Source organism: Gossypium arboreum, chromosome 5 (assembly GCF_025698485.1).
Source record: "Gossypium arboreum isolate Shixiya-1 chromosome 5, ASM2569848v2, whole genome shotgun sequence".
Classification (NCBI taxonomy): Eukaryota; Viridiplantae; Streptophyta; class Magnoliopsida; order Malvales; family Malvaceae; genus Gossypium; species Gossypium arboreum.
In genome coordinates this window covers 32,363,438-32,435,526 of record NC_069074.1, presented here as the reverse complement: position 1 = coordinate 32,435,526, position 72,089 = coordinate 32,363,438, and the positions used below count along the sequence as shown (strand labels likewise).

Here is a 72,089-nt window from a genome sequence, read left to right as displayed (position 1 = left end):
CTAAAGCGCAGTGTTTAAACGCGGACTAATTTGAAACAACACGCAAATTACATGGACAAATTTAAAAACAGAAAAATATAAATAAGACTTAATCAAATGACGGTGGAAATGGGAAGGACCGAGCAAGCAAATTCCACTTTTGAAGCAAAAACGCGCGGATCCGACTACTGGTCGGGTTGACACGTGGGCTCTCTCATTCCTTAAATAGCGCCGCTTTGATCATACATATAAACTAAGATTTTCCCTAAAAAATTCATTTGGCAGATCATTTTTTTTTCAAAAACCTTAAAAGTTTTTCCAAAATCCTTTTAACCTCTCTCCCCCACTCAGTCGACTGGGCTTCGTTGATGCTTAATGTGCCTCCATCTTCGTCGAGGCGTTAACTGAATCCCCAGGGGTCCGTCAGCCTTTGGACCAGAGAAGCAAATGATCATCGACACCGAACGAAGGTGTAAGTAAACTTTTCTTTTCTTTTTTTTTATATCTTTGTAAGATAAACTCAAAAATAAAGTAAAAAATAAAGAAAATAAAAACCACGAATCGATGAATGAACGAATCACCTTTAATCTTTTTGAATATTTTTTCAAATGTATGTATGCGTTCCTCCTTACAATGAAAAATGTTTATGACTTTATAGCCGAATGATTACAGTTTCTTTTTTTGTTCTTTTTGCAGCTATTTCGTGCTGTTGCGTGTCCTTTCCTTGCAGGTACAAGACCAGATGCAAGCGTGGCATGCTGGTACGTGGACGTGGAGGCTGTACGGAGGTGGCTAAGGCTGCGGCACTCCTTGCTGCTAGGGTTTGCTGTTTGGCTAAACCTAGGTTTAGGTTTTGGGCCATTGGGCATTTTAGGCATTGGGTTATTTGATTTTTTTGGGTTTGTAAATGGGTTTGAATTTTGGGCTGTGTAAAATAGACTGTTTATTTTTTTTGGATTTTGGTTTTTGTTGATTAAGGCTCGGGCCGAGCAAAATAGGCTTGTTACAACTACCCCTCTTTACTCATTGTCGTGCAACGGGAATAGAGTAAAGACTATAAAAGGGCCAATTTTGCCTAGACCTACTAAGTCTCGACTTCTTTTGATGCTTCTTTCCTTCAAGTAGCTTCATTCCAATCCATTGCATCCTCAGAGTTATAGGATTTGTTGATTTGCTCTACTCCACTGTGACTATTTGTAGCTTTAACTTGTTCTATTGCAACTTCAGGGAGATGAGGTTTGTGGCTTTAATTTGTTCTTTTGCTATTATAGCTTGATCTACTTCATTGCATCTTCAAGGAGATAAGATTTGCTATATTCAGTCTGCTCCACTGCGACTTCAGGGAAATAAGACTTATAACTTCAACTTACCCCACTGCAACTTCAGAGGGATAAGGTTTGTGGCTTCAATCTACTCCACTACAACTTCAGGGAGATAAGATTCACCATGGTAGGTTTGATCTGACCTACTGCAACTTTAGAGGTATAGGATTTATAGCTTTAATCCGCTCTACTACAACTTCAGAGAGATAAGATTCGCTATCTTCAGTTTGTTCCACTGCAACTTCAGGGAGATAAGACTCATAACTTCAACTTGCCCCACTGCAACTTCAAGGAGATAAGGTTTGTGTATTTTTATCCTTCTTTACTGCAACTTTATAAAGATAAGGATTATGGCTTTGATCTGCTCCATTGCGACTTCAGGGAGATAAGATCTGTTATCTTCAGTTTGCTCCACTGCAACTTCAAGGAGATAAGACTTGCTACTTCAACCTGCTCTACTGCAACTTCAGGGAGATAAGGTTTGCTATGATCTAATCTACTGCAACTTCAGAGAGATAAGATCTATTTATTTATAGCTCAATCTGTTCCACTGTATCTTCAGGGAAATAAGATTCGCTATCTTCAATCTGCTCCACTGCAACTTTAGGGAGATAAGACTTACTATTTCAACCTGCTCCACTGCAACTTCAGGGAGATAAAGCCTTCAATCTATTCCTTAAACAAAATTTGTTAAGTGATTTTTGATAAAATTATCAATTATGGATTAAATTGAGAAATGTGATAAATTATTTGGTAAAAGTTTGAATATGTGAAATATATGGGCTGCTATAAGTATGTTTAATATTCAACTCGGCTTGGGAAGGGATAAAATTGAATGAATTCCATTTTAAGAGCCTAGGGACTAAATTGTAAAGAAGTTAAAATATTAGGGCTAAAAATGTAAATTTGCAAAAAATGTAATTTGGGTTGAATTGAATAGAATGATTACTAAATGGATTGAATTTGATTATTTAGATCAAGTTAAGCCTCGTACGGATCTAGATCGAGGGAAAGATAAAGTATTAGACTAGTCGATCCTATTTCGTCGTTTTTGTGATCGAGGTAAGTTCGTATGTTAATAAGCATTAAATTAATTGTGTTTTAAATAATTTATTATTGCATTCTTGATGAATATGATTTCACGAAAATACTCGATGAAGATTTGGCAATATATGAGATCTTAATTGAATCCTAGGAATATATAGGATACAAATGACATGTCATTAGGGGTTATCGTGTTTTGGGTGCTGGTCTTGTACGTTCTACCGGTGGCTGAGTTTTTCGTCACGTGTTGTGGTTACTCGTCAGCTTGTGTGAGCAATACTATGTAGTTACATCTTGACCGTCAGCTTGTGTGAGCAGACCTAGTGATTGCTTGAGAGTAAGCATTGATATGAGATATGAGATAGAGATGGTTTCGACCATGTATTGGCACTCAGTGTGTGAGATTCCCGAGTATATGATATTATTCCAAATGGTTCAATGGGTATGTTGATGATATGAAAGAGTAAGTAATTAATATGTACCAGTATAGGTATGTTCATGAATTGTATAAACATTGAATCTATGAGATTTGTGAATTCACGTCTAACCTTTTTATTGAATATGTGTTAGGCTTTTGGATTCAAATTGAGTTTCATTATGCTATGTTTAATTACTTAAATTGTGAATGAATGGTAAGATGTACTTTTTAGCCATACAAGCTTACTAAGCTTAAGAGCTTACTCTATTTACTTTTCCGTGTTTTATAGTGATTTCGAAGCTTGCTCGGATTCGAAGTTGTCGGAGATCTCATCACACTATCCAGCCGTTGTTTTGGTACTTTTGAACTTTGTGTATTTTGGTTATATTGCATGTATAGGTCTTTTGGCTAATTTAGCCTTTATGTCTTGATGAATTTTGGCCATTTGAATTGGCTTGTAAGTAGTCATATATTTTAAAATGAATATATGTATATATGGTCTTGTGAAATGTGGTGTTTAGTTGTTATATGATTGTCTTTCTTGTGAGATTGTGTTTTGGTACCAAATAGTTGAAATTGAGAATGTATTAGCATGCTAAGTATAAGGCAAGATAATGCATATATGAAAGTGATCATTTAGGTGAATTCTTGCAGGTGATATTGGTATGTTTTGAAATAGCAAATTGTGATGTTTATGAGCATTATGGTTGTTGGAGTTGGTATTGCATGATTTGGACTTGGTTGAGATTGGTTTGAATGCCTATTGATGATATGGTCTGTAACACCCCTAACCTGTGTCCGTCGTCAGAACAGAGTTATGGAGCATCATTGGAATTTTCAGAATATTTAAAAATAATTCATGTTAATTACTATTCATTTTCTAAGATTATTCATAATGTCCCTTAAATGGACCCTCGAGGCCCAATATGAGTATTAGAATCGAGACGGGACTAAACTGAGAACTTAGAGAATTTTTCGCAAAATTTCTAAAATTTTCCTAGATACAGGGTACACACGCCCGTGCTGCAAGCTGTGTTTGATCTTGTGTAACTCTCTGACTTGTACCATACGGCCAGCCACACGCCCGTGTGAGTAGGCCTTGTGATCAATTTAATTTTTTCTAAATTAGGTGCAGGGTTCACACAGCCAAGACACATGACCGTGTTTCAGGCCGTGTAGCACACATGACTAAGATACATGCCCATGTCTCTGCACGTATGCTCAATTTTGAACATTCTATTTCTTGAATTTAAGATGCAGAGGACACACGGCCTAACCACACGCCCATGTACCAGTCCGTGTGTCACACACGGTCTAGACACACGCCCGTGTGTCTACCCATGTGGACAAAATAAAGTCATTTCTAGCTTTATTTCTCACCCAAAATTTTATCAATATTCTGCACCAAAACTTACATCCAAATACCAACCAATTCAAGTATTGATTTTAAGCAAATTCTAACATCTAATATGATATATCATTGCATATATAATTATGTTTATAATCTTACCTTAGTTTAACCTAAACATTAAACATCACTTGATCATCCATACTTATATGTATTTATCATGACATAATGCTTTATAAATACCAAAAAAAAACCATTACTAGCCATTCCAATAGCTAGATTACAAATAACATATTCAAGCTATTTATGGTCAAGTTAACCTATACATGTCATTATACCAAAATAAGTTTACTATTTATACCAAAATAAACTTGTGGATAGTGTGATGATGCTCCAACCGTTCACCAACCTTCGCAAGCTTCCGAGTACTATAAAATAGAGAAAAGTAGACCTAGTAAGCATATTATGCTTAGTAAGTTCGTATAACTGGAATTAAACTTACCAATCTCATTTATTAAAATTAAGCATATAATAACATGTTTCCATCAACTTGGAAAATTTGCCTAAACATATGCATTCAATCACACATGTTAGTCGAAAAATTATCATATACATCAAAAAAACATAGAGAGCTCATCATGCTATATTCTTTCAAGACATTATTCATTTCATCTTATAATTCTCACATCATGTCAAGTATTTTGTTTGCTGAATCATTGAAATTCCGATGGATACTCAAATAGTACACTCAAGGTGTACAATTCAATAACCCGTCAATTCATATTCAAGAGTACCCATTAAGACACTTAATCAGGAAGCACACTCTCAAGCCACATATCATATAACAGGATTACTTGTCCAAGCTAAATCCTGTTTCCAACATATGCTCATAAGAGCTTAATCAGGATTACCCGTCCGGGGTAAATCCTATCTATAACATATGCTTAAGAGGGCTTATATCAGGACTACCAGTCCAGGCTAAATCCTTTCTGTAATAAGGTCAATAGGATTACTCGTTTGAGCTAAATCTCATCAGCAATAAACGCAGGACCTCATTCAATAGGGAAAATCACATTTGTCCATCGAAATCCAATATTCAAATGGAACTTAACCCTTTTCAAACAATATCAAGCATGTATTCAATTCTTATATTATAACATCCAATTAATTCACATAAATATAAATCACATTCTATAAAAATAAAACATTCAACTCAACATATTTACATACTCAATTAAGTTACACGAACTTACCTCGACACTTGTTCGCATATATAGCTCTACTAATCCGAAACTTTTTCCTTTCTTCAATCTAACTTTGAATTTGAGTTATCCGTATTCATATAAATGAATTTAATCATCAATTTATCACATTTCATATTCAATTGGACTCAATTTACATCCTAGCCAAAATTACCATTTGCCCCTAAACTTTCCATAAATTTCAATTTCGTCCCTAGGCTCGGAAAATAAAATTCATGCAATTTACTCCTTATTCCAAGCCTAACCAATATTTCAATATAAAATTTATAGCACATGTACTCTATAAAATTCAAAATTTTTCTTCAATTTTCAAAACTTTACAGTTTAGTCCCTAAATCACATTTTCATCGAAGTTCACTTTCTAAAAGTTGTTTATCTATCAGCAACCTTTCATTTTCTATCATAAATTTCAAGTTTTTAGCATATTCATCTATGGCATAACTTCTATACCTTGATAACTTTTCAAATTAATCCCCCAAATAGATAGATTAGACTATCTCGATCTCAAAAAAATAAAAATTACTAAAAACGGGACTTGAATACTTACCCACTTAAGCCAAGAAAGCTTGTTTTCTCTTTCTTATGATTTCCATGGAATATTTGGGGAAGAAGATGATATAAAATGATTTTTATTTCATATTAATTATTTATCATCTTTTAATTATTTTTATTTCCAATTTAGTCCTTAGCCTTTTTTTAATTTTTCCATGGATGATTCACCAAAAATATCTACTAAATTTTCTTTAATGGTCTAATTACCATATAAAGACCACAAGGTTTGAATTTAATAGCTATTTGATCCCTCTAGCTACTAGAATCCAACTTTTGCTTTTTATGCAATATAGTCCTATCCATAATTAAACACAAAATCGATAAAATTTTCTAATCAGAATTTTCTTATGACATTCTATCAAAATACTAACCATGCAAAAATATAAAAACAAAATTTTCTTTCCAGTTCAGATTTGTGGTCTCGAAATCACTGTTTCGATTTCATTAAAATAGGCTGTTACATTGTCATATGCTATTTGATGTGTTTAGGTTGATGTAAATTTGGGTTATAAAAATGGCTTGGAAAATAGCCTATTTTTGTCCACACGGGCAGAGATACAGGCGTGTGTCTCAGCCGTGTGTGACATACGGCCAGGTGACACGGCCATGTGTCCTCTGATATTTCTTTAGAAACCAAGTTAGTAGCTTCACACGGCCTAGCACACGGGCGTGTGACTTGGTCGTGTGGCACAAGTCAGTATACCCTCCAGTATTCACATGGCCTAGCACACGGCCTGGCACACTGGTGTGTAAGGCCATTTCGAAGGGTACACGGCTTGACAACGGGCGTGTGGTCTGGCCGTGTGACCCAAGTCAGAGAGTTATACGAGGTCAGACACGGGCTGGGACATGGCCATGTGATCCCATTTTGAATGTCCACACGGCTTGTGACACGAGTGTGTCTCACTGGCCACATGGGCGTGTGTCCCCTGTACTTTGAAAATTTTTAATATTTTTTCAAAATTTCCTTGAGTTCTCAATTTAGTCCTGAACCACTTTTAATGCTTGTTTTGGGGCCTCAAGGGCTTGTCTTAGGGACTATATGTATGTATTTGAATTTTTTTAATTGGTATGAAAATTGTATTCGAATTGTATGATTGTTAAAGAAATAAGTCCGGTAATGCTCCGTAACCCTATTCGGGTGACAGATACGGGTTAAAGGTGTTACAACTAGAACCCAACATTCTCAAACTCTAGGATTCTTAGAGTGTGAACTCTAACTCAAAGAACTGAACACAAGACAAAAACTAAAACTTCCCAAGAGTGGAAGTTAAAGTCCTTTATGTGTATCCCAAAATTGAAAATTCAACTTCTAGATTTGAATTATAATAATTAGATTATTACAATTATAATTCTCACAAATTTGTAATTAAAACTCAAGAAAAATAGAATTTATCTAAGGAAGAATTACTCAAATAAACTTTCACTAATTTTCGATAGAGTTTTCCATAGGAAATTGATGCATACAATTTTTTACTACTATTGGAGAGATATTTGTAAGAATTTAATTCTTATTCGAAGTACATTAATTAACTAAATCAGAGAAGTTCTGGTCCAATTTATACCTTTTATACCATAAAGTCGACAACTCCAACACAGATTCAAATCTGACTACAAATATATCTTGTTCGCAATTGGGGTAATACTCATTGTTAAGAAGAGATTGTTTCTTTAGTAGATGGCTCAAGCATCAGTCCTTTGAAGTCCTTTTGAGGAAAGAATGGAACTCACAAACACTTTTGTCAAAGGCTATTCGAACATGGAACTTAGAGGTTTTTGGTAATATCATAATGAGAAAATGGAGAGTTATTGGGAGAATTAAAGGAGTCCAAGAAGCTCTAGAAAACATCATTCAGAGAAACTTGTAAAGCTTGAAATGAATCTTAAAGCAGAATTAGAACAAATTAGATCAATAATTCTTATGGAAGCGAAAATTTAGAAGCGATTGGTTACTTCAAGGTGGTAGGAACACCAATTATTTATATAGTCAAACTATGGCATGGAGAAAACATAATCATTTTCATGCCCTATGAATTGATAGTAACGAAAGGTGTTTTGATGATGAAACTCTTAAAACTGGAGTTATTACTTTCTTTTAGACGATGTATAACTAGGAGGGAAGTAATGAGGGGCTTCCAATTAGAGAATAATTTCTAAGAATTGATAAAGCTTATAGGGATCTATTGAATCGAGAGGTTGTAGATAAATAGATTACATAAGCTTTATTTGACATGGATTCTTTCAAAGCGCCGGGTTCAGATGGTCTTCACGCCTAATCTTCCAACAATAGTAGTCTTTAATTGAAAAATCTATATGCAACATAGTTAAAGGTATATTCAATGTGAGCATTAGTGGCCTAGAATTAAATAAAAATCTGTTATTGCTAATCTTGGAAGTTCAAAATTTAGAGAATCTAACACAATTCGATAAATAAGACTATGCATTGTTCTTTACAATATTATTACGAAAATTGTTTTGAATATGTAAAAGTCAATCATGTCGAAACTTATCTCTTCGAACTAAGTTTGCTTTATGGTGGGTAGAAGTATTACTTGTAACATATTAATTACTTAGGAAATTATTCACTTAATTCAAAATTTGAAGAGTCATGTGGGCTGGATGACAATTAAGGTGAGTTAGAAAAAGCGTATGGTCGAATGAATTAGGTTTTCTTGAGGACACCCAATGAGACACTAGTTTCCCAACTAACCTTACACATATTATTATGAATTGTATCGTTCCTTCTTTGATGCAAGTTCTTTAGCATAACTCACTAATAGACAAATTCTAGCCTTTTGAGGCATTAGGTAAGAGGGATCCACTATCTCCTTATCTATCTATTTTGGAAATGAAAAGATTGGGCCACAGCATAAATGACACGGTTCATCGTGATGAGTGGAAAACATTTCCTTTTCCCCAAATCTGGACCCATTATCTCACACTTAACTTTTGTAGATGATTTAATACTCTTTTATGGAGCGAATATGTAGCAACCAAAAGTGGTTGATGGAACACTAAAGCAATTTATATGTTACTCAGGCCATAAAGCTATTCATAGGAAAACAAAAATATTTTTCTTTCCAAATACTAATGACGACCTAGCTAAAGAGATCAACTAACGACTTAGTTTTGAAAAGGTTGACGGTTTTGGCACTTATTCGGGAGTGCCCTTCTCCTATAAGAAGATTATTTAAAATATTTATTAGTTTATCATCAATAAGGTTCATTAAATATTATGTAGTTGAAACAGTAAAATCCTTTTAATGGAAGGGAGATGTAACACCCTATACCCAATTCAGTCGCCCGACCCGTGCTATAAGGCATTACAATAATAATCTATTAACATCTACCATAAATTTCAATCAAATTCAACCAAAATAATTAATATTCAATCATTTACATGATTTTCAATCAATTTTGGACCTAATTCAAGTTTACAGAATATTTAAAACCAACCGAGATCAATTCTGGATTAAATTGGAACTTCTGTAAAATTTTAAGTAAAATGTATAAACAAGGGTCATACGGCTGTGTGGCTCGGGGACATGGCTGTGTGGCCAAACCATGTATAGTTCAAAAATAAGGTCACACAATTATGTCACTAGACCATGTGCAATTCGAAATAAGGTCACACAACCGTGTGCCAAACCGTTTGTGATTCGAAATAGGATCATATGGTCGTGTCTCCAGACCACGTAACAACATATAACTATGTGAGACATAACTGTACCAAAATTGAATAGGCCACATGGCCTTATGGAGTGATAGCCTATGTCCTAAGCTGTGTGCACCTAAAATGACTTCTAAAACAAGCCAAAACATTACATATTTCTTAGGTGCCAAGCCAAACCAATATAAATCATTTTTATTCCTTTAAAACACTTTCAAACAAGCTTAAAACATACCAAAATCATTCAACCTATGTGCCTAACAAATATGCCCTCATTGGCACCACAAATCAAATAACAAACTAAGTTCATATTAAAAAAAATCACAAGTTCAACTACTTTATAATATTATCAAACATACATTCCATCCATCAAGCTAATACCCTATCAAAGCAATTTCAACCACCTCATTTTATGAACAAGCCCATACAACCTTCTCAAACACTTTTATAAATACATAACTCCTACTGCATGACAAGTTCAACACCACGTTATTAACTATAAGCATGCAAAACATTACACAAACACAAAACATATCATTTGTAGAAAATACTTATAACATACACAAGTTACTCCTATTACATGCCACATATCCCAAAATAATCATTTTCAAAATCTACAGAAAGATAGTTGGATAGTGTGATATTCGAGTTGATCCGATCGCCCAATTCCACCAAACAATATCTACAAGGAAACAGGAAAACAACATGAGTAAGTTTTATTATAGCTCAGTAAGTTCATAAGTTAAAACGATAAAACTTACCGTATAAACATAGCATAACACTTAATAACTTTGTTAATAAACATTAATCTTGTAAACCACAATAATTCAACAGGTGAGTTATATATATAATTTAAACAATATAATCAATTCATTAGCAAGTCACGTTACAATATCAGAAATCATGTAAATATTTATATAATTCATTAGCAAGACATTTAACCATTTAAAATCTACCCAATGAACAATATAAATAGATACGGATACACGATTATCCACCCAAGACATGGCAAAATGCTCAATCGATCCAATCCAACCAAGAACACGTCTGGGCATCAAGCGCATAGCCTATAGGCTAACATCCTTCCAGAAACATGCCTGGGCACTATGTGCCAAGTCCATAGGCTTTACATTCGCCCCCAGAACACAGTAAAACCACTATAGATATAACTTGGTAATCCGCAATAAATGTTGGACTCCGGTATATCCAATGTATATAAAAAATCAATAATCATCATCTCATCACAATTTCAACCCTGTACAACACGCAAAATAACCTATATTTTCAACATCACATAAATCATAAGTTGAAATAGTATTATAATTTATATTAAATTAAACCTTTTGAACTTACTAGGGCCAAATTGCAAAGATAGTAAAATTTAGGGCCTAATCATCAACTTTTCCTTTTCCACGTTTATCTATTGGTTCTTGATCTATAAAGTAGTTTATTTGAACTTATTAGCTTCAACTTCATGGAATATTCAATTTAATGCATATATCTTTCTATTTACAATTTTTCACAATTTTCCTAAACTTTTACACTTTATTGAATTTGATCCCTAAGACCAAAAAAAGATTATTTTCACAATTAAACCCTATACCCATTGAAATGAATTCACAACCACCCCAAATCAACTCTCTCATGCTGAAATTTTTCAAGAAAAAACATGTTATATTTATCTTATTTTCAATTAAACCCCTAAACTTAGAAATTATACAAAATCACTTTACAAAATAGCTCAAATCCATCATCAAGCTTCCAACCAAAACATTTACAATCAGAGAGATTCAAAAACATAAATGGAAAGTTTTCTAAACTTTGACAGTTTCACAAAATAGTCCCTAAACTAGCTAAATTTCATTTTAACGATATCAAAAATGTAAAATTCATGAAAAAAGGATAAGAAATACACTTACATGCAAAGAAAATAGCAAGATATAAGCTTCATTTCTCCCTAAAAATGGTGTTCAACTATGGAATGGAAAAAGGAAGAAGATGATGTCACTTTCTTTTGTTTTATTTTATTAACTTATGTTTAATTTAATAATAATATTATAAAACACCAAATTTTCATTAAATTCTTCAAGTAACCATCCATAAAACTTAATTATGGAATATTTTCAACATAAATCCTCCAACTCTAACTATTTAAGCCATTAAGGTAAGGAAAATCAATAGCAAGCAACTATTACAACTTTTACAATTTAGTCCTTTTTCTTTAATTAACTAGCCAAACATCAAAATTTCTGGACTAAATTTTAATATGACACTAGTGGCCTTGTAAATATTAAACAATTAATATTTACAGACTCACACATCAAAATTGTGGTCTCGAAACCACTATTTTCGACACTACTGGAAAACAAGCTATTGTAGAAAGGTAACCTTAGCTCGCTCTGTAATTGTGGAGATCCCAAAATATTTATACAAGCAATGATACTAAAAGGAGTGTACGACATGATTGAAAAATGATTGAGAAATGGGTTCGTAAGTCTATTTGGGGAAGTTCTAATGAGGGAAAAAAGTTAGCCTTAATTAACTGGAATTCTTATTGTGAACACCTTATTAATGAGGGACTTGGATTGAGGAGGTTAGAAGATCAAAATAACTCTTTCTTTATGAAACTGATTTTTGGAACTTCAACAAGGATGCATTATGGGTTCATGTGCTAAAGAGTAAGTGTAGGATTAAAGAGGATTATCTGGATAGCATCTAGAAAACCAAGTGCTTTTATGTGTAAAAGTCCTTGACAAAAGTTTGGGGTCTACTAAAAGACGGCACTTGTTGGTCTACCAAAGATACTAAATCTCTGAATTGGGATTGTTGTGAAATTATTTCTTTTGGAAACACTTGCACTCAATATGTTAGTGTTAAGGATATCGTTAATATAGATGGAAATTGGTCTTGATCAAAATTTATGGACAAGATCAATAATACCATGACTCTACAGATTGCTTCAATGTTGACTTTTAATTCTAGTTTTGGGTCTAACTCTTATGCTTGGTGTTGTTAAGTTAATGGTGCATTCTCTATGGCAGAGACTTACTCTTATCTTGCTAATAATAGTTAGGAACCCAAAGATAAGAAATGAGAAGTTCTATAGAAGTATAAATGACATCAAAAAAAGAAATGGGGAGTTGTATAGAATTATAAATGACATCAAAGAGTTAAATAATTTCTTTGGCTTGTACTGAAAGTTAGACTTCTCACAAATTTGGAAATGAGGCGAAGACTTTGAAAGGAGGCGAAGAGATATGGCAGATAATGGAGTTTGCGACATTTGTGGGCACAATGAAGAGTCTAACGTTAAGGCTATGCTAGGTTGGGTGGAAAAGTTGAAGGAATAGAAAGGTGTAAAGAAAATAAATTTTGTATATGCTAGGTATGGAAGAAAAGTGAGAGGAAAAAAAAAAGGGATGTTCATTCATCTTGATGCATAAAAATCAGTTCTTCCAAATTAGAATGATGAGAGGAGAGAAAACGAAAGAGATGTGTGTGTTTGTTCAAAATAATCAATTTTTTTTTTTCATTTCTCAACTCTACTAGATACTTTTTCTTTCAATTTTTTCATATTTTCCACTAAGCACACCTATGAAAAGAAAATTTAAAATTTTTATCTTTCTATTTTTTTACCCTTTGAATTTTCTTTCTACTCTACTAAGAAAACCTAAATGTTTTGAGATATTGCCAAATTGGTAGAGGCAAATCATTCCAAATGCTGTGATTGTAACGGCCCAATTTTCGGGAATTCTGTGAATGTTGGCATAGGTTTAATTATGTTAGTGGGCCTCTAGAAGGCCCAAGCTTAAGATAGAACCCGACAATTTTAGTTAATTTTTGTTCCATAAGAAAAAGGGGGTGAAATTATGAAATAGGACCTATGTGAAAATGTTTTAAAATGCTATAGGCTAAATTGAAGTGGCCAAATAAATAGGAGTGCAAAATAGGAGGATTTGCATGACAAACCTCCCATTTTACATGAAGTGGCCAGCCATCATGTTGTTTTAGAAAAAATGTGCACTTGATATCCATAATTTATGGTACAAATTGATACAAATTGATAATGGGTTAGGTAAATGTTCCATGATAATGGGTTAGGTAAATGTTCCATGATGGGAATTTCATGTCTTTTATATTAAAGAATTAAATGGATGAAATATGAAATTTTAATAAAAAAAGGGGGTGAAAAGAACAAAGTTTTGTCCATCTTTGTTCATCATAGCCTAAAGTTAGAGAAGAGAAAGGAGAGGAGAAAGCTCTTGAATGTTCAGTCACTTGGGGAAGAAAATTAAAGGTAAGTTCATAGTAGTTTGCTTCTATCTTGATGTTCATGAGTTCTTCTTGATTCTACCTTAACTCTTGAAGCATATTTTGGTTTTTAATTATGTTGTGAGCATTTAGTCATGAATTAAAATGAAGGAAATGGTTGTTGTTTCCTATTCTTTTGATGAAAAATGGAAGATAGGTGAAGTTGGGCCAAACAAATGAGCATGCATGAGCCTTAGATGCTAAGGGGAAAAAATCGGCGAACATGTTGTTCTTAAAAATGATGAAATGGAGATTATACTTAAGTAAAATCATAGATATGTGATGATTGATTGGTGATATACATGTTTAAATAACAAGTATGCAAGTTAAGTGTGAAAGAGTGATTTGGTAATAAATCTGCTTGGGACAGCAGCAAAAATCACCATAAATTGTGGGAGACGAGTTAGAAGCTTCATAAATTATTTAATTAAAGCTTAATGAGTCTAGTTTCAAATGGAATAAACGAGAACATATTTTGAATTCTGTACAATGAGAAATTTGATTCGTAATGAAGAGTGGTCAAATTAGTCAAACAGTGAAACATGGGAAACTTTAAGAAAAATCTTGTATTGATTGGCCATACCAAAAATTCTGAAAATTTTATGGTTAGAAGATATATGAGTCTATTTTCAGGGAAAATTAATGGTACTTGATTTGAAGTTTCGTAGCTCAGTTATAAATAATTTAGTGACTGTTGCTCGGGAAGACGACTTGCGGTGAAATTATGATTATGTGGTAAACATTGACAAAAATTTGTTAATGAGTTGCTTATTCTTTTCTTATAAGTGACTATGATCTGTAGGTGTGGTTGGCGAATATTGTAAGGGGTTAATCGTAGTTCGTATTTGAATAGTTAGATTAATGTGTTAGTAATCCAATTATAGGCGGTTAGTGTGGATCTCGTCAAGATATCCTCATAAACAGTGTGTAACTAACACCCTCTTTCTTAGTCCGGATCAACAAAAGTCGGCGAAATGCCAAAATCGGTATTTTGTAGATTTACGAGTGTGCGAATGCTCGTGAGGTAAATCGATTAATGTTTTGATAAGCTGCAAAATTTGGACGCAAAGTGCATGATTTACGTGCCTCGATATTTTTGGGCTTAATAGGCCAAAATTGGAATGATGGGCCAACGGGCCCAATTCAGTAAGAACCCTCGATGCGTGATTACGTTAGTACGTGAAAAGTAGGAATACGCATGAAAAACCCTAAAATAGATAAATTATTGAAATACCTTTAAAAGTGGAAAATTTACGCTTTTACCCTAGTAGATAAATTACCAAATACCCCAGGGTTAAATTGACCTAAATGCATGTTTGATGTTGTTATTTATTGCATGCCATGTTGTTATTATCGATGCATGGGATTGAGATATTGACAGAGGAAGTCTTGAAAGTGGTTTGTCTACGTCTTGGAGGCTTTGCATCAATTCTTTGATAACTGAGCAAAGAAAGTCGCAATGTGGAGTGTTGGCACAGGTGGGTTGAGCTATTCCCCACATGGAGTGTATGGTGGTACGGGTGGAGTGTAGTGGTTGGTGGGTTGAGTAGTCTCCCCAAATGGGCTTGCATATGTTATTGATGTTCCATGTATTTTGAAATGGGCCTATGGGCCATACTGTTATCTGAATAAGGGGATAAGGCCCAGTTTATTGTAATTTGAAAAAGGTTCTGGTCCAATACCACTGTTACCTGAATGGGCTTAGGCCCAATAGGCTTGAGCTGACTTGGGCTTTGAATGGGCTTTCCTTACACACTAAGTTTCCTCAAACTCACCTCTTTTATTTTCATCTACGTAGGAATCCCCAACCATAGTGGGCTTGGAGCTGTGAGGGAATTCGGAGTGGCCACCCGTTCTGAAAGTTTGATTTTCTTCTGGTAAACTGGACATCCTTTTAATTACGTTTGAGGTTTTGGGCTTTTAAATGTAATAAGGTCGCTTATTTATTTTTGATGGTTTTTATATGTTTTATTAAGATAGGTAATATTTATATTTAACTGTTGAAATTGGATAGCTTTAGGGCGCGTTTGCAAAAACAGTAATTGATTTCAAAATAACACGAAAACAAGCAAAGCTTCCGCAATGAAGATATTTTTCTAAAATTAATTACTTTTCCTAAAAAGGACTTAATCAAATCGGTTTCCTAGAAATATACATGGCGTTAAGGTATGGCAATGGCGGTTTGCATGTCTAGGATTGGAGCCGAAGGGAGTTTGGTACTTAAGCAGTCCGATGGACTCACCTCCTCTTTTCGATTTCCTACCGGTGCATGACTTCCATTCACTTTAACCTATAATGAAATCATCTTTTAAAACACTCAGTAAGTTTTCTTTCTGGATCGGAAATGTTTTGAATGCTTCGATATGGCATGTTGGATCCGGCCATAACGTCTGGCTGGGTTTGGGGTGTTATATTTAGTGGTATTAGAGCCTAGGTTACAACAACTCGACTGTGGAATGGGTTTACAAAAACAAAGATTTTCGAAAATGAAAATTTTATAAAGATTGCGAAAAACTCGATTTTTAAAATTTAGATCTTTTAAAGGTGGCACCCGAATCTCCGGCTCAAGTCTATAAGTATTACTCTGAACTCTTCTGAATATTTTTTTGAATTATCTGTCTGTACTAAAATCCTACTAGGATACTCTAGATAGGATGATACTGAAACCATAGGAAAATTTGATAAGAGATGAAATCGTAGCTAGACTTGATTCTGCGAAAAGAAACTCGAACTCTTGCGATTCATAAAACATCGTAATAAACACCGGAATATTAATTGATGCATAAAATTGTAATCAAGATAATACGATATGAGTACAAGAGGCCGTGGGCGAGAGCCGAGGAAGTGCTCGGCGAGATCTTCGTCTTGAGACATATCTCGGCGGTGGATGCACCGCACCACCAAAGAATGAGGTAAAGTCTCATGATCATGGTGCCAAGGATGATGCCTGTCACGGTAATGCTTCATGTTCTAGAAAAGGTTACCGGGGCAAGTGCGAGCAATGGAGTTCAGGGATCTATTTCTGAATGACTTCGGGCTAACGGAACGGAGATCTTTAGGGGCGTGTCTAGTATAGCCCCGAATGTGGCGAAATATTGGTTGGAGGCCACAGAACAGATTATAGACGGCTTGGACTGCTCTGAGGAGATTGTGAGTGGGATATCTGTACTAAGTCCTTTGGATCACTCGGTTAGGGTAGACAAACTGTATAGGGATGTACCCTTAGAAACTCAAGGTAGGATTTTCCCTGGAGATCTGATGGAGTTATCGTTCGGAGAGTTTGATCTCATTTTGGGGATGGACTGGCTTGTTAAGCATAAGGCGACCCTGGATTGTGCTACTAAACGAATGATGTTAAGGACCACAAAGGATGAGGAGGTTATGGTGATAGGTGAGCGAAGGGATTATTTGTCCAATGTGGTGTCAGCTTTAAGAGCCGAAAAGTGGATTCGGAAAGGTTGTGAGGCCTATTTGGCATTTGTAAGTCAGACAGAAGAGGAGGGATTGTCAATAGATAAGGTTAGGACTGTAAAAGACTTCCAAGAGGTTTTTCCGGAGGAGCTTCCAGGATTGCCTCCGAACTGAGAAGTTGAGTTTGGAATAGATTTGTTGCCTGAAACGGCGCCCGTGTCCATCACACCGTAAAGGATGGCACCGAAGGAGTTAGTGGAGTTAAAGGCTCAAATTCAAGAGTTGTTGGATAGGGGCTTCATTAGGCCAAGCGTGTCTCCATGGGGAGCACCGGTGCTATTCGTGAAAAAGAAGGATGGTACGATGCGGATGTGCATTGATTATCGCCAGTTGAACAAACTGACGATTAAGAATAAGTATCCACTACCAAGGATTGATGATCTGTTCGACCAACTTAGAGGAGCTTCTGTATTTTCCAAGATCGACCTTCGATCTGGATATCATCAGTTAAGGGTCAAGGAGGCAGATATCCATAAGACAGCATTCAGGACTCGGTATGGTCATTACGAGTTTCTGGTTATGCCATTTGGACTGACGAACGCTTCTGCAGCATTTATAGATCTGATGAATCATGTGTTCCAACCATTTTTAGATCAGTTCGTAGTCGTCTTTATTGACGATATCCTGGTATATTCTGAAACTAAAGCGAAACATGATGAGCATCTCCGTATAGTGCTACGAGTGTTATGGAAGAAGGAACTCTTTGCAAAGTTCAGCAAGTGTGAATTTTGGTTGAGGGAGGTAACCTTCTTAGGACATGTGGTCTTTGCCGAAAGGATTAAGGTGGACCCTCGAAAGATTGAAGCAATTTTGGAGTGGAAGCCACCTAGGACGGTGTTGAAAATTCGAAGCTTCCTAGGGTTGGCAGGATACTACAGAAGGTTTGTGGAAGGTTTTTCTGTGATGGCAGCACCTTTGACAAAACTCATAAGGAAAAGAGTACCGTTTGTATGGACTAAGAAGCAGCAGGAAGGTTTTGAGAAGTTGAAGAAAGTTCTGACTGAAGCACCTGTGTTAATTCAGCCAGAGTCTAGAAAGGATTTTACTGTGTACAGTGATGCGTCACATGTAGGCTTGAGCTGCGTGTTAATACAAGAGGGTAAAGTGGTTGCATATGCATCACGACAGCTTAAACCTCACGAAGGGAACTATCTTACTCATGATTTGGAGTTGGCGGCAGTGTTATTTACACTTAAGATTTGGAGACATTACTTGTACGGGGAGAGGTGTATTATATACACAGACCATAAGAGTCTTAAGTATTTGTTGACTCAGAAAGAGCTGAACCTTAGGCAAAGGAGATGGATTGAGTTACTTAAGGATTATGACTGTTCGATCGAGTATCACCTAGGCAAGGCTAATGTGGTAGTGGATGCTCTAAGTCGTAGAGCTGTATCTGATCTGAGAGCAATGTTTGCTCGTCTGAGTCTATATGATGATGAAAGTCTATTGGCTGAGTTGCAAGTGAGGCCAACCTGGGTGGATCAGATTAAGGAAAAGCAGTTGAACAATGAGTCTTTGGTCGCTCGTTTCCAACAAGTTAAGGAAGGGGAAACTTCTAAATTTGGGTTAAATGGCGAAGGAGTTCTGTGTTTCCGAGGAAGAATTTGTGTTCTGAAGGACTCTGATTTAAGGCAGACAATATTGAAGGAAGCTCATGGAGGACTTTGTGCCATGCATCTTGGAGAGAACAAGTTGTATCACGACTTGCGAGAATTGTACTGGTGGCCTGGACTTAAACGAGAAGTAACGGAGTTTGTAGAGAAATGTCTGACATGCCAGCAAGTGAAAGCTGAGCATCAATTACCTTCTGGACTGTTACAGCTAGTGAAAATACCACTTTGGAAGTGAAAGAGGCTAACCATGGACTTTGTGAGTGGGCTGCCCTTGACACCATCAAAGAAAGACTCGGTGTGGGTGATTGTGGATAGGTTGACCAAATTGGCCCATTTCATTCCTGTTCGTACTGACTTTTCACTTCAAAAGTTAGCCAAGCTGTATGTGGCGGAGATTGTACGACTTCATGGAGTCCCAGTTTCGATTGTCTCTGACCGGGATCCCAGATTCACATCTCGGTTTTGGCAAAAGTTGCATGAGGCGTTGGGGACGCGATTGAACTTTAGTACGGCTTTCCATCCCCAAACTGATGGTCAGTCAGAGAGGGTTATTCAGATTCTGGAGGACATGTTGAGGGGATGCGTGATTGACTTTCGAGGTAGTTGGGAGGATTACTTGCCGTTGGCAGAATTTGCGTACAATAACAGCTTACCGGTAGTATTCGAATGGCACCGTATGAAGCATTTGTATGGACGAAGGTGTCGTACACCTAGTTGTTGGACCGAACTAGGAGAGCGACAAGTTCTTAGACCGAGTTGGTAGGCGATCATCGAGGATAAGGTCAGAATAATTAGGGACCGGTTAAAAGAAGCATTTGATAGGCAAAAGTCGTATGCAGATTTGAAGCATAAGGAGATTGAGTACTCAGTAGGTGATATGGTCTTCTTAAAGGTTTCTCCTTGGAAGAAGATATTAAGGTTCGGCAAGAAAGGCAAATTGAGTCCGCGGTTCATTGGGCCTTATCGGGTTTTGAAGCGAGTAGGCCCAATGGCTTATCAATTGGAATTGCCTCTAGAGTTAGACAGGATTCATGATGTTTTTCACGTCTCCATGTTAAGGCGTTATTATTCTGGCCCTGTTCATGTCCTGCCAATTGCAGAAATTGAAGTTCAAACTGATTTGACTTTTGAGGAGGAGCCTGTGCAAATATTAGCTCGAGATGTTAAGGTTCTCAAAAGGAAATCTGTCCCATTAGTGAAAGTACTTTGGCGTAATCATGGAAGGGAAGAAGCTACTTGAGAATCAGAAGAGACTATGCGTCAACAATACCCTCAACTATTTGGATCGAGTAAATTTCGAGGCGAAATTTCTTTAAGGGGTAGAGTTATAACGCCCAATTTTCGGAATTCGTGAATGTTGGCATAAGTTTAATTATGTTAGTGGGCCTCTAGAAGGCCCAAACTTAAGATAGAACCTGGCAATTTTAGTTAATTTTTGTTCCATAAGAAAAAGGGGGTGAAATTATGAAATAGGACCTATGTGATAATGTTTGAAAATGCTATAGGCTAAATTAAAGTGGCCAAATAAATAGGAGTGCAAAATAGGAGGATTTGCATGACAAACCTCCCATTTTACATGAAGTGGCCAGCCATCATGTTGCTGTAGACAAAATGTGCACTTGATATCCATAATTTATGGTACAAATTGATACAAATTGATAATGGGTTAGGTAAATGTTCCATGATAATGGGTTAGGTAAATGTTCCATGATGGGAATTTCATGTCTTTTGTATTAAAGAATTAAATGGATGAAATATGAAATTTTATTAAAAAAAAAGGGGTGAAAAGAACAAAGTTTTGTCCATCTTTGTTCATCATAGCCTAAAGTTAGAGAAGAGAAAGGAGAGGAGAAAGCTCTTGAATGTTCGGTCACTTGGGGAAGAAAATTGAAGGTAAGTTCATGGTAGTTTACTTCTATCTTGATGTTCATGAGTTCTTCTTGATTCTACCTTAACTCTTGAAGCATATTTTGGTTTTTAGTTGTGTTGTTAGCATTTAGTCATGAATTAAAATGAAGGAAATGGTTGTTGTTTCATGTTCTTTTGTGAAAAATGGAAGATAGGTGAAGTTGAGCCAAACAAATGAGCATGCATGAGCCTTAGATGCTAAGGGGAAAAAATCGGCTAACATGTTGTTCTTTAAAATGATGAAATGAAGATTATACTTAAGTAAAATCATAGATATGTGATGATTGATTGGTGATATACATGTTTAAATAACAAGCATGCAAGTTAGGTGTGAAAGAGTGATTTGGTAATAAATCTGCTTGGGACAGCAGCAGTAACGTGACTTTGGAAAATCACCATAAATTGTGAGAGATGAGTTAAAAGATGCATAAATTATTTAATTAAAGCTTAATGAGTCTAGTTTCAAATAGAATAAACGAGAACATATTTTGAATTCTGTACAATGAGAAATTTGATTCGTAATGAAGAGTGGTCAGATTAGTCAAACAGTGAAACATGGGAAACTTTAAGAAAAATCTGGTATTGATTGGCCATACCAAAAATTCTGAAAATTTTATGGTTAGAAGATATATGAGTCTATTTTCAGGGAAAATTAACGTCACTTGATTTGAAGTTTCGTAGCTCCAGTTATAAATAATTTAGTGACCGTTGCTCAGGAAGACAGCTTGCAGTGAAATTATGATTATGTGGTAAACATTGACAAAAATTTGTTAATGAGTTGCTTATTGTTTTCTTATAAGCTTACTATGATCTGTAGGTGTGGTTGGCCGAATATTGTAAGGGGTTAATCGTAGTTCGTATTTGAATAGTTAGATTAATGTGTTAGTAATCCAATTGTAGGCGTTCGTGTGTGGATCTCGTCGAGATATCCTCGCAAATGTGTGTAACTAACACCCTCTTTCTTAGTCGGATCGACAAAAGTCGAAAAGCGAAATGCCGAAAACCGGTATTTTGTAGATTTGCGAGTGTCGCGAATGCTCGTGAGGTAAATCGATTAATGTTTTTGTAAGCTGCAAAATTTGAACGCAAAGTGCATGATTTACGTGCCTCGATATTTTTGGGCTTAATGGGCCAAAATTGGAATGATGGGCCAATCAGCCCAATTCGGTAGAACCCTCGATGCGTGATTACATTAGTACGTGAAAAGTAGGAATATGCATGAAAACCTAAAATAGATAAATTACTGAAATACCTTTAAAAGTGGAAAATTTACAATTTTACCCTAGTAGATAAATTACAAAATACCCCTAGGGTTAAATTGACCTAAATGCATGTTTGACTATTGTTATTTCTTGCATGCCATGTTGTTATTATCGATGCATGGGATTGGGATATTGACGAGGAAGTCTGAAAGTGGCTTGTCCACGTACTAGAGGCTTTGCATCAATTCTTTGATAAGCTGACGACAAGGTTGCAATCTGTGGAGTGTTAAATGGGGGTGGGTTGAGCTATTCCCACATGGAGTATATGGCTGGTACGGGTGGAGTGTAGTGGTTGGTGGGTTGAGTAGTCTCCCAAATGGGCTTGCATGTGTTATTGATGTTGTATGTATTTTGAAATAGGCCTATGGGCCATCTTGTTATCTGAATAAGGGCTAAGGCCCGGTTATTGTAATTTGAAAAGGGTTACGGTCCAAGACCATCATACACGAATGGGCTTAGGCCCAATAGGCTTGAGTTGACTTGGGCTTTGAATGGGTTTTCCTTACACCTGAGTTTCTCCAAACTCACCCTTTTATTTTCATCCACGCAGAAATCCCCAACCATAGTGGGCTTGAAGTCGTGAGGGAATTCGAGAGTGGCCACCGCTTACGAAAGTTTGATTTTCTTACGGTGAACTGGACATCCTTTTAATTACGTTTGAGGTTTTGGGCTTTTAAATGTAATAAGGCCGCTTATTTATTTTTGATGGTTTTATATGTTTTATTAAGATAGGTAATATTTATATTTAACTGTTGAAATTGGATAGCTTTAGGCGCGTTTTCAAAAACAAGAATTGATTTCAAAATAACACGAAAACAAGCAAAGCTTCCGCAATGAAGATATTTTTCCAAAATTAATCACTTTTCCTAAAAAGGACTTAATCAAATCGGTTTCCTAGAAATATACATGACGTTAAGGTATGGCAATGGCGGTTTGCATGTCTAGGATTGGAGCCAAGGAGTTTGGTACTTAGCGATCCGATGGACTCACCTCCTCTTTTCGATTTCCTACCGGTGCACGACTTCCATTCACTTTAACCTATAATGAAATCATCTTTTAAAACACTCGAGAAGTTTTCTTTACGGATCGGAAATGTTTTGAATGCTTCGATATGGCATGTCGGATCCGGCCATAATGTCTGGGCCGGGTTTGGGGTGTTACAGTGATTGACAGGTTCTTTTCTATTTCCTATGAAAATTGGCTTCTTACAATATTAGAGATGATTTTAATATACATTATAAAGATATCAAAAGGGGTATTGTGTTCGAACCAATTGTTTTAAAGTTTTAGAAACAACTTCATTTTATTTTAAAAATGAAAATTTATGTGCTAATGATGTTATAAGTCAAAGATGTGCTTGGGTTAGAAATTTGAAGTATGCAGGGATTAGCAAGAAGAAGTCACGGAAAAGAAGTGGTGCACAATTTTGATGGCGAACTCCACTTGAAGGATGGGTGAAAGTAAATGTGGATTGTGTTGTAATTGTGGACTCCAGGAAGGTAACTTCTGGTGGTATGATTTGATATTGCAAAGGAAATTAGATACAAAGATATTGCCGCAATATCATATGGTGGTTGATGCTCGAAACCGAATTATGAACCATTTTAGATGGTTTAAATATTTAGTTAGAAGAAGAAAGTTGATTGTGGAGTTTGACAATGAAACATGGATGAAGCTTCCTCGGGGAAGACCACAATGCGAGTGGCCTCACACAAGCTGAGGGATCGAACGGATGCTTCAACAGCAATGGGAGGTGAATATAAGACACATTCAGAGGAGTCCCATATGGCTAAAATGGCAAATTTGAGAATTATTTTAGACCCGCTCTTGCTGGTATTTGCACAATGATGTACTGGGGTGCATTGAATGTGATGTTGACTTCTTTTTTGCTATTTTGTCACCTAGTTACTCTTTTGTATAAAAAGGAAATTAAGAACGTCTATTTTAATTGATGTTGATTCTATATTTTAGAAAGTCTAAGAAAGAGAAATTGTCGAAAGTAAACACCTACATTAGTTCAATATCTCTCTTTGGTGCATTGATGTTGAAACTTCTTTTTCTTTGTTTTTAATTTCGTAAACATGGTTACAAATTTATCAATGTTTATATATATGAGACATGAGGTTAGACCCCATCTGATTTGGTATGCCTCACTCACCAAATGGTTAGCCTTGCAAAGGGCTATTTTAGTTCCGACGTGCATTTTAAGTTTAATAAAAATAATAATATTTTTATTTCATTTTAATAACCAAAAACATATTGTTATAAAATAAATTTTAATATTTATTAATATCTACCAAGGCATCCATTGGATCACTCCAAATCTTTTATCATATTAAATAAAAATTATGTAAAAAAAAAGTAATCCTCTATTTTTATTGATATATATTATATGTTAAAATGTCCACAAGTCCCTATACTTTTAAAAAATAAGAATTTGGCCATTGTATTTTTATTTCATAATTTTTTTTACTTTTAAATTTTAAAATTTAGGTCTAATTGTTAAAATTGTTAAATTTTTATTTAATTTAATTTAATTATAAAATTATTTTTAATTATATAATTATCGAGAGAGTATTTTTATCTCAAAAATATTATAATAACAAATTTAATTTTAAAATTTTAAAAGATAGTGGAAAAGTATATGAAGTTTTAGCATATTTTAACCTATATTATATTAGAGTAGGAGGAAATGAAACGCAAAGGCGTCACGTTATTCGTGAATCATCAAATAAGCATTATCCCTTGCGTAAGTGAAACAGCAAAAGTAGGCTGGCAAACGTATCACTTTCATTCACTGACTGACTCCATTCTTTGAATATTAATTTTCTCTATTCAACTACGTCATGTTATTTAAACTATTAATTTATTTTATATTCATAATTCCACTTAAATCAAGTCAATATAAATAAAGTTATTTTTTCAACAAAAATTTTCTTCATTGATTTTTAGTCTTGGTGGGCATTCGGTCTAGAGCCTATTTTGAGCAACCTAAACTTTCCTCCTCTCTAAAAAAAAAAAATGTACATATATCCTCGGATCGGATTTTCCAAGTTAATTATAAGGTTTAAGGTTTTAAATTTTAATTTTGAAAATACAAAAAATATATTCAATGAGTTTAAGATCTAAATCGTTTATTTGTAATATGATTTGAATTTAAAATTAATTAAGTTATATCAAGTAAGAAATGAATAATTAGTGTATTAACATGAGAAAAGAAAACTTAATTATTACATAACTATTAAAGTAGTTTGCCATAATATAAAGAATAATTATATTGGATCTTCGTGTGATGCACAAGTTATTTGTGTATATTAAATATTATAATATTTTTATTATTTTTATTTTTGTTAAAATTAATTATTTATTTAAAAAATTTAACGATAATTTGGAAAAGATATAAATTTTACTTCAATCAATGTTATTTATTAAAATGAGTCTTTATTTAAAAATATATTTTAAGTTTAAAAATTACTATATATTTGTTTCAGGCTAATTTATTAAAAAACGCCCATTTTTGAAATTATTTACGAAAATGGGCCAACTTTTTGATTATTTATCGGAAAGGTCTAAATTCTCCAAAAACGCGTCCACATCAGCGCAATTTTAGGGGATATGCCAACAAAACGCGTCCCTGGGAGACTGTTTTTGCCATGTCAGCACAAATCACACCCTCATAGACGCACTTTGCTGATGTGGCAAAAAACGCTCCCCTCAAGAACGCATTTTAGCCCGTGTTTAAATTTTCAAAAAAGGTCATTTTTTAAAATTTTATAAAAATAAACTTTTTTTTTTAAATTTACAAGAATAAACCTTAAAAAAGGCTCAAAGTGACAACATCATTTTTTTTAAGGTGTCACAAATTAATATGGAAATTAAACTTATAAAGCAAATCTTTATACAGACCTAAAGTCTCATTTTCCTTGTTTTCTTAAGCAATGTGGGATATGAAATATGTGTATATATAGACTCATGAATAGGTTTGCAGCTTGTTCCTAAAAAATGTGGGATTCCTTCCTCTTTTAACTAACAACATGAGACTAAATGCTACACTATATTTTATAATTTTTTACAAAACAATTTCTATTTTTTTTATTTTGTTAAAATTTTATCATATTATAAAATTATCTTTTGAGATATTTAATCTTATTGCATTTTAGAATTGTTAACATATACAAAAGAACTATTAAAAAAGAGAACAAATTGCACATATGAAACTTATACATGCAATAATCTTCTATTCAAATTTAATTGTTTGAAGTTAATATCAATGCAATTCTAATTTTAAAATAATTTTCTATTATTTAAATTTAGAAGTTATACTTTTAATTTTTAATTTTATTTTTAATTTTATATTATGAATGTTTGATTAATAAATAAATGGTGAGTATTTGGCACTCAAATAATATTTTTCTGTAATTTTAAAAATTGATATATCTTTTTAAATATTTACTTATTTTTAATATTTTACTATAATAATTAATTTTTTAACTCTAATTTTAATTTAATTTTCATCACCTAATGAATGCTGATAAATTTATTTTAGATGTATTTTGACTAGATAGATAATCTATTTAAACATACTATATAATTATGTTAAATAAGTTTCTTTATAGAAATATATAATATACATAAAATATAATAATTATTTTTCATATTTTTATATCTAGATTAAATTACATTAGTAGTCACTTAACTATGATTTTTAGCTATCGAATTATAAAACTTACAAAATGATCACACAACTATTAGTAATTTTTAAATATTTATTTTTAATATTTTACCATACTCATTTTATATTTTATACTTTTTTACTTATAGAGTTTAAATTTTTATTTATAATGTAACAAATGTTAACTTTTGTAAAAAATTTAAACTCTAAGTAAAAAATATAAAATATAGTATAACTTTTAATCTCATGTTGTTAGTTAAAAGAGTAAGGAATCCCACATTGTTTAGGAACAAGCTGCAAACCTATTCATGAGTCTATATATACACATATCTCATAGCCCACAATACTTTAGAAAATAAGGGAAATGAGATTTTGAGTCTATATAAAGATTTGCTTTGTAGGTTTTGTTTTCATATTAATTAGTAACACCTTAAAAAAAGTGATGTTATCACATTGAGCTTTTTTTAAGGTTTATTCTTGTAAATTTTCAAAAAAATTGATTTATTTTTATAATATTTAAAAAAAAGAATTTTTTAAAAAATTTAAACATGGGCTAAAATGTATCTCTGAGAAAGCATTTTTGCCACATCAGCAAAGCGCGTCCACGAAAGCATTTATAAGTTGTACCACTTAGGAATTGTTTCCTTTTCTTGTAATCTCATATTACTATAGTATATTTATAGTTCATATAAATTATAAATAGAATAACTTTAGTAAAAATTAAGAATTATTTAAAATAAGTAAAAAATACTAAAACTTATTAGTTTAATGTTAGCTGGTATAAAACTTGTTAAAAAACAATACTTCTACTAAACGTAATTTAATTATAGTAAATTATATTCTCCTCATATTAAATTTTCTAATAAATTTAAAAATAGTCGTGAAAGTGAGGTTAAATTTTAAAACCATAAATATTTGATATTATATGGTGATACTAAAACTAATAATAAAATATGTGTTTGGATATTGGATGGGAAAGTAGTGGTGAAGTGAATTAGAAATAGAAGAGAAAAATTATATATATATTAAATAGTTAAAAATTATTAAACTTATATTTATATTAAATAGAATATATATTAAACTTATATTTATTTTAAATAGAAAAAATATTTTTTAATATTCTGTTTATATGAAAATAAATAAATAAAATAATAATAATAATGAATAGAAGTTAAAGAAAATTTATATTTTAATGACACTAAGATTAGAGGGTTTTTATTTAAATTTTATCCTTTTCGATTGGAGAATAACAAATTAGATATTTTTTCTTGATTTTAGTATTTTTAGTTAAATTTAAATTTTTCAAAAAGAAAAATTGATTTATCATTCTCTTATTAAAAATGTTAAAATTTAAATAATTGGTAAAATGTATCTAATTTCAAGTCTTACTATACATAATTACTATGTGTGGGTTGTCGAAAAAAATATATGTTTCAAAAGACGTGACTCAGATAAACTAATTATACTTTATTTATAAACCACAATAATTTGTTAGAGTTGTAATAGCTAGTGGAAAGGAAGGATTTGCATGCGTGAGAATTTAGCTTGAAAGCTTAGTATAGTGCATTCATCAAAAAAAAAAAAAAGAGTTTAGTATAGTGTAAAGCGATCAATGTTCCCTTGGGCGCGACAAAATGGCAAAACTCGGCCCTTTTTATTTAGAGGAGTAAATTAATTTTGCTGTAATCCTAAGAGATTTAATTTTTTAATTTTATAATCGTTACACTAATGGCTATAAAAACCATGCAGTAATAACATTCTAAAGACACACCAAAAACTCCTACGAGCTACGTCCTTAGCTGAGTATTCATTTTAGTTTTTTTTGTTCCTATTCTTGTTCTTTATGGTAACATGAGAGCTTGTTGGATGCTAGAGGATATGCTATGAGTGGATTATTCTCAAGGGTTTTCCTCAAATTATACTACTCGAATTTTTAATTTATGTTTTTCTGATCCAGTACTATAACAATCTTAAGAATAATTATGGATCCCTTTGCGAGTGTCACTACCTATATTGCCATTCTCATTGTCAATGTTGCTATACCATTGTTGTCGATTCCATTGTCAATGTTGTTGCAATTCCAATGTTGTTTATTCTTTCATACAACAAACCGTTTCCTCACATCTCAGGAGATGGTATGAGTGCATCTTTCGAATCTTAGATATGCATGGAGCTGCCTATGTGCTCACTAAATGCAGACCAATTAATTCCTTTGATAAACAATTTGATTAAAGGGTTCATGCTAATAAAGTGTGTAGGCATATTATTATTTCCACGTTTTCAAATTAACTTTTTGATAATTACTGTTCATACAAGGAAGTAAGGAAAATTGGGACTCTATATTCAAATTAATGAAGATTACAAGCTGCTAGAGGACCCCAAATCCGAGAATATAACTTTGCAAGAAGAGTTTGATATTGGGTTACCTATTGAAAATTTGCCTCAATCAAGGACTAATTATAAGCAACAACTCAAACAAAAGCACAAGCAGCTCTCTCCTATTGTCCTATAATCACTCACATTATCATTGAAGACACCAATCAAAAAGAATTCAAAGCTATCAAAAGAAAAGAGATCGCTAAATCATAATTTGGTGGAAGACAAGACAAAAAGAGGTATAAAAAAACATGATTACAAGTCTAAATCTCAAAATCTTAGCTTTAAGGGGACAAAAAAGTAATTTTTCTTTTTAAGTGTAGCAAACCAAGCCAGTTTAAGAAATGAAAAAGGAGAATTGAGAATCCTGCTAAATCAAATGCCAATTTAGTTGAAGTACATGATATAGTTGTTGTGGTCATTTCTTAAGTTAATATTGTGATCAATATGAAAGAGTTGATAGACTCTAGTACCATTAGGCATATTTGTGACAATCGAAATGCTTGTGTGTGCTACTCCCGAGTGAAGGAAGGAGAAATTGGAGAATCACAAACCACACATGTACTTGGAAAAGGCAAAATATATATTAACTCAATTTTAATTTATTAAAAAATGTATAATTATGAAATCTTTTAAGAATAATTTCGAAAAAGAATACATGATTATGCTTAAAAACTAACCAAAACACGATATGAGGTACAATAGAACATTAAAAAAAAAAAAGTGAATATGACACAAATACACCCAGGAGACACAGTTTTAACTCGTAAAAAATTATACAATTATGAAGGGGGAAGCAAAGGTAAAAGTTTTTGACTTTCTTTAAGTACCTTTATAAAATAAGATATATTTCGATGTTTAGCCCTTCAATTTTCTCTTCCTAATTTGCACTCTTGTAAAATATTTAGTCTGGAATTAAAATTTTGGTAAACATTGTCATTCATTAATATTAGTTTAATTATTTTTAATCAATCAAATATGTGCACTTATGTTAATTGCCGACAACATATTAAATAATTCTATATATAATTAGAAAATATTTGATATACTGCTATCAAGTTTTAAACTCTACAAATACAAATATTGATTTGACAAGTATTCTATAAAAATATAGTAAAATATAAAAAGTAAATATTTTTTTAAAAATGAATAAATGATAATTTTTAAGGTTCGAACTAAATTATAAATTTTTGAGAAATTAAAATATAATTTTATCATATATTAATTTATAATTCTATTATTTTTGAAGGGCTAAATGAACTTATTTTCATATATTGAGATGTTAAAGTATAATTTTACTATATATTAATTTGTCATTATCTCAAAATAATTGACTTAAAATTTTCATTTTAAGTGACCAAAATCATTACGAATCTCCCAACATCGTCTCTTATTATCTTTGATTTATGAGAAAATACAATTATCATTCAACCTCTCTCTAAATTGCAGAAATAAAAAATAAAAATTGAGAATTGTAAAACAAAGATGAAATGAAGAACTTTTAAAACTTTCTTTTTAATGTCAACTTCCCTAATTAAAGAACTTTGGATAAAACAGCTTCTTCCTAAAAGCATACCAAAAAGAAAAAGAGTTTAAAGTTTTTAATTTCTAAGTTAATCAAACAAAAATAATTTGATAATATTATCATAATTGTCATGTTTTCTTTCTCTTTGCATCATTGAAGATGAGTGATGTTGGTGATTATCTAATTACATTTTTGTTCCTAAGGATACTTAAAATCTATTTATATATAATTAAATTTATCGATATAAATCATATTTATTATGCATGTAAATTTTCGAACCGATATGATATTATTATCATAACGATTTAAATAATGTATATATTGATACTTATTGAACGATTAAATTTTTATATAAAACAAATAGTTAAAAGTTTAATTTAAGTTAAATTTGATATGCATAATTTATATGAATAGAATATGAAATACGATGAGCATGCAAAATATACAAAATGATTCAAAACGACTTTAATTTTACATCGATTTAAATAGATCCATCCTTCAATATTTTACATTATATAAATTTAACATTTTCATGTATTATACATGTCATGCGGTATTTTAATTACTTTTTCTTATCATATTTTAATTTTCTTTTCACATCATATCCAACATTATCTTTCTCATATTTTTAATTTTGTAAATATATAGATATTTGCTACAAAATGTGAAATTAATAAAATTAATATATATACCAACAGTAAATTTTATAAAATTTTAATATTTAATATTTTAAATGTGTACGACAATCATTTTAAAATTTTTATTTAATTAAAATTTTTCAACAAATAAGTATGTAACTACTAATCACTTAAGTTAGAAAATATTAAGTTGATTTTATTTTATTAAGAATTTGAAATATATTATCCTTTTATAAAAAATAAAATTTCAAATTAGTATATTTATATTTCATTCAAACTATCCAATTTATATTCATTAAACAATATAATTATATTTAGTATTTATTTTATTAAATTATCAAACAATTTTATAATATAGGTTCAACACTTATAAAATTCAGTAGTAAAAATTTAGTATTTAATTTTTCAACACTTAAATTTTCAGTTTATCAAATACACCCTAAGTAATTACTAAGATGGCCTATTTTTATTCATTTATTTTATTAAATTGCTTTTTATAATAGTATTATAATTTTCTATTCAAAAGGTTAATGGTTTGGGGTAAAAGCACCATAGAGTCCCTTGTATTAGGAGTTAGATTATATTGTGTCCCATCTATTTAATTAATGGGCAAATTAGTCCCTATACATTAGATCAAATAGCAAATTGACCATTTATATTAAAATTCTCATCAATTTGTCCTGTTAAAAACTAACGCATCTGATGGAATAACCAAACATTACACATGGCATTCCACGTGTACCTCAAGTTGACGTATAAGGATTGATTTTTAACAAATAACAGTAGAAATGGATGAAATTTTTAACTAAAAGATCAGTTTGCTCTTTGACCTAATGTATATGGACTAATTTGCCCATTTTTTGAGTAAATGGGACAAAATGTAATTCAGCTCCTAGTATAAAGGCCTTCATGATAATTTTACCAATGGTTTAGTTATTAATTTTCTCTTTAACAAATATAAAATTTGAGGAGTGAGAGAAAATAATAAAAACTCTCCAGGAATTTCAATTGTGATTATATTCATCACTATAATAGTTGAGTTGAAAGGTGTCGATAAAAGGTCTAACTATTTTCTAAATAAATTATTAATATTAAAATTTTATTACACACGTTTGCGTATAGAAAAATAATTTAAAAAATGTAATTATTAAAATAATAATTATATACTTTTATAATTAATTACATTATAATTACATCTTAAAAAATAAAAAAAGATTGAAAGTATTACTCGCATAATTCTTCCATTCTCACCCATTGCAAGGATTTCACCAAATAATCGAATTAATTAAAGTGAGATTTACTAATTATAATAATTATTCAAATATATCACCATATAATTTATAAGTAATTATATTTAATTTTAATTATTGGTAACTTCAAAATATATAATAATTATTTTTGAAAAAATATGTTTTAAAAGAAAAATAGTTATCCCGTTAAAGGCGTAAAAGTTTTTACAAAAGTAGATAATTTATTTAAATTATATTTAAATAAAATGTTATGAAAATAGTCACTTAATTATTACTGTATTTCTGTTTTGGTCATTCAGGTTAAAAATTTCTATTTTAGTCACTATTGTTATTCAAATTTATTATTTTGGTCACTTATCTATTAAATCACTATCGAAAGCCTCTTTTTTTTTGTTGGCATAACAACAAATTTAGCCAATATTTACAAATTCTATCAATTTGGTCTTGATTCTAAAAATTTATTATATTTAACTTGCAACTTTACATATTCATTAATTTAGTCTTGATTATTAAAAATTCAAAATTTCTAAAAATAAAAATAAAATTTTACTTTCGAGAATAATACATAAGATTTAATAAAATGCATAAAAATCATAAAAATATTTATAAATAAATACTCATTTTCTATTTTTCTAACATGAAATTCATTTCTTAAAAAATAAATTTATAAATAAAATAATTACAAATAAAACAATTTAACAGAAAAAATATGAAGAAAACTTAAGTAGATTCAACTTTGCCCTTTTTTCAACATTAATGACCACCATATTTAGATTGGGTTAAAAACTACAACTTGAAAGCAAATATAATTGAGGATATATAGGTGAGGATGAAGTCTTAGAGACCCCATAGATGGAAGGCCATGCTGGTAGCTCCACAATCGATTCCTAGTTGGATGGCAAGACGATGAAAGATGTGGAAAATCGAGGAATTCGGGGTGAAGGTTTTGGTGTCGGTGATTGTGGGCGAAAGAGATGCCCAACGCTTGGAAAATTTGACGACGACTAAGGAACAATGTCGGACATATAATAAATAAATTATTATTTATAAAATAAAACTAAAAAAAGAGAAAAAGTTTAAATTCTTGTTTGCAGTTTTTAAAATATTATATATATAATTATTATTTTATTAAATAAATTTCATGTTGGAAAAAAGGAAAATGGGTGTTTATTTATTTAGAATTTTGCATCTTTAAAAAATCTTGTGTATTTTTAATAAAAATAAACTTTTAAAATTTTAAAAAGTTTTTAATTTTTAAATTTTAATAATCAAGATTAAATTGACTTAATTTGTAAAATTGGTGGTTAAAATTGTTGACATTTTTGAAATTATGATCAAATTAATAGAATATATAAACATTGAAGACTAAATTTATTATTATACCTATAAAAAAGACTTATAATAATGATTTAACAAATGAGAGACTAAAATTTTAAATAAAATAAAATGCTTTAAACTTTGAGTAACTAAAATAAAAACATGTTAATAGTTGCAAGATTATTTTATAGTTCCAACTAATATTTTTCAAATACAACGTGCATTATCAAATGCACCAAATTTTAAATCTACCTATTATTAAAGAAATAAAATAACTAAAAATATGCGATGCATGTACGCCAATAATAACAAAAAGAAAAAAAAAAGCGTGTAACCCACGGCCAATCATGATACATTAAAGTACATATCCTTGGTCCCCACGTTTACTTCCATTAATTTTTTTTTTTAAAATATGGGAAATTGAGAACAGACCCCAAATACTAAGGTTAAAGATTTAGGATGATTTTGAACGAGTAATGCATTTTATCTGTGATATAAAAATAGTAATGACAATAAAACTAAATTCTGCATTGATATGATAGTGTGAGATAAAAAAATACTAAGTGCTAGAAATAAACACTTATCCAAATAGTTAAACGGTTTTTATTTAAAATATTTTAGTAAATTAAAATGATTAATTAATGAGTGCTTTTAGGACAGTGTTTAATGTTAAGTAATACTAGTCCAATGTCGACTTATATTGCAAGTGAAATTTATTACACTAATTATTTATGTAAAATGATTAGAATTAAAAAAAAGAAAATTAAAGTAAAATGGTTACAGGAGAAGTGAAATAAAATGAAGGTTTAATTACATTTTAAATAAAATTAATTGAAATGAGCGAGTAAACTCAAAAAGAGCATAGTATAGTTATGGTTATAATAGCTTATTAAATGATGAACTCATAAATTTGTTCATTAATTTCAGTTGGATGAAAATAGTATTACATAAAAATATGGGTATATTTTAAGATATTCGTTACTAAATTCCTTCCTAAAATTCACCTTAAAAAATCTCATTACATATTAACTAACTTATTTTAAGTTAAAATATGAGTTTTCTTTTTAAATTTATTATTTTATCTCCTTGTATGTTATTTATTTATTACATTTAAATAGTTATTGATGTTTACTTTTGCATTCAAATATTTAATATATTTGAAAACAATTCTGATATAAAATTTAAAATTAAAACTTGAAATTACAATATTTTTCTCATAAATCATTTTAATATCTTAGCATACAAATAAGCCAAGTTTCCAGAAAGGGCTTTGATCAAGAAAATTAGACAAAGAGTCTATTTATGATATTAATCCTTATACTCTTTTCACATTTATAATTTTAACCCAAGAGTTTAATACAACTATTGTTTTTATTTGATAATTAAAGGTCTAATTGATAATATAATTAAATATGAGATTTTAAAAAAATTAATTTGCTCATTAGCCAATATTATACATATAAAAAATAAATAAGCAAAATATAGATTATAAAGTTTTCATTTTAAATATGAGATTTTAAGTTTCTTTAATATTGTTTTAAAGAAATAGAGTGAAAGTCGATACTTTATTTTATCTATATGGTTTCTATGTAATTTTAAATCGACTCTCGAGCAATTTTTTAAAATTTTAATTAGTCCATTTATTTTGTGAAAGTTGTAGATTTAATTATTATACTCTAGTTTAATCAATTTTAATCTTTATATTTTTTGAATTTGGTCAATTTTAATGTTAACCTAAACAACATCGCTTAAATTCAATTACTAGTCATGTACTGTGCATATAGTTGTAGATTTAACCCATATTTAACAATTGGATCATTTTAAGTCCGTGTACTTTTTTGAATTTTAAAATTTTAGTCTTGATGTGAACGACATTTGTTAATTCATTAACTAGATTTTTGGTGAATAATACGTGAAACTAACAAGCTGATATGACATTACCCATATTCTAATATGTTTGCCACATTAGATTTTAGAAATAGCAAAAATTAACTTAATGGATTTAGTAGTTATTATTTGGTGAGGACTAAAATTTTAAAATTTGAAAAGTAGAAGAACTAAAATGACTAAATTAAAATATATGGATTAGATTCATAACTTTCATAAAGTACAGGGATAAATTGTAAAATTTAACCAAGAAAAATACAATATCTTTTACTTAGAAAATATATATTATTTTATTTAAATGAATAAATTGATAGAATGAAATTCATTAAAAAACAATTAAACAAACTATAATAATAAAATAATTCTCCCATTCTTTTCTTTCTTTCCATCTTTTGCTCCTTCATTTCCTCTCTTTTTACATTTCTTTCTCTCTCTTTCCTTTCTTTTTTTTTTCTTTTTTTTCCTTTCTATTTTCTCTCTCCCCAAACACAAAACCTCAAAATTACAAAAAGAAAAGGCTTTCTTTTTTGTAATCTCTCCTTTGTCAGATCTCTCGATGTTTTGCTCTTTCTATTCTCGGATCCTTTTCCTTATAGCTCAAAAATTGAGGTTAGAAAGAAATATATATATATATATATATATTTCATCTAGGATTTGCTCTTTTATAATTAATGGTTGTAGATCTAGGAATTTATATCCTTATAATTTTTCTTTGTGTTGAATTTCAGGTTTTCCATTTTCGCTTTTGTCTTAGCTCTCACTTCAATCAGGAATCATTATTGAGCTCAAAATTTTTTTTTTGGCAGTTTTCCCCCAAATTTTGCATCTTGTTAAGGCAGGTATTTGAGTTCTAAATTTTCTTAGATTTTTTTATAAAAAATTGTTTTGCTTCTTTAATGAATGAGCAACTTTGTATTTATGTAATTTAAATTTAGCATTTTTTTTAATATAGTAGTTGATAGTGCAATACCGCAGTTTATAATTTATTAATGATAGATTTTTGGAGTAATTTATTAGAGAATCATAGTGCAATAAATGAAATTTGGAATTTACTTTTATCTGAATTTATTAATGTCTTCATTTCTGGAAACGGGTCTCTTTTAATTTTTGAAAATGATATGTTATCTGCTTTCCAGTTTAGGTAAAAGGGTTTAATTTAACTTTCAAAGATTGGTATGATTTTGCCATTTTTTTTTCAATATAATCGGAATTTGATGCTCGCTTTGGTTTGCGTCTAGGTTTGCTGAATTTTATATTCTGTGGATAGTTTTGTTTTCCATTAACTGTTTTTAGTCTTTCTGTACGTGATGAAATTTTCTGTTGTTTGTCAATTCCCCATCTCTAGAGTTGCGCCGATATTTCCCAAGGAGTTTTGATTCCTTTTATGGTTTTAATACGTTTATGTATGCTATCACGATTCTTATGTAGCATTTCAATAAAGGACTGTCATGGTTGATCCACTTATAGCTTGTCGCGATGTATAAAGAGTGAGCATGTATTTTAAAACAAAAATAATGAACCTGTTGGAGTTGGAGTGCAAGTATGGAAAAGTGAGCGGAAAAAAGGCATGGTCTTTATTTCTTCTTCCTTTTTTGTTGTTTATATATGTATTTTAATTTTGCGTGTATTCTATATATTTTTTTTCAGGTTTTGTGTTTTGGATGGTTCATCCCTGTTGCTAAGGCTTTGTGTGTGATTACAAAGAGATGAGTCACACAAAACATGAGCGGGAAGATGGAATGCTCTCTAAGGATCAGACAGAATCGCCATATATCGATGATGGTAGCTGTGGAGGAGGTGGAGCTGGGGGAGTTGTTCTGAAGAAAGGACCGTGGACATCAGCTGAAGACGCGATTTTGATTGACTATGTGAAGAAGCATGGTGAAGGCAACTGGAATGCTGTTCAGAAGCACTCTGGACTATTTCGTTGTGGAAAGAGTTGCCGCTTACGTTGGGCTAATCACCTGAGGCCGAACTTGAAGAAAGGGGCATTTACTCAAGAAGAAGAACAGCTGATCATTGAACTCCATGCAAAGATGGGAAATAAATGGGCTCGGATGGCAGCACATGTAAGTGTTCAATTCATTTACTGTGAATCTAGTTATTCTCATGATCTGTTGAATGGGAGAAATATATTGAACATAAAAGAAATTTTAGAATTACATGAAGAAATAGGATTCTTAATATTTGTGTTAAGATCTGTAGAATTGCAACCTCTGCCTAATCTATATACAGAATTTCTTAATTAGTATCTTCGAACACTTCCGTTCTGTAATAAATTTGGAGCAAGTTACACGGAACATTATGCAGTACCCTGATAATTGCACTTAACTGTTTTTCATTCTATCTGAGCTCCCCTTGCTGCATGTTTCTATCATTATTCATAACCAATGACCAGCCCAGATTCTAAGATTTACTTATGTTCTCACTGTGGATTGTTTAAGTCCTCTGATTTTGGTATCCTCAGTTTCAGGAAGATCCAAATTGAAACAGTAATTTTTAGTGTTCAAGGAGTCAAGTTTGTCAAGAGTTAAGGTGCCCTCATATGTTATAGCAGTGTCATTCTTGGCCTGGTTAAAGTTGTCTTCTTTGAGGGTTATAGAAATCCAGCTCCTCATATGCACTCTTCTAGCCCATCCCCTTTTCTTATCCCATCTTATTGCTAAAGTCTGAACTAAAATGCAAAATTTAGTCCATGCCTTAAAACACTATAATGAACTCTATTATTGGCATATTTTTCTCAATAATGTAAATTTTGGGCTAGATGCAAAAGAATTGCCACTTGCCTTCCAGAATTCTATGATAGTTATTCCAGCCTGGGAAATGCTAAGCGTTTGTGTGAAGCATGATAAAACCTTCAGTTGTAAGATTTTATGTACCTGTCTTTTAAGTGTCTGAAATAAATTTCTCTATGCCTTGTTATTTCTCTGCAGTTGCCTGGTCGTACGGATAATGAGATAAAAAATTACTGGAATACCCGGATTAAGAGACGCCAACGTGCTGGGTTACCTCTGTATCCTCCTGAAGTGTGCTTGCAAGCACTGCAGGAGAGCCACAGTACCAGTGTGGTTAATGGATTGGATAAAGGACCTAATGATATCTTGCAGAACAATAGCTATGAGATACCTGATGTCATATTTGACAGTTTAAAGGCCAATCAAAATGTGCTTCCTTATGTTCCTGAGCTTCCTGTTTTATCCGCTAGCAGCATGCTGATGAAAGGTCTAGGTTCTTCTCAATATTGTGGTTTTATGCAACCAACGATCCATCGCCAGAAGCGTCTTCGGGAGTCACCAGCCTTTTTTCCTGGTTACACTGGTGCTGTTAAAAACGAATGCCCTTTGTTTATGCAGTTTCAAGATGATATATCAGACAAGGCTGCTGGATCCTTTGGGCTGTCTTTTCCAATTGAACCAGATCCTGCAACAAAGAACTCCCAGCCTTTTGGTGTATTCCCAGGTAGCCATGCCCTTTCAAATGGCAATTTCTCTGCTTCAGAGCCCCCTTTGGAGGCTGTGAAGTTGGAGCTCCCTTCACTCCAATATCCAGAAACTGAATTAGGTAACTGGGGCACATTAACTTGCCCACCACCTTTACTTGAGTCTGTTGATGCTTTTATCCAGTCACCACCTCCAACCAGTGGACTGGAGTCCGATAGTCTTTCTCCCCGTAATAGTGGCCTGCTGGATGCTTTACTTCATGAGGCAAAAACTCTAAGCAGTGCAAAGAATCATGCATCTGACAAAAGTTCAAATTCATCTACCCCCGGTGATATAGCTGAAGGTTCAAATTTCAACATTTGTGAGACGGAATGGGAAAAGTGTGGTGAACCTCTTTCTCCAATGGGTAATTCAGCAACTTCTCTTTTCAGCGAGTGTATCAGTGCAAGTGGCAGTTCATTGGATGAACAGCCACCTGCTGAAACTGTTACAGGTGAGCACCTCTCTGATCTCCTCATGATTTATGCATTTCATGCATTATTGAAAATTGAAAACTATCTTCCATCTTGTTAAAGGTTGATTTTTGTTATCAAGTATTGATGTTGACATATATCCCGTAGATCCCTGTGATGTATAAACTAGTTAAGAATGAGATACAATTTTCAAAAGCCTGCCAATTTCTTAACCAAAAACCTTGGTGTAAACACATTATCAACTTGCTTTATGTGTTTTCCACTATTTTTATATCATCAAATTCATTTTGTTTTCTCCAGATATTTTATGATAAAGAGTCCTTGAATTTTGGATTGTTTTTCAGAGTCCCATCTGAAATCCGAACCAGCTGACTGTGTTTTGACCCCAGAGATACAAAAAGAGGCTCCTATTCGGTTGGACAGTAGTCGCCCCGATACTTTACTTGCTTCAAATTGGCTAGAGCAGGGTTCTGGTTACGATAAGGACCAAGCCATCTTGACCAATGCCATATCAAGCCTTCTTGGCGATGATTTGCGTAATGAGTACAAGAATATGGCAGAAGGAACATCTATTTCAAGTCAAGCATGGGGTCTCGATTCTTGTGCATGGAATAACATGCCTGCTGTCTGTCAAATGTCTGAACTCCCTTGAGATCTGCTATCGCAATTGTATGAACTTCTCTGAAGCTTTTTTTGTTTGTTTGTTTCATTCATTCCATGATTTGATGTGGGTAGGCAATCGGACCTGATGTACTGAAAGTTCATTTGGGGTTGAGATCATCGTAATATGGTACCAGTCATGGATGTTTTTGGTCTGTTGTCTATGATGTTTTTTTTTTCTTTTTTTTTTTTTCTGTCAGAACTGTTGAATGCATGCATGCCGATATGGAGCTCTGAGGTATACAAATGCATTCTAGATGTTGTTATAACTTTTAGAATAACCATGCTCTTTTAGCATGGACTCCCCAGACAATGGTTTGCTATGCGATGCACATGTCTTAAGTGAAATGCTTATTTGTGGTAGGGTTGTCAATGGTGTCCGGTGGAGGGAAACACTATTTTAATTTATAGCTAGATCTCAAAAATTGTCTCCATTCATATACAATCTGTAGAATTCGAGCTTGATTTGAAGTTGAAGATTAAAAGTTCAGCTTGAAGTTTGGTTTAATTATTTATGTTTGAGTTTAAATTGAGAGTTGTGAGCTATCGGAGTGAAGAATTAGAATGCAGAAAGTTGTTTTATAGTTAGATCTCAAATAAAAACTTTGTTTCCATTTATTTGCAATCTTAATCAGTAATCAAGTGAAGCATGATTATTTATGTTTTAGCTTGAGTTTGGATTAAAATTTATTTTATAGGTAGATTTCTAGAAATTTATTCCATCATCTTCTTGATAAGTAAGTAATATAGCTTTTTGTAAGAAATTTGATAGAGCCAGCCTGAGATTTGATGTTTGACTCCAAGTTGGGCTTGATTTTTATGTTTAAGAGTTCAAACTGAGAGTCTTCAATAAGCTCATGAGAATGCATAAATTTATTTTATAGTTAAATCCCAAACAAAAACTGTTTCATCATTTTAATCACTAGTCAGGTGATTGCATTAACAAATTCAAGATTCCAAGTTGAGTTGGAATTGAGAATTTTTAATCAACTATGCAAACCAAACATTGATAACTCTAAAACTTTTATGTCCATCTATATAGGTAATTTTAATCAGTAATCTAGCACTTTTTGTAAAAAAAAAAAAATGAACGTGAGAAAAAGATATGCTCGAGCTTGAGTTAAAATTAAATATTTGAAGTTTGGCTTGGAGTTCGGTTTAATTTTTACTTTTGTGTTTTGAGTTCGAGTTAAAATTATGTTTTTAATACGCTTAAGAGTTGCTCGAGTCAAGCGTTAGAAAGCACCAATTTGTATTTTAGATAGATCTTGAAAACTTTGTTTCCATTGATATACAATACAATCATCTTAATAAGTAATCTTGACTTAAAAAATTCAAGATTGAATCACACAATTGTCAATTTGATTGTCACTGCGATGAATAACTTAAAATAGAGTAAACAAAAGATATAAATAATTATTTACGTAGTTCGGTTTCCCTACATCTGCGAAGCATGGTTTAGTGAATAAACCCACTATATTTTTCATTGAGTGAATCATGTCCTAACACTCCTCGATGCATAAACCTTATTTTTATATCTAAACACTAGACCACTCATTTCTAAATTCTCCTCTTAAGAACTTAGGTTATAAACACAAGTTGTTTACACTCAAGTGCACCCACAAAAATATGTTCCTCTATGAACAATAAAGTGGTCTATATGCTCTTAGACCCATACAAGTCTCTTAATTTATAGAAGTTTTCGAGACCTGCTAACATACTAGAGATTAACTACATACAAAACTTATACAAGTCTTTCAATATAGTTTTAGAGACTTGCTAGCATGTTAGAGGTTAACTACAATCCAACCCCTTAAGCTATAAAATAACACAATACAATATACTAATAAAGACCAGTGTAATCTGGACTGTTAGAGATTCATTCTTCAATGGTATCTTCAATGTGATCTTGATCGGTTCTCCACAATCTAAGGGATTCAATTGCTTGATCCAAACCAATCCAATTTTTAAGGACAATTAATTTAAATGGATTGGTATTTAAAGTCGAGCTTTAATACATCCAGAATATCAACACAATTCAAAGCCTAAAGATTTTATTGCCAACTCCAAATAGGGTAAGTGACAAGTTGTCACAGGGACGATGGAAGTGGCCACATTCGATTGACATTTAGCAAGCCACTTAAAAAATTCGCCTCAATAATCTCTCCTTTTGACAAATTTTTTGAACAAAACCATACAAATCATGGAACTAACCATCAAAAAAATTATAGCTTGCCCTTAGCATAATTATTAATCCAACACATTTAATTTAGAGCATAATTAAGTAAATTAACTATCAATGCTATGTCTAGAATGTTCGGCAATATTCAAAATACTGTAATTATATCTAAGTAGCTGATTTAGTCTTAGCTAGATTGGCATGCGCATTGTTGCCAATGCAGGAGGACATGGGTTCGAGTGCGTTGAACTGAATTATCATCTTATTTATGGGTTGGGGAGGTGCTATGGGTAGTTCTAGACATTTTATCAAAAAGAACAAACATTATTAGAACCTATAATGAGATTGTTCAAAAAAAAATTATCCCTAAGTAAGGTGCAAATAAGCTTTACTCCCTCTTTTTTGTTTAGAAAGATAAAGAAAAATAGATAAAATCAGGAAAAAAAATCAACAGAAACAAAACATTGTCTCCCATCATCTCTTTTTAAGTTGTACTCCCCATTTTTTGTTAAAAAATATGTGCCAAACTTATACTGCTTAGGTTGAGTGAGCAAATCATTACGCAATGTTATCTTCTTATCTTGAATTTGTTGGGTAACTCAGAATTTTTGAACGTAGCTTGGTAGAGAACCAATTATGAGAGTTAATAGCAGAAGAGGTGATCGATCATTCTCTTGTCAAATCTTGTTGGATTGCTCGAAGTGCCGATAAAAGTGGCCACTTTAGCTGCCATTTCAGGTACTTCTACTTCAAGTTTGTCTTCTTCTTCTTTTTTAACAGGTTGGTCAACTAGATTAGTAGAGATGTGCTTGCCTTCAAAACATTTGGGAGAATATTTGAGCTCAACCACAACTTTCTTAGGTTGCTTAGTGGCATGCACAAGCCTTGGATTAAACACTTGAAATATTAAAAAGGGGAAATGTAAATGATACCTTGCATGGACTTTCTTAGCATGTTTGTTAGTGTCTTAAGGGTTGCAAAGTTTTTTTTATTAATAAGACTAAGTCCTAGGGAGATTTCTTAGCTTGTTAATATTGTTAGTAAGAGTAGGAAGCTAGGAGTTGATAGCTTGTTAGTAGGAGTAGGAATTTAAATTTTGGTTGAGGTTGTGACTTGAGACATATATATATATAAGAGCTACTTGGTTAATGACTTCAATCATTATTCTCAGAACACTTGTTTTTGAGAAGAGTGTTCATACCATGCTTTGCCAGCTAGCTTCATCTATGTTTTGCTTCTCAATAAAACTTTTCTTCAACAAGGCTAGGTACTTTTTGGAGTAGGTAGGAATGAAGAATGTTTTGTTCTGCTTCTCTAGAAGAGCTACCTCTTCTTCTCTAGCCTTATCTTTAGCAAGAAAAGAAAGTACACTTGCTTACTTCATCTTCTTGTTACATTGTTGTGCAGTCATATGCACATTTGGCCGCTTGGATCGAGGTTTTCCACCAATGATTTCCTTTAGAGGTATGCCTTCTACAAAGCTAGGGTCTGATTCTGTTTCTGGTTCATCAACTGAATTAGATGAGTCTTTAGGTGGAATCTCTTCAATGTACCTTGGCAGCAGCTTCAGCAAGCAAAGAAGGTACACCTACTTGCTTTATCCTATTGTTACGTTGCTGTGCAGTCATAGGAACATTTGGCTTCTTGGATCGAGCTTTGTTATCGATGATTTCCTTCAGAGGTATGTCCTCTATAAATTGGAGTTTGATTTAGTTTCTGATTCATCAGTTAAATCAAATGAGTCTTTAGATGGAATCTCTTCAATAATCTTTCTCTTTTAAGAGGCATTGGATAGAGCAACGACCTTCCATTTCTCAGCCCTTTTGGCCTAAGCTCGTGCTTCAATTTTTTTATTCACCTTTGAATGTGTTCTCCTACGCCTAATGGTGGAGTGGTAATGGAAGTGGGCATTATGGTTGCCACTTTAGTGTTGGAGCATTTTCAAAAATTTATAGTGTTTTAATAACTATAAATGAATGGGTGTAATTAATCAAAAGTTATATCATTTGATTTTTTGAAAAGAATTATAACTATTTAAATAATATTATTTGAGTAGTTATAATATTAAATGAATAATTATGTGTTTATTTTAAAAACATTATTATTCAGAAAGACGCCTATCGAAAGATATCTCTATGAAGAGACATGAAAATTCCTATAAATAAGGAATGGGATTTCATTTGGAAATCACACCAGCAAATTCTAATATTCTTTCTTTCCTTCCTTCATTTTCTAATATTATTAGATTATTCTATAAAGTATTACTGTAAAAACCCTTTGTAGAAATTGAGTTTCTTGTTATATATTTCTTGGTGCGTGGTGGACTATTCTCGTCAGTATAAAATGCAAATAGTCATTGGTTTCATTGTATCCTCAAGGTTAATTTGCTTGGAAATCGAAGTTAAGTGGAGGTGAATATAACTTTAAAGATAGTGGCTTGAAACACGACTTGGAGCCTTGTCCTATTTCTTCTTTTTCTGTTCGAGCTCCGTTTGATTCTGCGTATTGTTCTCTAGGTTCAATTTCCCTTAACACTGTCTCAGACTTAGGAACAATAATGGTTGACTCATTAATGTTAGTGATAAATTTAGTTTCACTAATAGGGCTAAAAGAGGGAGTAGATTCGAGATTAACAACAAGGTTGATAAGATTTTCCTAAATCAAATTGGCCTCGTCTATGACACGGAGACCTTATTGCTACTTTTCATCTCATGCAATGTCATTTTATAACCTTCCCTTCGACTTCAAATCTGGATCCCACCAACGAGCTTTTTACACACACTTTTTAGTATTAGGGCAAAAAGGTTTCTTCCTGTTTTGCACTCCCCAATCAATCCGACCATCTTCAACCATCCTTGTGGGGCCCTTTTTCCATCTCCATGGGAGCTCTCTATTTCTTCTCCCCCTTATCTCAATCATTATGTTTTTTCGCCCTACAGGGGTGAAACACTTCAAATCTCTACCACCTTTTCCACCTTGTTGAAATCTTGCGTCAACAATTTCTTTATTCTTTGTTTCCATATAAATATGAGGATGACATATATACTTGTTTCTTATCATTAGAGACATTTTGATGGTCAATTTCATTGAATTTTTTGCCATCCTCCTCCCCACAACCAAGGAGTTCAAAAATAGTATAATAAAAAACATGGCCAATAGGTCCATATTTAAAAGCTTTAACAGGACAAAAGAAATGGTTGTGCCATGTTGCAATTCAACTATCAAGTTGGGAGTTCCTTTTCTTGAGATCTGGTTTGGGTGTTAAAAGTATTAAATAAAATGGGGCTCGAGTAAGAAGACATAAAAGTTGAGTTGAAGTGGGGTGAGCAAAAAATTGTTTGTTTCGTTCCATTGCCATCCTTATTTGGCAGTTTTGATTCATTAATAAATATAGATAAATCTCAAAAATTGATTTTAATTTATCATCTAATCACTTATTTCAATCAATGTATTTCATTATTAAGTATTGAAAATTGAATTCATAAGAATTTTTTTGTAAAATTAAAATTGCTTAAATTTTAATTTATATATAAAAACCATTCAACAATAATTCAACAATTAATTATAAACAATATTCTAAAATACATATATTAAGCCCATAAAAGATGTAATTGGTTAAATTTTTTTTAGTGAATTATAAGAGGAAAATAAAACTTTAACAATAAAGCAATTAGCATGACTCATATCTAGGCCACACTTAAGGCTACAAACACACAAAATTTAATTAAGCTACTTTCAGACATTTACAATTTGAACTTCTAGTTTACATTAAACAACCCTTATTTGGAGAGAAACCATCAGAACAAAAGCAAGCCATCAACCATATGTTAATTGGACAAATTTTAATATTAAGTTGACGTAGAATTTTTTTATTTTCTCACATTAGTGAAATTAATTTTTTAGAGAGATTGAGATTAAATTATTTGTTGTTATGAGAATTAAAAAGTATTATCAATTTTTTATTTATTATATTTTTATGATTTTTAAAATTATTAAATCAAATTTCTAATATTTTTGAGAGAAAGCAAACTATAATATTACTGTATATTATCCCCACGTAGGAATAACACAGCTAGAACAAAGGCATGAAACCTCAATAAATAAGAAAGTTTAATGGGAAACTTGACCCAGTTAACTATAAATAGAAAATCTGTAATAGATCCATCCCCATCTTGGCTAGGTTATCTGCAAAACAATTAGATGATCTCCGGATATGGCAGATGGACCAAAAACTAGGAATATTCATTCTAGCGATCCTTTTTACAATCTCGTCAGCCACTCCGGAAGCTGAAGTAGGGTTCTTGAATCTCTGACGTATTTTTAGTTTGAAAGGGCAGGTGGCTAGTGTATCATAGGAGTAGATACAAAAATGCACAAACACACATAATTTACGTAAATACAAAATAGTAAAAGACGATAAACATTCACAACAGTTTTTTTGGATATAATATTGACGTTGGATTTATATTGAGGACGTAATATTTTTGGATTGGAAAATTTTATTTAAGATAAATATTTTAAAATTTGAATTTAAAGTTTTATTTTGATTGATATCTTCATATTCTTTATTTAGACAAAATAATGTTATAGTTTTAAAAAAATATTTTTATCATGAACTCCTGGTGCAAATCTATGCCAATAAATAAAAGTTGTCTCCCAATGTAATTGTTGAAATTTGAATTAAAAAGGCTTGATTTGGAGTGTATTGGCTATTAAGTAATTTGCCTTTTTAGGATATAGAATTAACTAAAAATTGTTTACTAGGTGATTGTATTTTTTTTTATGTTGCGTTGGTATTGTGCTTTTATTCGGTTTATATTTTTTTACAATTTATTATTGTAATTTAATTTTGTATTGTTTGTTGAATTTAGAAAAAAAAAAGTGATTGCTTTAAAAGGTATTAGAGGATATGTTGGTGTGGATAAAGCATAAAATAAAGGGCTTACTATTATTAGGAAGAAAGATTACAATATAGCAATAAGTGACGTAAGTTTGACGGGGTTCTCATTTCAGGGTATACTCTGAATTTCTACATATTATCATAACTAAGCATAAACGTATATATTTCTGAAAGCCTACTTCGTTGTAAATTTTACTTTCACAGTTGGCCTAGAGCTGGTTGGATCAATTTCTGCTTCTGCGGCGTACCCAATGTTGTTGTCATCGAAAATGCTTTTGTCAGTGGATCCCCTAACAAGTTTTTCGGTGGAACCTTTCTTTGCTCCGAAAATGATTGCAGTATAGACCTGCAGTTAGATCATAGATTAATTTATTTTATATGCTAACAAGTATATGATACAAGTGTGGATTAAATATTACTTTGTTCCGCTCATCCGTTGCATTTCTCCTGGCAATCAACCTAAGGTTATCTTCGATTTTGTAGGTAACATATCCAGAGGCATTCCTATCTGAACCTTCACTTTCTTCTTGTTGCTGAAAACTACAAGTTATTAAAACTTTTATCTTCGATCCCTTTAAATTCCTCAGACCCCAGAAATGGTTCAGACGAATCCAGTTCTAGCATTTTCCCACTTTCGATATTAATGCTGCATTCAATGAATTCTGGAAAGCCATTGGTTGAGATTTCTATTGTTTTTGTTTCTGGATAGGCAAATACCATCATTTTGTTTCTTTTGGGTACCAAATTTGCATGAAGTTGGGATGGTTTGGAGACCAGGGCACCGGCAGCCATGATTGTAGGTTTGTATGTTTTAGTGGTTACCAAATTTGTACGAAGCTGCTGACACCGCTGAGGAACGGCCACAACAGCCACGCATTGTGTTGCTAGCAGGGTTGAATTGGCAGTCAAGGTGATGGTGTATGTACGTAGCTAAGCTTTGTGTGTTTCGGTTTGTATTATGTTGTGTCGGGGTTCTGTTAAAGATGACTCCTATTTTTAATCAAATTTAAAAAATAATCTTTCAGTTAAACTCTGTTTACTTGTTTCAATCAAACACTGATTGGTTTAGATTATTTTATTATTATTTGACCTATGAATTTAGCCTATAAATAGGCTCTTTTACAACTTTAGAAAAAGACACCCATTAGAGATTAGAACTGTAATAGCCCAAAATTGGGTCTAGTTGGAACAGAGGTTTCGGGACCACAAAATCTGAGATAAAAATAATTATTTTATGATTATTTTGAGGTCTATGATATGATTGCATGATTGTGTGAAAATTTCGTGAAGAAATTCTATGCATAAAGTGCTCAATTTGAAGTTAGGGACTAAATTGTATAAATTGCAAAACTTGCATTCTAGAAGTTTCTAGTATGAAATTGCTTTGAAATATTAATTAGGAGGTCTTAAATAGAATTTGACCAATTTCTAAGTGATGGACAAAAATTGGACATGGATGGAATTTTTGAAAGTTTAGTAAGGAAGGACATTTTGGTCATTTGGTAATTAAAAGAAATAAAAAGGGAAAATAAAGCCAAAATTTACTCATCTTTTTCATGGAGGCCAAAATTAGCATGGGGGAAACCATGGCTAGGGTTTTCAAGCTTTCCAACCTCAATAATAAGTCCGTTCTAACCCCGTTTTTCAAGTTCTTTACGTTTTTGGAATCCTGGTAATTTGATTAAGCTTATTCTAGTAATAATTTAAGCTAGGGTTCATATTTGGAAAAATACCCATAGGTGAAATGTGTTTATTTTTATGTTTTATAATAGAATATGAGGTTTTAAATTATGTTAGACAACTTGTGCTACTCGGTTTTGAGTGAAAACAAGTAAAAGGGCTTAATCGGTAAAAATACCTAATAGTCATAAGTATATGTTAGAGTGAGAATTTGATGTTGCCATAGAAGGGAAAAGTGATCAGCATGTCATAAAACATAAGAATAAGGGATGAAGTTTAATTCCTGAGCCTAGGGGAAAAAGTGTAAATATGCAAAAGTTTAGGGGCAAAATTGTAATTTTTCCAAAGTTTGAGTTAAGGACTGTTTTGAACAGTACATTAATTAAATAAGTCCTGGAAAATGAGATTTGAACCTAGAATGAGAGAAAAATCAAAAATTGGAAAAGTTGGTAAAATGATCGTTTTAGTATCGAGGTAAGTTCATATGTATAATAAGCATTAATTTATGCATGTTTCAATGTAAAATTGATATATTTATTATAATTTTCGAGGTGTTGAAAGTATGTAAGTTGGTATGATAATAATACAGCAATAATGCTGTAATTTATATTTGAAAGTTAAATTTAGTGAATTAATTGAATTATGTTAAATTGAATGATTATGGTGCCAAGTTTATGAATTGATTTAAAAATATGTCTATGGTACATGAAGTGCATTGAATTATCATACATAAATGTGATTTCTATGATTATGGATATTATGGGAAATTGTAAGTTCATATGATTTTAATAAGACAATGTGTAATTTAATGTTATTGCCTTGATATTAAATGAGATGTAAGTTTATATGTAAGTAATACATCAATATTACTTGTATTATGATATTTTATAATAATATTGGAAATATGTTTGTGGATAATTACTTGATTGGTGAAATTGTTGGAAAAGAGAGAGAAATCCCGGTTGAACCTTCGGAAAGATTGGATGATACAGATAGTATGTAGCTAGGTCACATGTATGGTGCTGAGTGCACATCATGTGTACAAGAGAGCTACAAGACATTATGATGTAGCTAGGTCGCATGGGTGATACTATGTGTACACCATGTAGACAAGAGAGCTACGGGATATATGTAGCTAGGTCGCATGCGTGGCTCCAGGTGAAGGACACCATGTAGACAAGAGAGCTACGAGATAAATTGGCTAGGTCACATGGGTGGTACTGAGTGTTCACCATGTGTACTAGAGAGCCGAACTCTATGATGGGTAGAGCTATGTGTTGAAACCACCAAGTATCGAGGATTGATCCGAAGTGTTCAACGGGAGACTCTCTGTGTATTGCTTTGTGAGTTTTGTGATGAATAAGTGCATGAACTTGGTTATGTGAATGATGTGTTCATTAAGTGACCAGGCTGTAGTAAGGTTATAAACAAGTAAGTTCTACATGAGGATGATTTTATGGTGACCTTGTGATCATGGGCCTATACTTGTGATGTATGAAATGTGGTGAAAATGATTTGTGATATGTATGTTAAAATGAGGTTAATACAAAGAAAGTGTGAAAGAGTGAATTAGCAATAAAACTGTTTTGGACAGTAGTAGTGACATGATTTTGAAAAATCACCAAACATAGAAGAAATTGAATCAGAGACTGAATGAAATATTAAATTAAAGATTAATGAGTCTATTTTCATATAAAAGAAACAGATCAAGAAAAGGAGTTCTATATTTTGATATATTTATGTTTTTGTGAGACTGGTTCAGAATGATTACATGATCCCTTGTTCTGATTTTGGAAAATCACAAAAATTTGGATAAAAATAATTAGAGGCTTAAAATTATATTTTTAAAATCCATAATGAGTCTATTTTCAATATAAATCAACAAGAACATTATCCGATTTCTGTATTGTGAGATAATTAATTTATAGTGAAGAGAGGTCAGAACTGTCAGAATGTGAAATAGGGGAAATTTTAATGAATAAACTGTACTAATTGGCTAAACCAAAAATTATGAAAATTTTATGGTGCAAAGATATGTGAGTCTAGTTTCAGGGGAAATTTATGGATCTTAATTTGGAGCTCTGTAGCTCAAATTATAAATAAGTAAGTGACTATGACTTGTGTGGACAGTTTGATGTGAGATTTATTAGTAAATTGTGAAATCATACTTACAAGAATGCTATATACATTAAGGACGTGGAATGGAGAGGAGGAGGAGGAAAATAAATATATGTGGAATACATGGAAACTATGGTATATGAAATATTGATATAATGAAATAAATGATATGTGTTTATAAGAAAACAGAAAGAGAATGATATGTATCATGACATGTATATATATATGACTAGTCTCAATGTAATGCTTGTAGGGTATGGAGTTGAATTAAAATGTTTTAGGCAAACATATTATTTGCGCATCTGAATTGTGGTATTTTATAAAGATATGATCTAGTTTTAAATATGAATGCTTGATGATTAAGCTGAAGATATTTGGTAAGATGGTAATCTTGGTATAAATGTATAAATGGTACTATAATAAACAAGGTAAAATGAGTATGAGAGACACATGTATGATGATATACAAATGCTATGTTTGTGGTTTAATTGAGAATATTTAATCATTAAATGAATACCATGCTATATGCTTTTGATTTAGTATAAGTGTGTAAGAGATTAAGGTTGACCAAAGCTTGGAAAATAGCCTAGGTATATTCCACACAAGCAGAGACACGACCATGTGTCTCAGCCGTGTATGGAACATGACTTTGGGACACGGGCGTGTTGAGCCTTAAAGCATGAAATTTTCAAGATTTTCGTAAGTTCTCGGTTTAGTCCCGAACCCTTTCTAAAGTATGTTTTGGGCTTCTTAGACTCAAATAAAGGACTATGTGTAAGTGAATGAACGTTTTGAAATATGAATGAAATTTTATGGCTCATATTTTAGTTTAATGTTTGTATGTTTTTCCGGTAACGCCTCGTACTTTATCCCGGCCTCGGGTACGGGTAAGGGTTGTTACAAGAACTCATAACACATTTAGAGAATTTTGTGTTTACGTTTTGAGGGTTCTTTGTTTTTGGGTTTTCGGGGTTTAATCTTTATCTCCATCTTTTGTACTTTTCGTTCTTTTGCCATTATAGTAAAATTATCTTTACCCGTGGTTTTTTATCCTCTTTGGAGGGGTTTTTCCACGTTAAATTTGTGTGTTCAATTTCTCAATTTATTTCGCTATTTTTCTTGTTCGTTACTTAATCGGGTCGATCCTAACAAGTGGTATCAAAGCTAGTTCAATTTTCATAAATCAGCTCGTTCAGAGATGTCAACAACAAGGTTTGAAATTGAGAAGTTCGATGGTGAGACAAAATTTCAATCTGTGGCAAGTTCGGATGATGACAATTCTAGTTCAACCCAGTTCGAAAAAGGTTGTTACCGGGAAAAAGCCTGAGAATCTAAATAAAATAGAATGGGAAGAGCTCGATGAAAAGGCATTGTCTACAATCCAGTTGTGTCTCGCGAATACGGTATTGCAGGAGGTATTGATGGAGAAGACCTCATCTGCCTTGTGGAAAAGGTTAGAAACTCTTTATGCGACTAAGTCTCTGGCTAACCGTTTAGTGTTGAAATAACGTCTATTGACGTTTTGCATGAACGAAGGTGAGCTTCTTAGAGATCACATCAGTCAATTCATTACTCTTTTAAATGATTTAAAGAATGTTGAGGTTCATATTGATGATGAAGATCAAGCTATGCTATTATTGTGATATTTACCTCCTTCATACAAGTCTTTTAGGGAGACCCTGATTTATGGCAGAGACAAACTCTCATTTGAAGATGTGAAGGGTCACTCGTTGAGTAGAGACAAACTCGACAATGAGCTTCATTTGGATAGCAAGATAGATAGGCAAGCTTTCTTTTTGGTGGTATCAAAGAAATGAGACAAAAGGTGTTGCTATTGTAAAAAGTTAGGTCACGTCAAAGCAGATTGTTATAAACTGTGAAATAAAAGAGCTGCTGAGAGTAATGAGGAAGATGTAGCTGGTGCTAATTTGGCCGATGAAAATGGTGATGATTTGTTATTAGTGTCAGCAAGCGATAACTCTAAGCTCACGTCCGAGTGGATCCTAGATTCAGGATGTTCTTTCCACATGTGTCCCAATAGAGAATGGTTCTCCACATACAGTTCGGTTGAAGGTGGAGTTGTGTGCATGTGAAACGATTCATCTAGAAAGGTAATTGGTATTGGTGCTGTTAAAATTAAGATGCACGATGGGACGATTAGGACACTCTCAGATGTCAGGTATGTACCTGATTTACAAAAGAATCTCATATCCTTGAGTATTTTAGACTTGAAAGGATGCAAAATTAACATCGAGTCGAGCGGCATTAAAGTATCTCATGGAGATCTCGTTTTGTTAAAAGGTAAAAGAATTGCCAGTCTTTATATTCTAGAAAGTTCTACAGTGACCGGTGAAATCGGACGTCCCTCGTCCGTTACGAAGATGAATTTAACTCATTTGGAGTGGAGGCAACTTGGTCATAGGAGGGAAAAAGGTATGATTGTTTCATTGAAGAGAGGTTCTCTTTTGGATGTAGGTTTTGAAAAGTTAGGGCATTGTGTTCGTGAAAATTAGACCCAGGTTAGTTTTGATTTGACAGTGTACAAGTTGAAGGCTAGAAGTCTTTTAGTTTCTAAGCACAAATTCGACGCAGTTAATTCCCTGCATAGTTCAAGATAGGCTTGTGGCGGGCTTTGGCAAAGATGGCGTTGTGGAAATATGAGTCAAGGTGGAGATTTGTTAAATATGACTCATATTTTCAGTCAAATTTGAAAAATAATCTTTCAGTTAAACTCTGTTTACTTGTTTCAATCAAACACTGATTAGTTTAGATTATTTTATTATTATTTGACCTATAAATTTAGCCTATAAATAGGCTCTTTTATAACCTTAGGAAAAGACACCCATTAGAGATTAGAACTAATAACACATTTAGAGAATTTTGTGTTTACGTTTTGAGGGTTCTTTGTTTTCGGGTTTTCGAGGTTTAGTCTTTATCTCCATCTTTTGTACTATTCATTCTTTTTCCATTATAGTAAAATTATCTTTGCCCGTGGTTTTTTATCCTCTTTGGAGGGGTTTTTCCATGTTAAATTTGTGTGTTCAATTTCTCACTTTATTCTGCTATTTTTCTTGTTCGTTGCTTAATCGGGTTGATCCTAATAGTTCCGATATTGCAATACGCACCTCCGTATTTACTAGTTTTCACCCTTAAACAAGACAAATAAGTTGAAATAATATTTTAAAATATCATAAATAATTTATTTCTAACTTAAAATTCATTTCAAATTGTCGAAACCCTTTTTAGAAATCGACTTTTTATTTTAAAAAATTAAAACGGAGTTGTCACCAATTCTTTTTATTAGGTATGATCGGATCACTTTGAAACTTAATCATTTTAATAATTTTTTTATTAAAACGATAATTTTCGATCTACAAAATTCAAAAAGTAGGTTCAGGAGTCAGTTACGTATGAGGAAGGATTAGAACCCTCATAACATCCAAAATTGGTACCTAGTTGATTACTTGATGTCTTAGTGTCGAAAATTGAAAATTCAAAGAGAATTTTAAAATACGATCCCTCTTTGTATGATCTTATTAAATATTGCTAACTAAATTAAATTTTGCGAAAAATACCTTATTTCGAGTTAATCGAGAAGAAAAGATCATGCCCGTAAGTTAGGACACGATGCCTTGAATCCTCGAAAATAAGGATAATGCCATTTGATTATTACCTAAATCTTTTTTTTTATTTTAAATAGGATATTCGATTACTTCGGTTTTAGGAAGAGGCCATACTCCATAAGTTAGGAGCACGACTCCTCGAATCCCAAAAATAATGAACATTGCCTCGATTTTATTTATTTCTTTATGTATTTTCACCGAAAAACGGATATAACATTTAAAGTGATGTGTAATCAATTTATTTGGGCATGGTATGAAAATGAATAAATATATTTAAATATGATACATGGTTTGGTGATAACAATAATAAAATCAAATAGTCATGTAGGCAAAAAACAAAATGATGATTAAAAAAATAAAGGGTAAATTACACCAACAATCACCCAACTTTGGGGTAGCTGACAAAACAGTCACCTAGGTTTCATTTCAGCCACTTAACTTTTGAAAAGCTACAAAACAGTCCTTTTTGCCGTTTTCCGTCATAGATGTCATGGCAAAATGACATGGCAGGTGATGGCGTCCTTGGTGTTAAACAACAATCCAATTGGTCGGTTACTTTCACTTTAATAGCCCTACCAGCACCATTTTAGGGTTAGAAAAAAAGAAAAAGAAGAAGAAGAAGAGGAGTAGAAGAAGAAGAAGAAGGAGAAGAGGAAAAATGGAGATGCCTGAAGTGATTCTAGTGTGCTATTGTGGAAACCCAGCCAAATTAAACACGTCTTGGTCCAATGACAACTCAAGTAGAAGGTTTTCTGGGTGTAAGAAATTCGGCAGTGGATTTCGAAAACCATGTTGGTTTTTCAGCTGGTTTGGTCCACCATTAACACGTTCACAAATTGTGCTGTTGGGTTTTCTAAAAAATGTAAGGACATTAGAGAATGCAAGGAGGAGGGAGAGAAGAACCTGGTTTTTGGTGCTTGTATTTGTAACTGTTTTGTTGTTTTTCAAACCTTAAAAATCAGCTTATGTTATTGTTGTTAGCATTGAACACCAGCTTATGTATTGTAATATTGTTGCTGGTATATTGTTGCTTATGTTGGTATACATGGCTGCTGGTATATTGTTGCTTAATATATGTTATACATGGCTACTGTTATACATGGCTAACCAGCTCATGTTGTTGTTTACAAACACTTGAAAGACTTGAAATAAGATATTTTTGTTGATTACAAATTGTTTTTGTAATATTTTTGTTGCTTACAACAGTTAGAAAGAATGTTTAATCTTCATTTCATTTGTATTTCTCAATACTCATATATCAGAAAAAGATAACAGATGGAAGAAAATATATGTATTTCTTAATTCTCACACATTTGTTTTTTCAATACTCATATGTTAGAAGTGAAGAGATAACACAAATAGCATCAATCAATGCTTATATATTAAGGCCAAAATGCCAAACTGTTTACAAAAGGAATAGGGAGCAAAATATTGTCAAATCTTCTTACAATTATGAATTGTAGGGAAATTTACAAAAAAATTCAGTGACTATATGGTTAAGTTTATCAACAGTAGCAATCATATGCAAATTTACAAAAAAATTATTTGCCTAAGTTAATAAATCAGTAGCAGGAAAATTTACACATTTTCAAAAAGTTAACAAAAGAATGTCTGTTCACATCATCATCAATGGTCTGTTACGGATGACTCTTGAGTAGGAGGCATCCGTCTAACAGTGGTTGGTTTTCTCTTGAATGGGAGCTTTTCTCTTAGGGCAGCTTGTTGATGAATTGGGGTAGTAGGTAACTGAGTTGGGGCAGCCTGTTGAGTTAGGGTACCCTCTTGCTGATTTGGGGTAGTCTATTGCTAAGTTGGGACACCAACTTTATGTCTTTTGACCTACAGGAACAGGAGAAATCTGAAAAACAAATTCATAAATAGAAGTATACTATAACTTAACTTAAGGCAAATGACTTACTGGAATGTTTTGGCAAACTTCCCTTTTTCAACTCGTCTTATTGTGGCCTATTCTTTTGCATTTATTACACCTCATGTCCATCCCTCTCTTGCTCAACCTTTCTGTTGTTTGTGGTTCATCAAGTTCTTTCCTTCTCACCTTAGTAGGTCTACCAAGTGGCCTTCTTAGTGTAGGAGGCAGTATTGGCAGCATGTTTGACAAATAGGCCAATTGTTTAGGACCCTTTACTGGACTTATAAAGTTGGAGTAAATTTGAAGCTAGGTTTTCTTGGTGTACTAGGTTTGTACATAGGTCTTTAGGAACTCATCTTTTAGATGAATGAGAGCCAATGCATGCATGTAAGGGATGCCAGTGACATCTCAATTCCTGCAGGAGCAGGAATTCTCAACTAAGTCCACCACATGCTAGCTGTCTGGACCACATTCAACCTGATACTTGTCCCTGCCAGCATGTGATGGAACATACCTAAAAAACAATTAGTATGCTTGGTTAAAACATAATCACTAAAACAACATTGTGAACAGCCCCACCAACAACTGTACATACATACATCGCTAAAAAAAAGTCACTACATGCATATTATAAAAAAAATACTCACTGCATGCATATTAAAAAATAGGCAACACACCAACAATCACTGCATGCATATTAAAAAATAGTCAACACACCAACAGTCAGTGCATGCATATTAAAAAACATTCACTAAAATAGTATGTGACTAGCAACATAAAGTCAGAATAAATGCAACAAAAAGATTAAAAATGGTAACTTTACCTCAATGAATCTTTTTTATTTACATCCAGTTTTTTCTTGATTTTTGGACACAACATTCCTTTCCATTTGTCAGCTTCTTCTTTCTTCTTGACAATAAGAAATATAATCTTGGTCCTTATGGTTTCCATCATGCTCAGAATAGGTTTTCCTCTTGTTTCCAATATCATCTGTCAGTAAATAATATAAATGATTAGTGAATTGCTAATGATTAGTAAGAAACATAAAACATAGGGGTTTATCTTGTTAAATGATTCAGAAAGATTATTCACCAACATGTCAGAATGGCTTCTAATTGAGAAGTGAGACCTTGACCAGTGAGTAAGGTTCTTTTCCTTCTACCAATCATAAGCATGCTGATTGGTTTTCCTCAGTTCATCCATGACATCCTTAAAATCGCTTGTAGTGCTTGCTCTGCCAGCTTTCCGAAGCAAACATTTCAATTCCTTTGTTTGGAAACCAGCCTTCTTGAAATTAGCATGTAGGTGTCTAACACAGTGTCTTGTATCTGCATTAGGAAAAAACATACATATTGCTTCTAAAAGTCCTTGCAATTAGAAAAAAATAGTTTAATTATTTGATAAACCCTACATAGAAACAACATAAAAAAATAAATAAATGGAGTTTTACCTTTTGTTTGTCAGACATGAAAGATATTTGATATGAGCTTACAATTTCCAAGTCTATTACAAGCAACTATAAGAACCAAAGCCATGATGCTTGGTTTTCACTTTTGACAGTAGCATATGCAAGAGGATAGATGCCATTATTTGCATCTATCTTAACAGCTGCAAGCACGTAGCCACCATAGTAGCCCTTTAAGAATCATCCATCTAAACCTGCTATCCTCCTACAACCAGCCCTATAGCCATCTTTGCATGCTGCAAACAGACATACATCCTTTGAAACAACCTGTTATCCAGATAACAAATTATTGTTGTTCCCTCATTTTGGGTCCTAACTTGCAACAAATACTCATAAATATTTTCATATTGAGCCTTATGAGCTTCTTCAATTAATTCCAATGCGCTAAGTTTAGCCCTCCTACATTTGGTTAGTGAGACTATGCAACACAAATCTCTTTTGACATATTGTTGTAATGATTTCAGAGAATAATCAGGATCAACAATGAATTTTTCTTTATAATGTTCACCTCTCCAAGTTGAGGTTATATTCTTACTTTTATATACTTTAGAACAAGTATGATTAGGGTTTGAACTTCTAATTTGCCAAGTCTGGTTAGTAGGGTCATTAGGGTTTAGTCTACAAGCCCATATGATCCAAGAACATTTTTCACTGCAGATTGCCTTTAACCTTTTTAAATTATTTTTGGGAAACTTAATAAAATAACTGTTCAACCTACCATACTGCTTGACAGCTTCTTTTAGATTGTGTTTAGACTTAAATAACATTCCAACCTTAAGTCTAGGATTACTCATGTCATTCTCTAGGTTGAACTCAGGCCAGTTTTGGCCATCTGAGTCAGATTTATGTGCACTATCTAACCTCCTAGAATTATCACTATCACACAGTTCATTTAATTCTATACCATCCATGTTTAAACCATCTAAATTAACTCCTATCCTATTAGACACATCACTACCATACTTTAACTCCTATCCTATTAGACACATCACTACCATACATGTCTTCTTTATTCTCATTAAAACTATCATCAATTAAACCTGCTAAACAAAGTACTCATCAATAAAGGCAGACAACATAGGCAAACACTTTAACCATTTCTGCTAGACAATAACCAATACAAAATACCCAATAATTTAATACAAACACAATCATTTCTTTCATGCACATGTTAGACAACAACCAATACAAAAATAATTTAATACAATTTAATACAAACACGACCATTTTTGTCATGCACATGACATACAATAATAGACAATAACCAGTACAATAAAGAAGGTAAATAACAAATTTTGATTTTGCCATATACAATATAGCAACTTGGATACAAACAGTGGCAGATATACACAATAAACATCGGTTTGATAATGACATCCATACAATGGCAAATATAAACAATAAACATCATGCACATGGCATTCAATACACATTATATGTCATACAAATTGAAATAACCCTAAATCAAAATCCAAATCAAAATCGAAATCCAAATCTAAATCAAGATCGAAATTGAAATCAAAATCAAGATCAGAATCAGTGAGTGTTTCAAAATTGAAATCCAAATCAAAATAGAAATCAAAATCAAAATCAGAATCAAAATCAAAATTGAAATCGAAATAACCCTAGATAACCCTAAATTGAAATAAAAACATTAAAATCCAAAAATTTAAAACTAAATGCAACAACTTACCCATTAAAGTGGATGTAACAACACTGGTAGCTTCTCTTCTGTTGCCCATTGTCACTGAGAATTAAAAACACTGAATGGTTTTGGTTTCGTCTTCTTTTTTCCCCAAACAAAATTGACCAATCATACCCTAAACCCTTATACCCTGTTAATCGATTATTGAATCGATTACTAACCCTAAACCCTTCTTAATCGATTCCTAAATTAGTTTTAACCCTAAAAGAACCCCAAATTACAATCAAAATTTCCCCAAATCAATTTTCTTTCCCCCTCCCAAATCCCCTTAATCCTAATTTGTTTCTAATCCTAAAACATAAACTCATAACCCTTCATTTTTTTCCCTAAACCTGCCCAAAACCAAGACCCATCAGCTGATTCACCAACGTGGCAAGTCAACTTGCCATATCAGCTAGGTAACTTGCAACATCAGTAGTCCTGTTAACACGCTAATGGTAACTGTTAATCAATGACTATTTTCTCACTTTTTTTAACGTTAGTGACTGTTTTCTAACTTTTCGAAAGTTGAGTAGCTGAAATGAAACCTAGATAACTATTTTGTCAGCTATTCCAAAGTTGAGTGACTGTTGGTGTAATTTATCCAAAAATAAAACACCACGCTAATAAGTAATAATAATAATGCAACTATGATAGTAATAATAAATTTAATTCATAATAGTAGTAGCATGATTACTACCATAATAAATAAATAATAATATAATAATAATCTAAGAATAAAACAAAATGTGTTGTAAAAAAGCGAATATAAATAACATAAATAAAAAATAGTAAATAAAGGGTAAAATTAAATAAGTGAAGGATTAAGTTGAAATTTAAACGACATTTAAAGTAGGTATTGCAAAAAAAAAATAAATGAGTGAATAAAGAAAAAGGGAAGTAAAAGGCTAAATTAAAAGTATGAAAAGTTAAAAGTCTAAATCATAGAGAAACATAACATAAAATGATTAAATTAAAATGGGATAAAATATACAGGGACTTAAAAAGGCAATTATCCCATCTACATTTACATGTGTCATTCCCTTAGATGGTCCACAGTGGGTTGAGGGACTAAATTGCACAACAGTAAAATAAAAGGGAAAAAATATAAATAAAATAATGAACTGTGGGACGAAATTGAAAAATAATAAAAAAGTGGAAGAGTCAAAGAAGCAATTAGACCTTCCCCCCTGAAAACACGTGGATCCTAAGGGAATCCGGGTCAGGTCATCGGGTTGGCCCCAAAACAGAGTCATTTTGGGGCATTTGGAACCACTATGAAACGATGTTGTTTTACTAACTCTATATAAATTAAAAATAATAAAAAAATCATTTCACAACCCGTTTTTAAAAAAAATTCTTCCTTTTTTTTTTCTCTTAAGTCACTCCGTCGTTCGGCCAAGGGCCGTTTCACATCCGCCGTTGCCACCGGTCATCAGTGACGGTGACTATCGCCTCTGGAGGCCAAAAATCCCCAAAAAAGGCCCCTTTTGATCTTTTAAACTTGTAAAACATGGATCTAGGGTTAGAACCCCCAAAATCTCGACCAAAATCTGACCAAAGGCGAAGAGACCTTTTTGTTTTTCCTTTTTAGGTGGGGCCTTCGACGAATCCCAAGGGATTTGGAGCCCTCCCAAATCGGAGCAAGGGCCTTTCACGATAGAAGCGCGAAAAAATAGGTAAAAAAACTCCTTTTTTCGTTTTATACATTTATTTTTATATTTTCTTCAAAAAAAATAAAGGATAAAAAAACCAATTTTTTTTAGGAACTTTGTTTTTTGTATTCTCTGTTTGATTACTGGTGAAAAATCACATCTCGTTATTATGTGTAACACCCCAAACCCGGCCCAGACGTTATGACCGGATCCGACATGCCACATCGAAGCGTTCAAAACATTTTATATTGTTGGTCCAGAAAAACTTACTTAGTGTTTTAAAAGATAATTTCATTATAGGTTAAAGTGAATGGAAGTCATGCACCGGTAGGAAACCTAAAAGAGGTGGTGAGTCCATCTGATTGCTAAAGTACCAAGCTCCTTCGGATCTAATCCTAGGCATGCATACCGCCATTGCCACACCTTAACGTCATGGATATTTCTAGGAAACCGATTTGATTAAGTCATTTTAGGAAAAGTGATTAATTTTGGAAAATACTTTCATTGCGAAGCTTTGCTTGTTGTCGTGTTATTTTGAAATCAATTGTTGTTTTTGTAAACGCGCCTAAAGCTATCCAATTTCAACAGTTAAAATAAGTAATACCTATCTTAGTAATACATATTAAAACCATCAAAAATAATTAAGCGGCCTTATTACATTTAAAACCCAAACCTCAACGTAAATAATAGGATGTCCATTCACCGAAGAAAACCAAACTTTCGAGCAGTGGCCATTCAATTCCCTCACGACTCCAAGCCCACTATGGTTGGGGATTTCTGCGTGGATGAAAATAAAAGGGTGAGTTTGGGGAAACTCGGTGTGTAAGGAAAACCTATTCAAAGCCCAAGTCACTCAAGCCTATTGGGCCTAAGCCCATTCAAGTAACAGTGGTAATCGACCGAGCCCTTTTCATTACAATAAACCGGGCCTTAGCCCTTATTCAGATAATAATATGGCCCATAGGCCCATTTCAAAATACATGCAACATCAAGAAACATATGCAAGCCCATTTGGGAGACTACTCAACCCACCAACCACTACACTCCACCGTACCAGCCCTACACTCCATGTGGGGAATAGCTCAACCACCCAAATTTAACACTCCACAGCTTGTAGCCTCATTGCTCGCTTATCAATAAATTGAGGCAAAGCCTCCAAGACGTGGACAAGCCACTTTCAGTACTTCCTCCGTCAATATCCCATCCCACGACGATAATAACAACATGGCATGCAGTAAATAACAACAGTCAAACATGCATTTAGGTCAATTTAACCCTATGGGTATTTCGGTAATTTATCTCCTAGGGGTAAAACTATAAATTTTTCACTTTTAAAGGTATTTCAGTAATCTATCTATTTTAGGGTTTTTCATGCATATTCCTACCTTTCACGTACTAACAGAATCACTACCGAGGTTTCTTACCGAATTGGGCCCGTTGGCTTATCATTCCAATTTTGGCCCATTAAGCCTAAAAATATCGAGGGCACAGAAATCATGCACTTTGCAGTCCAAATTTTGCAGCTTACCAAAAACACTAATCGATTTACCTCACGAGCATTTGCACACTCGCAAATCTACAAAATACCGATTTTCGACATTTCGGCTTTTCGACTTTTGCCGATCCGGACTAAGAAAGAGGGTATTAGTTACACACTGTTTTGCATTTATATCTTGTGAGATCCACACACGAACCGCCTACAATTGGATTACTAACACGTTAATCTAACTATTCAAATACAAACTACGCATTAACCCCTTACAATATTCGGCCAACCACACCTACAAATCATAGTAAGCTTATAAGAAATCAATAAGCAACTCATTAACAAAGTTTTGTCAATGTTTACCACATAATCATAATCTCACTGCAAGCTGTCTTCCTGAACAACAGTCACTAAATCATTTATAACTTGAGCTACGAAACTCCAAATCAAGTGCCGTTAATTTTACCTGAAAATAGACTCATATATCTTCTATCCATAATATTTTCAGAATTTTTGGTTTAGCCAATCAATACCAGATTTTTCTTAAAGTTTCCCATGTTTCACTGTTTGACTAATCTGACCACTCTTCATTTCGAATCAAATTTCTCATTGTACAGAATTCAAAATATGTTCTCGTTTATTTCATTTGAAACTAGACTCAACAAGATTTAATTACATAATTTATTCAGCTTCTAATTCATCTCTCACAATTTATGGTGATTTTCCAAAGTCACGTTACTGCTGCTGTCCCAAGCAGATTTATTACCAAATTCACTCTTTCACACCTAACTTGCATGCTTGTTATTTAAACATGTATATCACCAATCAATCATCACATATCTATGATTTTACTTAAGTATAATCTCCATTTCATCATTTTAAAGCACAACATGTTAGCCAATTTTTCCCCTTAGCATCTAAGACACATGCATGCTCATTTGTTTGGCTCAACTTCACCTATCTTTCATTTTTCATCAAAAGAACATGAAACAACAACCATTTCCTTCATTTTAATTCATGACTAAATGCTCACAACACAACTAAAAATCAAAATATGCTTCAAGAGTTAAGGTAGAATCAAGAAGAACTCATGAACCTCAAAATAGAAGCAAGGTACCAAGAACTTACCTTCAATTTTCCTCCTCCTAGTGACCGAATACTCAAGAGCTTTCTCCTCTCCTTTCTCTTCTCTAACTTTCAGCTATGATGAACAAAGATGGACAAAACTTTGTTCTTCTCACCCCTTTTTCTTTTAATAAAATTCCATATTTCATCCATTTAATTCTTTAATACAAAAGACATGAAATTCCCATCATAGAACATTTACCTAAACCATTATCATGGAACATTTACCTAACCCATTATCATGGAATATTTACCTAATCTATTATCATGGAACATTTACCTAACACATTATCAATTTGTATCAATTTGTACCATAAATTATGGATATCAAGTGCTCACATTGTCTACAACAACATGATGGCTGGCCACTTCATGTAAAATGGGAGGTTTGTCATGCAAATCCTCCTATTTTGCACTCCTATTTATTTGGCCACTTCAATTTAGCCAATAGCATTTTCAAACATTTTCACATAGGTTCTATTTCATAATTTCACCCCCTTTTTCTTATGGAACAAAAATTAACTAAAATTGTCGGGTTCTATCTTAAGCTTGGGCCTTCTAGAGGCCCACTAACATAATTAAACCTATGCCAACATTCACAGAATTCCCGAAAATTGGGGCGTTACAACTCTACCCTCCTTAAAGAAATTTCGTCCTCGAAATTTACCTAATCCAACTAGTTGAGCGTATTGTTGACGCATAGTCTTTTCTGATTCCCAAGTAGCTTCTTCCCTTCCATGATTACGCCAAAGTACTTTCACTAACGGGACAAATTTCCTTCTGAGAACCTTAACATCTCGAGCCAATATTTGCACAGGCTCCTCCTCAAAGGTCAAATTAGTCTGAACTTCAATTTCTGCAACTGGCAGGACATGAGCAGGGTCAGAACGATAATGCCTTAACATGGAGACGTGAAAAACATCATGAATCCTGTCTAACTCTGGAGGCAATTCCAACTGATAAGCCACTGGGCCTACTCGCTTCAAAACCTGATAAGGCCCAATGAACCGCGGATTCAACTTGCCCTTCTTACCGAACCTTAATATCTTCTTCCAAGGAGCCACCTTTAAGAAGACCATATCACCTACTGAGTACTCAATCTCCTTACGCTTCAAATCTGCATATGGCTTTTGCCTATCAGATGATTCTTATAACCGGTCCCTAATTATTCTGACCTTATCCTCAGTATCAGCTACCAACTCTAGTCCAAGAATTTGTTGCTCTCATTGTTCAGTCCAACAACTAGGTGTACGACACCTTCGTCCATATAGTGCTTCATACGGTGCCATTCGAATACTCGCCTGGTAACTGTTATTGTACGCAAATTCTGCCAACGGCAAGTAATCCTCCCAACTACCTCGAAAGTCAATCACGCATCCCCTCAACATGTCCTCCAGAATCTGAATAACCTTCTCTGACTGACCATCAGTTTGGGGATGGAAAACCGTACTAAAGTTCAATCGCGTTCCCAACGCCTCATGCAACTTTTACCAAAACCAAGATGTGAATCTGGGATCCCGGTCAGAGACAATCAAAACTGGGACTCCATGAAGTCGTACAATCTCCGCCACATACAGCTTGGCTAACTTTTGAATCGAAAAGTCAGTACTCTTCTGAATCTTTGAGCTTTTCAAAATTTAGATCTTTAGAAGGTGGCATTCCGAATCTCCGGCTCAAGCCTGTAAGTATTACTCTGAACTCTTCTGAATATATTTCTGACTTATCTGTCTGGACTGAAATCCTGCTAGGATACTCTAGATAGGATATACTGAAACCATAGGAAAATCTGATAAGAGACTGAAACTGTAGCTAGACTTTGATTCTACGAAAACAAATTCTGAACTACTATCTGATTCATAAAACATCTGTAATAAACACTGGAATATTAATTGATGCATAAAAATTCGTAATCAAGATAATACGATATGAGTACAAGAGGCCGTGGACGGAGCCGAGGAAGTGCTCGAGCGAGATCTTGGTCTTCGAGACATATGCCGGCGGTGGATGCATCGGTACCACCGACAACAGAGGTAGAGTCTCATGACCGCGGTGCCGGGGATGATGCCCTATCATAGGCAATGCTTCGTGTTTTGGAAAGGGTTGTCGGGGCAAGTACGGCAATGGAGTTCGGGAATCTATTTCTGAACGACTTCGGGCTAACGGAGCGGAGATCTTTAGGGGCGTGTTTGGTATAGCCCCGAATATGGCGGAATATTGGTTGGAGGCCACAGAACGGATTATGGACAACTTGGACTACTCTGAGGAGATTGTGAGTGGGGTATCTGTACTAAGTCCTTTGGGTCACTCGGTTAGGGTAGACAAACTGTATAGGGATGTACCCTTAGAAACTCAAGGTAAGATTTTCCCTGGAGATCTGATGGAGTTACCGTTCGGAGAGTTTGATCTCATTTTGGGAATAAACTGGCTTGTTAAGCATAAAGTGACTCTGGATTGTGCTGCTAAACGAATGGTGTTAAGGACCACAAAGGATGAGGAGGTTATGGTGATAGGTGAGCGAAGGGATTATTTGTCCAATGTGGTGTCGGCATTAAGAGCTGAAAAGTGGATTTGGAAAGGTTGTGAGGTCTATTTGGCATTTGTAAGTCAGTCGAAAGAGGAGGGACTGACAGTGGATAAGGTTAGGACTGTAAAGGAGTTCCAAGATGTTTTTCCGGAGGAGCTTCTAGGATTGCCTCCGAACTGAGAAGTGGAGTTTGGAATCGACTTATTGCCTGGAACGACACCAGTGTCTACCGCACCGTATAGAATGGCACCGAAGGAGTTGGTGAAGCTAAATGCACAAATTCAAGAGTTGTTGGATAGGGGCTTCATTAGGCCAAGCATGTCTCCATGGGGAGCACCGGTGCTATTCGTGAAGAAGAAGGATGGTACAATGCGGATGTGCATTGATTATCACCAGTTGAACAAACTGACAATTAAGAATAAGTATCCACTGCCAAGGATTGACGATCTGTTTGATCAGCTTAGAGGGGCTTCTGTATTTTCTAAGATCGACCTCTGATCTGGATATCATCAGTTAAGGGTCAAGGAGGCGGATATCTATAAGACGACATTCAGGACTCGGTATGGTCATTACGAGTTTTTGGTTATGCCATTTGGACTGACGAACGCTCCTGCAACATTTATGGATCTGATGAATCGGGTGTTCTAACCATTCTTAGATCGATTCGTAGTCGTCTTCATTGATGATATCCTGATATATTCTGAAACTGAAGCAAAACATGATAAGCATCTCCGTATAGTGCTGCGAGTGTTAAGGGAGAAGAAACTCTTCGCGAAGTTCAGCAAGTGTGAATTTTGGTTGAGGGAGGTAACCTTCTTAGGACATGTGGTCTCTGCCGAAGGGATTAAGGTGGACCCTCGAAAATTGAAGTAATTTTGGAGTGGAAGCCACCTAGGACGGTGTCGAAAATTTAAAGTTTCCTAGGGTTGGCAGGATACTACAAAACGTTTGTGGAAGGTTTTTCTGTGATGGCAGCACCTCTGACAAAACTCATAAGGAAAGGAGTACCGTTTGTATGGACTGAGAAGCAGCAGGAAGCTTTTGAGAAGTTGAAGAAAGTTCTGACTGAAGCATCTGTGTTAATTCAGCCGGAGTCTGGGAAGGATTTTAGTGTGTACAGTGATGCATCACACGTGGGTTTGGGCTGCGTGTTAATGCAAGAGGGTAAGATGGTTGCATATGCATCACGACAACTTAAACCTCACGAAGGGAACTATCCTACTCATGATTTGGAGTTAGCGGCAGTGATATTTGCACTTAAGATTTGGAGACATTACTTGTACGGGGAAAGGTGTATTATTACACAGACCACAAGAGTCTTAAGTATTTGTTGACTCAGAAGGAGCTGAACCTTAGGCAAAAGAGATGGATTGAGTTGCTTAAGGATTATGACTGTTTGATCGAGTATCACCTAGGCAAGGCTAATGTGGTAGCCGATGCTCTAAGTCGTAGAGCTGTATCTGATCTGAGAGCATTGTTTGTTCGTTTGAGTCTGTATGATGATGGAAGTCTGTTGGCTGAGTTGCAAGTGAGGCCAACCTGGGTGGATCAGATTAAGGAAAAGCAGTTGAACGATGAGTCTTTGGTCGCTCGTTTCCAACAAGTTAAGGAAGGGGAAACTTCTGAGTTTGGGTTAGATGGCGAAGGAGTTCTGTGTTTCCAAGGAAGAATTTATGTTCCGAAGGACTCTGATTTGAGGCAGACAATATTGAAAGAAGCTCATGGAGGACTATGTGCCATGCATCCTGGAGGGAATAAGTTGTATCACGACTTGCGAGAGTTGTACTGGTGGCCTGGACTTAAACGAGAAGTAAAGGAGTTTGTAGGGAAATGTCTGACATGCCAGCAAGTGAAAGCTGAGCATCAATTACCTTCTAGACTGTTACAGCCAGTGAAGATACCACTTTGGAAGTGGGAGAGGCTAACCATAGACTTTGTGAGTGGGCTGCCCTTGACACTATCGAAGAAAGACTCGGTGTGGGTGATTGTGGATAGATTGACCAAATCAGCCCATTTCATACCTATACGTACTGACTTTTCGATTCAAAAGTTAGCCAAGCTGTATGTGGCGGAGATTGTACGATTCCAAACTCCACTTCTCGATTCGGAGGCTGTGACACCCCTAATGTGACCCTAGTCAGAAAGTGGTTTCGGGACCACAAAACCGAGTCACAAAAATAATTAGATGTTATATTCTGAGCTCATTGTATGTGGAATTTGTATGTGTGAATATTTCGTGCCTTGATTTTTATCAATTAGGTGCTAATTTATAAGAAAGGACCCATGTGATAGGACTTGAAAATGTGATAGGTGAAATTTAAAATGGCCAAATAATGCATGAGTTATTGACATGAGGGACTTGCATGTCAATTTCCCCCTAAGTAGTAGTGGCCGGCCATGAGCATGAGAGTGGACAAAATGTTATGGGGTGAAACATGTTGGAAACATGTTGTGTTAGTGTGTTATGGGAGAAAGAATCAAATAAAGGGTTAGTAATAAAGAAATGAAAAGGGAGGGGGATGAGAACAAAGTTGTCTCATCCATGTTTCCCCTCCATGGCCGTGACTTGAGAAGGAAAGAAAAGAAGAGATCGGTTCTTCTTGGCCGAAATGAAAAGAGGAAGAAAAGAATGAAGCTAGAAAGGAGAGGGCAGCTGCATGTAGTGGAAAACCATGAAATATGTTTGCTTAGAAGTTAAAATTTTCAAGTCGAAGGGTAACTCTTCTAAACTCTCCCTTGCCCATAGCTTTTCGTTGACAAATTCTGGTTGCATTGTTGATTTGAGCTTGACGAATATGTGGGAGAAGAGAAGATTTTCTTTTCTAGTTGCAAATGTTGCATGTCTAGTGGATGAAGAGTTTCTCACTTGTGTTAAAAGAATTTAGTGAATGCTTGTGTTGTTATAATCCATTTTTATAACTTTGGGGTTGATTGTATTTAGCTAACAAGGTAGGAGAAGGTTGTAGTAGAAAAGGGAAAGAGCAAATTGAATAGGTAGAATCGGTGTTGGGAACCTTAGTGAGCTTTCCTTGAACTTTTATCCTCTTGCGTTTGACAATTGTTGAAAATGTTAAATCATTGTCCGAATTTTACCTTGTTGGTGTTGTTCATTGCTGCCCTGCTTATGCTAGCCGATTGTGGTATTGATGCTGTTTGAATATTGTGTTGTTAATAATGGTTGAAGTTGTTAATGAACAAATGATATATAAATGAGCTATTTAGATGTTAAAGAATGTTGTCTAAATGGATGAAGACTATGATGTCTAAAACTGCTATTAATTGTTTTACAAGCTGAAATTTAAGGGGATTGAATGCCGAAATTAATTGTACATGAAGGTTAAAGTTTTTGTATCCGATGCTTCAATCCAAGCTGAGTGATGGCGTTCGAAAGTGCTCTGCGGCTTTAGCTTAAGAACGAAGAGAATCAAAGTCGGATAGGGGAAAAAAGAGAATGTAAACGAATAGCCGTGGATACCTAATCGTCGACCACTTCCGAGGTAAGTTTTAAGCGATTAAACGTTGAGTAAATTCAACCATAATAGGACACAATGAGTTGATTTAATAAGATACGATGTGGCCATGATATGTCTTAAACTCAAATGGTGAGTTCATATGTGTTTGGACTTGGAAATTTAAGAGCAAATTGTAATAATTTGCTTGAACAGCAGCAGTAATGTGATTTTAGAAAATCACTATAATTTGCACAAAAATGGTTACAAGATAAAATTTATATACTTAGACTCCTTAATGAGTCTAGTTTCAAATCAAATCAAATAGAACATACTTTGAATTCTGTACAATGAGAATTTTGATTCGTAGTGAAGACTGGTCAGGCTAGTCAAACAGTGAAATAGGGGAAACTTTAAGAAAAATCTGGTATTGATTGGCCGAACCTAAAATTCTGAAAAACTTATGGATGGAAGATATACGAGTCTATATTCATGGAAAATTAACGGCAAGTGATTTGGAGCCTTGTAGCTCCGGTTATAAATAATTTAGTGACCATTGCTCAGGAAAACAGCTCGTAGTGAATATGTGATTTTCGTTGTAAACATGGGTAAAACTTGTTTTAGTTGCTCATAAGCTATTGATTAAACCCATACTTGAATTCTAATTCGTGATATTGTAAAATGATATATGAGTGTTAGATGGGTCTTTGATATTAAAATTTGTGAAATTGAAAGTTTATGAGCATTCGAATATGAAAGGATGGTATGGCGTGAAATTGAATTATTCATTGGAAAAATGATTGATGTAGATTCGGCCAAGACCAAGTTTGTACATGATAGTACATGTGGTAAAGCCAAATGGCTAGTGTGTAATATATGTGAGATATGTATAAGTGGTAAAGCCGAATGGCTAATGTGAAATACATGTGTGATATGTATATGAGGTAAAGCCGAATGGCTAGTGTGAAATATATGTGTGATATGTATATGTGGTAAAGCCGAATGGCTAATGTGAAATCTATGTGTGATATGTACATGTGGTAAAGCCGAATGGCTAATGTGAAATATATGTGTGATATGTATATGTGGTAAAGCCGAATGGCTAGTGTGTAATATATGTGAGATATGTATAAGTGGTAAAGCCGAATGGCTAATGTGAAATACATGTGTGATATGTATATGAGGTAAAGCCGAATGGCTAATGTGATATGTATATGTGGTAAAGCCGAATGGCTAATGTGAAATATATGTGTGATATGTATATGTGGTAAAGCCGAATGGCTAGTGTGTAATATATGTGAGATATGTATATGTGGTAAAGCCGAATGGCTAATGTGAAATATATATATATATATATGAGATATGTATATGTAGTAAAGCCGAATGGCTAATGTGAATGTTGTAACATGCGATTAATTGTACATGAAACTTAGAAATATACTCCGGGTAAGACCCGATGACTACGTGTGGAGATTATGTCCGGGTAAGACTTCGTAATAAGAATTGCTTATAAATATATTCAATGCGAAAGGTTAATCAGGTATGTACTCCAAGTTTATATATGATGCATACAAGAGCAATCTATGGGACTATTCCTATGATTATGTGACATCGGATTAGTGTGAGAGGTTATGTGAAATCATACGATATATCTATGTTACATGAGCTCACTTTTATGTGAGAGTTTATCTGCCTATTGTATATGATGAGATGTGCATATTCGGAAAAGGGGATGGTATGCCCGAAGGAAGAGTGAAATAAAAATACGAACACCTATGTTATAATTTGATTGCTATCTGTTAACACTGCTTAAAACTTACTAAGCATCGTAATGCTTACTCCGTGTACTTTGTTTCCTCTGTTTTATAGATCTCATTTGGAAGCTACAGGCTCGGGGATTGTCAGCAACTAGTCACATTATCACCATCCA

At 33.3% G+C, this 72,089-nt stretch overlaps 1 protein-coding gene and 1 long non-coding RNA gene across 6 annotated transcripts; both read left to right on the top strand.

The window, feature by feature from the left end:
- Positions 1 to 36,200: 36,200 nt before the first annotated feature.
- On the top strand, positions 36,201 to 40,898 carry LOC108489866 (transcription factor MYB33-like). Of its 5 annotated transcripts, none has more exons than XM_017794564.2 (6): positions 36,201 to 36,437; positions 36,557 to 36,667; positions 37,257 to 37,378; positions 37,476 to 37,897; positions 38,762 to 39,761; positions 40,086 to 40,898. In XM_017794564.2, the coding sequence occupies exons 4-6, from the start codon at positions 37,535 to 37,537 to the stop codon at positions 40,391 to 40,393; spliced, it is 1,671 nt and encodes a 556-aa protein (XP_017650053.1). In that variant the 5' UTR covers positions 36,201 to 36,437; positions 36,557 to 36,667; positions 37,257 to 37,378; positions 37,476 to 37,534; the 3' UTR covers positions 40,394 to 40,898. The 5 variants fall into 5 exon arrangements, with proteins under 5 accessions (XP_017650053.1, XP_017650050.1, XP_017650051.1 ...); XM_017794561.2 differs by having other exon boundaries at positions 37,257 to 37,393; XM_017794562.2 differs by lacking the exon at positions 37,257 to 37,378.
- Positions 40,899 to 47,934: 7,036 nt separating this feature from the next.
- On the top strand, positions 47,935 to 48,497 carry LOC128293004 (uncharacterized). Its single transcript, XR_008283017.1, has 2 exons — positions 47,935 to 48,026; positions 48,190 to 48,497. It is a non-coding gene; the product is annotated as an uncharacterized LOC128293004 (long non-coding RNA).
- Positions 48,498 to 72,089: the final 23,592 nt, after the last annotated feature.

Excerpts from the sequence above, each read along its gene's own strand:
- LOC108489866 (XM_017794562.2), top strand. The coding sequence starts at position 37,535 with ATGAGTCACACAAAACATGAGCGGGAAGATGGAATGCTCTCTAAGGAT. Across the intron at positions 37,898-38,761 it reads GGGCTCGGATGGCAGCACAT|TTGCCTGGTCGTACGGATAA; the intron begins GTAAGTGTTCAA and ends ATTTCTCTGCAG. Across the intron at positions 39,762-40,085 it reads ACCTGCTGAAACTGTTACAG|AGTCCCATCTGAAATCCGAA; the intron begins GTGAGCACCTCT and ends ATTGTTTTTCAG.